The 72,089-nt window shown below is 33.4% G+C and overlaps 5 protein-coding genes and 1 pseudogene across 5 annotated transcripts; 5 read left to right on the top strand and 1 right to left on the bottom strand.

Moving 5' to 3' along the window:
• Positions 1–3,516: 3,516 nt before the first annotated feature.
• LOC102582669 (uncharacterized) lies at positions 3,517–24,260 on the top strand. Its single transcript, XM_006356701.2, has 18 exons — positions 3,517–3,668; positions 3,753–3,873; positions 4,474–4,562; positions 5,861–6,014; positions 6,103–6,244; positions 9,931–10,003; positions 10,362–10,382; positions 10,703–10,843; positions 11,559–11,659; positions 11,764–11,877; positions 13,553–13,776; positions 16,881–16,939; positions 17,029–17,214; positions 17,293–17,416; positions 17,516–17,574; positions 18,828–18,973; positions 19,299–19,463; positions 23,769–24,260. The coding sequence occupies exons 1-18, from the start codon at positions 3,602–3,604 to the stop codon at positions 24,063–24,065; spliced, it is 2,283 nt and encodes a 760-aa protein (XP_006356763.1). The 5' UTR covers positions 3,517–3,601; the 3' UTR covers positions 24,066–24,260.
• Positions 24,261–29,982: 5,722 nt separating this feature from the next.
• On the top strand, positions 29,983–31,052 carry LOC102591590 (3-hydroxy-3-methylglutaryl-coenzyme A reductase 1-like; annotated as a pseudogene).
• Positions 31,053–33,502: 2,450 nt separating this feature from the next.
• Positions 33,503–35,602, top strand: LOC102583004 (pentatricopeptide repeat-containing protein At2g13600-like). The gene has a single exon (XM_006356702.2). It carries the CDS (start codon positions 33,503–33,505, stop codon positions 35,600–35,602), a length of 2,100 nt encoding a protein of 699 aa, XP_006356764.1.
• Positions 35,603–36,602: 1,000 nt separating this feature from the next.
• LOC102591936 (serine/threonine-protein kinase At3g07070-like) lies at positions 36,603–39,464 on the top strand. The gene is made up of 5 exons (XM_006356724.2): positions 36,603–36,795; positions 37,308–37,501; positions 37,596–37,785; positions 38,245–38,636; positions 39,098–39,464. The coding sequence occupies exons 1-5, from the start codon at positions 36,603–36,605 to the stop codon at positions 39,455–39,457; spliced, it is 1,329 nt and encodes a 442-aa protein (XP_006356786.1). The 3' UTR covers positions 39,458–39,464.
• A 17,831-nt stretch (positions 39,465–57,295) lies between these two features.
• LOC102583334 (thiamine-repressible mitochondrial transport protein THI74) lies at positions 57,296–66,779 on the top strand. The gene is made up of 3 exons (XM_006356703.2): positions 57,296–58,001; positions 58,107–58,527; positions 66,217–66,779. The coding sequence occupies exons 1-3, from the start codon at positions 57,540–57,542 to the stop codon at positions 66,507–66,509; spliced, it is 1,176 nt and encodes a 391-aa protein (XP_006356765.1). The 5' UTR covers positions 57,296–57,539; the 3' UTR covers positions 66,510–66,779.
• A 2,023-nt stretch (positions 66,780–68,802) lies between these two features.
• Positions 68,803–71,799, bottom strand: LOC102583887 (desumoylating isopeptidase 1). The gene is made up of 5 exons (XM_006356705.2): positions 71,687–71,799; positions 71,034–71,107; positions 70,819–70,916; positions 69,975–70,291; positions 68,803–69,420 (listed from the first exon to the last, which is right to left on the bottom strand). Exons 2-5 carry the CDS (start codon positions 71,040–71,042, stop codon positions 69,020–69,022), a joined length of 825 nt encoding a protein of 274 aa, XP_006356767.1. The 5' UTR covers positions 71,043–71,107; positions 71,687–71,799; the 3' UTR covers positions 68,803–69,019.
• Between the last annotated feature and the right edge of the window lie 290 nt (positions 71,800–72,089).

A 72,089-nucleotide genomic window follows, 5' to 3' on the forward strand; every position in this document is an offset into this window, starting at 1 on the left:
TGATACTCTTTACAAACGTGTGGGGATTGAGTTACTAATATTATAATGCATATTAAAAGGATAAATAAATGGCATCGCCAATTTTTTGTTCATTTATTCAATTAATAAGGTTTTCAATCGGTGAAAAATAAAAGAAGAATAATCAAATAAATGTAGTTTACATCTCTCTAGAATAGAAATGAAAAAATGAGAAAAAAATATCATGAATAATCATGCCTTTCAAATTTGTTCGTTCGATTAAATTTAGTGTAACTTATCTTTAAAATATTTTTTCTCTATCTCAAATTCAAGTTTAAGAATAATTGACAGTTTTTTAAAAAGTTCCTTTGAATTACTATATAAAAAAAGAGTTACGTAAAAATAAAATGAGCAATAGAGATAAAAAGAATAAAATACAAAAAATGAAAATAATGTGCCTAATTCCCTATATTCAAACAAATGAATATTGAAAAGGAGAAATAACATTGAAAAAAATAAGCCCAAAAAATAATAATAAAGCTCCAGCCCAAAAATATTGAGCCCATCTCAGCCTAGCTATTTGATTTTCTAAATGAAGAAAAGAAAAAGAAGTGTTGCCGTGCGGAATCGAACCCAAGGCGTCCAGGCAAATTCTTGAACCCCCTTAACCACTGAGCCAGCCTCTTTACTTATATTAAGGGGGTTCATTTTAATATATATACACATGAAAACAGAATTTGACCTTATATATACGGTGTAATTTTCCGACGAAGGGGGTTCGGGCGAACCCCCTTGCCACTATGTAGATCCGCCCCTGGGGACAAGACCCCCGATCATCCTAACAACTTAAATGAACAAAGAAATAAAACAAGACATAACCAAAGGGATCCTCCGAAAAGCAATGAGGCTCATCAACTGACTATGAGTGCTCAACTGGATCAACGAGGCGTTGGATGTTGATCCTGGTTACCTGTATCTGCATCATTAAAATGATGCAAGCCAAATGGCATCAGTACATTGAATGTACGAGTATACGAGGGGAAAATTAAACATAACATAAGCTTGAAAGGAATCTGAAAAGAACACTTACCTTGGCTTTACTCAACTCATGAATAACTCAACTCAAATGCAGGGTAAAAACAACAATAATAGTGCAGTTTATACAAAGCATTTAAAACATTAGGTGACAACTCAAAGTATTAAAGAAATACAATAGCACCTTAGTTACATACAAAGTAATATATTACTGTGTGAGTTTCTCTAACCGAGAAGCACCACTATGAGCCTAAATGATGATACAACGTCTCGCCCACGCTGCCAGAACTGTCTTATACCTTGCCGTGATATAGAACGCCTCAACTAAGTGGATCCACTAGTATATGCTAAAAAAGCACTAAGGATTCATCTAAAAAGTATGATCCTTTCTACCCATGATGGCTACATGGTTTATGGAGACTTGATTTATTATAAACTTATCCCCATATCGGTGCTCAATACTACTCCCAAAATATACTCAGCTCATATGTTTTAAAAACAAAACTCTTTCTTTGGTTTGAGATAATTACTCAAAACTTAGCTTAAAAGCTCTCTTGGAAATCGGTGTTTCCTCTCTTGTTCAAATGTGAAAATATTTAACTCTTGGGAATACTTAGTTCCCGTATAACTTTTGAAGAAATTAACTTAAATCTTTACTCCTTGATCAACTCAAAACTCAAGTCTTATAACAAAGTTAAAGCGTTTGTGAAAGACTTTTAGAAAACTCTTTGAACTCATCTTGACTTAACTCTTAAATTTCCTTGAATTGAATTATGGATTCAAAGTTCATGATCTCATGTTTATGGATGATTTCATGATGTTTAGACGTACCTTAGACTATAGAAATCAACTAGAAAACTTAGGTATGTTACTAAGGAACTAGTACGGAAAGAAGTGGGAAAAAGTATAGGGTCTGGCATCCCTGGCGCTCTAAGTAGCGCGGGGCGCCATAACACAAACTTCAGAAATAGGGTTGGGGGGCTTTGGCTGGCGCGGCTCCCCAGAGCCCAAAGTTCAGAACCCCAGGTGGGGAGCTCTGGCTAGGGCGGGGCCCCAGGCCCCTGCCCAGAAAGTTCCAAAATTTCTCCTTCGTTTTTCAACTCTAAACCCTCTAATTTCACTTGATTCTTTCCCCAAACACTTAGAATCAACTAAATCATCAATATACGAAAGATTCTACTCGAAAACACCTCTAATTATCAAACTCAAGAAACTTCAACAACAAGAACCCACAAGATTTCAAACGAATTATCAAGAACTCATAATATTTGCTTTCAAAACAACATAATTTCGCTGAATTGAATCATGATTGGTGTGTGGGTGAACAAACCCAACGCTATGTGATCTCACATACCTCGTAGGATTGAATCCTTAGCGAAATCCACAACCAAAATTATACGATCTTGACGAATCTTGACTTTTCTTCTCCTTTCTCCTCTTTTCTCTTTTCTCCAAGTCCTAGCGTGAATTTCCAATTGTCTCAACTGATCTAATTCTAATTAGTACCCCAATTAATTACCAAAAAACGAAATTAAGTAATGGGGTGGTGAAAAGACGATAATTCAAAGATCTTTCCTACAGTATCTAGAATCACACCTAACTCATCCTGATCTAGGAGTTATGGTTATTTGAAGTTGACCAAAAACTCAAACTTAACATAACTTAACCAATTTTCCAGATTTTTCATTCTTTCCTAATATGACTCTTTCCAATTCTAACTCTTTCTAGTTCTTTCAAATAGCTAGATGTTACATATAGTTACATAAATAATATAATATTATTAAAATACTAACAAATATGCAACCTTGTATTAGTATAAACTAAGGGCTCGTTTGGTGTGAGGGATAATCATAAATAGTCTTGAGATAAATTTAGATGTCTTGTTTGGTTGACATATTTGGGATAACTTATTCCACCATTTATAGCATAGTGATAAGATAAGTTATCTCATATACATGGTGGGATAGGTTATCCCAGGATAACTAACCCCAGGATAGTTAATCCTAGGATAACTAGTTCCCAACCAAACGACCCCTAAATGTTTAGAAGTAGAAACTTTGACTACTCTATTTTGATTGAAATGTATCTGAAATTTAATTGATTAATGAAATGAGTTGTTTGTTCTTTATTTTGAATATAATATATTTTTACATGTGTAATGTGTTAGTATGATACAATTGAGATTTTTTTTTAATTGTCGAAGTTATAATACTCAATTATATGAGTATATATTAGTTGAAGTTGAACAGACTATGATTACCGATTTTTCATACCGTAGATAATGAAACTGAACTTTAAAATACCGAATTACACCGAATTAAATTGGTATGGTAATGATATAATGTTTTAAAAACTGAATACCGAAATTACAATATCAAAATTTTCAAATATCATACGGTACCACACCATGTCCACCCCTACATGAAAGGGTATTTACTTGGAACTTTGACTAAATTAGGAGTTAAATCTTGTTGAAATGTAAAAACTAAAAAGTTATTACTAGGTAATTGTAGTTTGCAAGAAGTTATTTAAGGTCTCTACATTTTAGCCCTAAAACTCGAAAGCTTCCCTGCTGTGAAGTTTGAAGAGCTGAGAAAGAGAGACGAGTATGGCTATGTCTCTCCGAGTTAGACGCCTGAAAGAAGCTTATAGGCTGCTCCCTCTTCTTTCTGCTGGTACTTACTTCTTCCTAATGTCAAATTATTTGGCTAATGTTTTCTAATTATTTTCTGCTAATATGAATTCCTGATTCTGGACAGGAAACATGTATAATCTACCCAGAAAAGACGGCATTTTGCTGCCGCCTCTTTTGAATTGTTCGAAAAATTTACGTGCAGACATCAATACAATGTGCCTATATAGATGTCATCAGGATCATAGGTAACAATTTCTATTTTCTGGATACAGAGTACACCAATTTGAATTTCTTTAGAACTATGTTTCCACCTGATTGAACAACAATGAATAGTAATGTGGATTATCTCTTTATCATTTTGTTAATATTTTTTTATTGAAATTCTTTCAAATTTCAGTAAGGAAGAGGAGAGCGATTAAATAATTTTTCAGTTGATGTTTGATTCAGCTCACATTAAAAAAATACTATCTTGAAAGTTTTTTCTATCATTATATGTTATGATTTATACAATATGATGATGCAAAGTTGTCCTTAGAAGTTCTTGTTTAATTCCTTAATGGGTAAAGTTAATTGAGCTCTAATTTTTTTCTAGTGCCGTATATATGTATTAACATGGGGAAAATTCGGTTACTTTGGTATATACAATTGTTATCATTGTACCAAAATAATATACAATTGTTAGGGTTTAATAATTTTCAGAGGAAAGAGATTATAGGGAAAAAAAAGATTGATAAGTAATTCTAAAATTTTGTTTTTCTAGTGCTCCATGTAGTAGTTTGAATTCATTCAGCCTACTATTTTGGAGGTTTTAGTAGTCTTCACTTGTCCTTGACAGTCTCTTTCAGGTATTCAACTATATCAGAAGCAGTGTCGGAGCCTCTTGTACAACTCGATTTCCCCTCCTTCATTAAGTCTACTATTGATAAACCTGAAGGTGAGCTACTCTCACTTGGTAAATGTGATTTTGTTTTTCTTTGTAAAATTGTGAGGATGAAACCATGTACTGAGGTCACATGTGGAATATGTCTAGATACCAATAGGTTTTAGTAGGAAAAATTCATCAAGTTCTGGGGATTTCTGATCAATTAAAGCCGAGTTGAAGAAACTTACCTATGAAGAAAAGAAAAAAAATCCTGAGCTGGAGAATTTTTTTAATACTTTTCTCTTTCCTATATGCTGCACCAAAGATTTGCACAGATGGCCAATAAATGACTGTTGTACTGGACCAACTTGTCAGCGGTTGAATTAATCATGTACCTTCTGTGGATCTTATCAGTGAAATGAGTCCTGAGAGCTCAATGTTTAGTAGATGGATGCATATGATAAATTACTTATGGCCTTAGCATACATATTCATGCTTCTTATGTCATTAAGATTCTACCTTTGCAGTAGATTTTCAGTTGGAGGCTTTATTAGCATGTGTCAATCCGTGGCATGTTTGAACTCTGAGTTCATTTTCTAGTTTTGTATATCGACCTTATTTTTCGCAAAAGCAAGTGTTGTGAGTGGCAATCTGTTTTCCACAGCTGTATGCATTTGCTTTTTTATTCCGATAATGAACAGTATGATCCTGATTTGATGTCACCAGTGACCAGTCTATCTTCCTTACCAACATATCTATCAGAAGATCACCTACGAGTGTTAGGACTTCTAGTTTGCACCACCATCAAAGCTCCTTGAGTAGCATGATGACTGCTTCAGCAACATCACAAAGACCATCATGTCTTCCGTGTTGTTTTCTCTTCCATCAGTTAAAAATTAGCAACAGTTGAATCTATTGCAAGACTTTCCCAAGCAAGCAAGGTTAGCCATCTGGCATTAAACCCCTTCTAGCTCCATTTCTGCTATCATTTTAGAAGAGAGAACATCAACATAATTTAATGAACTTGCTACAGTCATAATATATCCAATGACCATCGATTCCTATCCTCCAATCTTTTGTTATTCTTCCAATCGACACTGGTAAATTGCTGCTAGGTGACTAGGAGGTCACAGGTTCAAGCTGTGGAAACAACCTCTTGCATAAATGCAGGTAAGGCTGTGCACAATAAACCTTGTGGTTCCGCCCAGTGCACCGGACTGCCCTTCCAATCGACTCCTAACTTGTTCTATATTCTTCACATTTCTTGCTTAATTTTTGGCACTACTAACTTGTTCATTATCTGGTTTCTGTAACTGGATATATATGCATACTTGCCTCATTTTCCGTTGCTTTTTGAACAAAATGTACAGGCCCTTCTCATTGTTGGTTCAATGGAATTCCGGATAAGAAATCTCTGAAAGATGGCATTTTCTTAGTGCTCATAGCTGGATTCGTAAATAGTTCCTCAATCACGGAGGCAAACTTTGTTAGCATGCTTGAGAAAGTAAAGTTTCTCCAGGATAGGTAGCATAGATCCTTATGCAAACTTGTTCTGTGTTAATTTTCTTATATACATGTTTTCACAGATCTCTACTTTCTTCCAATGTTGCAGATATCCTTTCCTTCAAATAATTGGTTTCCAGGATACGAAGATCCCACTTTGTTCCAGTGATATTTGCACACATCTGCTTGGGAGAACCTTGAAAGAATACATTGCCTTTCCTATCCTTCTAGCTAACAAGAATGTTCTAGAGGTATGTTCACTTAATTTGTTGCTCAATTAGTGCAGTTTGAAGGATCTTATTCAATCTGCTTTTTTTCATATATTGTGTCGTACGACTTGATAGCTGTTTCAAAGATGGGACTCTATTGAAATATCTGTACTTAGTCAGAAGGGAATTGCAATTTTTGACTATTCAATGAAGATTTGAACTTTCTGTCATTAGTACCTGGATACTGTGCTTTCTTATATTTATTTGCTAACTTGGTTTCCTTTAGTATGTAAAGTTTATGTGTCCATCATATCCTTGCTGATGTTCTAAGGAAAGCAAGATAAAATCTATCATTGGTTTTAAGAAAATAATCATGGGGATCTGATCCTCAGAAGAAATCTGAATGACTGGGAAATTCCCAGAATACTTGAACTGTTTAAGGTTCTGGAGAATTTTCAAGGTATACAAACAGGCGAGGATTATTTATGGTGGCAGGGGCACAACAAAGGTAGTTACAAGGTGAAAGAAGGATACAAACAGATAAGTCCTGGTCACATTCAAGACTTCAAATGGCCTTGGAAGCAAATCTGGAGGATCAAAGTGCCACACAAAGTGGCATGCTTTACATGGCTACTAGCCAATGAAGCAGTTTTAACATTGGATAATGTGGCCAAGAGAGGAATCTCTCTATGCAACAGATGTTCCTTATGTGGTAAGGCTAATGAGACAGTGAGACATCTCTTCTTACATTGCAACTTTACTGAGCAGCTGTGGCAGATTTTCCTTAATCTCAAAGACATATCTTGGTGTATGCCTAGCAAGATTGATAAGACTCTATTCAGTTGGGAGATGGCTGGAGTTGGGGCTACAAACAGAGAAAGATGGAGGATGATCCTTGCTAGTATTTGGTGGACTATATGGAGGGAGAGAAACGAGAGATGTTTTGAGAATAGGAACAACAACTTGCAGGAAGTAAAGCTTAAGTGTATTTTGTTGTTCTACTTTTGGTGTACAAATGTCTACTCCAATGAAACTGAGTCAATCATAGATGTTTTAGGATCCATTTAGATTTGGTTCAGTTTTTGGATAGATTATACTTCCTTTCTGCTTTTGTAAATATGGTTTTTCAGTACTACCTAAGTACTAAATGAAATACAAATGTTACCAGTTTAAAAAAAAAATAGACAAATCCCTTCTATGTTTCTTTCTCTATTCTGTTAATGAATAAGTTGATGTTTTTGGTACACTATAGAAACATTATTTCATATACTGTCATAGGGGTTATGAATAGCACTATGATTTTAACAGGCAGAGAAGAAGTAGTAACTCCCTAGAACTCTTATAAGTCATAACAGAAACTATGAAAACCGATATGAATTATAAACTAGATAATAATGCTTTCAAAGATTGTTGAACATTGCTAGAGAGTCTCCTTGAGGACCAAATGGATGAACTCAAAAATAACCTCATCATTAGATTTTGACATCTTTAACAGTATTGGTTAAATAGTTTAAATTTTGTGTTGGGCCTCAACTAAATCTCCTTTTATGTGCAAAGTGGTGCTGATATGGTAGTTAGACCTTGAGTCTCGTCTAAATTAGAGAAAATTGGCATTGTGCTAGAAGATGCAATGCGTATTGTGGGGTATGTCTATGTCATCAATCTTTCTTTTCATGTTTTTAATAGGCAATCAATGTTAGCTACATTCAATCTTTTATATCCTTTGGTCATATATTCATGTTGATATATGGGTCGGTATTGGAAATGTTGTGCTTAATTGTTAAACTTGCAGCACCCTCATCAAAAACATCTTGGTTGTGTACTTGGGTTAAGATACGACTTCTGTTTCTTGCAATTTGTCCATGTTTCTTTTGGGTATTGAGTATTACTTTGTTGCTTGTTACCCTCTATATATTTTAATACAACATATGCATAATAAGTTGTTTTTGGGTGATATTTTCTCTTTGTTGACCTAGAAAAAGTGTATGATGGAGTTCTAAGGGTTTTATGGAGATGCTTGGAGGCTAAATGTGCACATGTAGCTTACATTAGGGTGGTTAAGGACATGTATGAAGAAGCCAAGACCTAGTGAGGACAATGGGAGGAGATTCAGAGCACTTTCTAGTTGTGATGGAGTTGTATCAAGGATTATGGCCATTTCTATTTGCCTTGGCGATGGGTGAATTGACGTGACATATTCAAGGGTAGGGTATGCTATTTGTAGATGACATTGTATTGATTAACGAAACATGTGGCAAAGTTAACGATAGACTGGACGTTTGGAGATATGCCTGGAGTCTAAAGGGTTCAAGTTGAGTAGGACTAAGACAGAGTACTTGGAGTGCAAGCTCATTGATGTAATACGTGGTAGATGGGGAAGTGAGGATTGATACACAAATCATCCCCAAGAGAGGAAATTTCAAGTACCTTGGGTCAATAATCCAAGGAAATAGGGGAAATTGATGATGATGTTACTCATTGTATTAGAGCAAGGTGGATGGAGTGGAGGGTCGCATCCGGTTTCTTGTGTGATAAGAATGTATCACCAAGACTTAAAAGTGAGTTTTATAAAGTGGTTGTATGACCAATTATGTTGTATAGGGTGTAGTGTTGGCTGGTCAAGAACTCGCATGTCCGGAAGATGAAAGTAGTGAAAATGAGGATGTTAAAATGGATGTGTGGGCATACTAGGAGAGAGAATTATAAACAAAGATATTCGAGTCAATGTGGGAGTGACCCTTATGATGGACAAGACGAGGTGGCGAGTTTGTGATCGTTCGGAAATGTGAAGAGGAGATGCATAGATGCCCCAATGTGGAGGTGTAAGAGGTTGACTATGGTGGATATGGGGAGAGTAAGGTAGTGGTAGACCGAAGAAGTATTGAGGAGTAGTGATTAGATAGGATATGACTCAGCTTATCAAGACATGACTAGACAAGAGGATATGGAGGTCAGGGGATTAGAGTAGGAGGTTAGTAGGTAGTAAGTGTTGTCTAGTTTTTCTTATCGGTATTGTTATTATTACTCTCCTACATTCTTATTTTTCTATTTTATTATTATCTGTTTTTTCCTTTGCCTCGGTTACTGTATTATTAGTTATTTCTACTGTTTTCTTCTCATTTACTTTTAGCATGGCTTCTTCATTATTATATTTCTTTTCCATACTTGATTTTGATATGCTTTATTTGAGCCGAGGGTTATCAGAAATAACCTCTCCCCAGGCCCCACTTGTGGTATCACACTGGGTTATGTTGTTGTTGCTCTTCATTGATATCTGGCCTTCTGCAACCTTTATTTCATGTTTCTCATGTTGTAATTGTCACTGGATCCATTCATTGCTCATGAATTGACATACTACGTCCTTTTTCAGATTGCTTGTGAGGCCTGCTATGTGTTGTTTAATGGTTCTGAAAGTTCTTCGATCTATTATGGGAAGGAAGCAGATATTATTAGTTATTTCTACTGTTTTCTTCTCATTTACTTTTAGCATGGCTTCTTCATTATTATATTTCTTTTCCATACTTGATTTTGATATGCTTTATTTGAGCCGAGGGTCTATCGGAAATAACCTCTCCCCAGACCCCACTTGTGGTATTACACTGGGTTATGTTGTTGTTACTCTTCATTGATATCTGACCTTCTGCAACCTTTATTTCATGTTTCTCATGTTGTGATTGTCACTGGATCCATTCATTGCTCATGAATTGACATACTACGTCCTTTTTCAGATTGCTTGTGAGGCCTGCTACGTGTTGTGTAATGGTTCTGAAAGTTCTTCAATCTATTATGGGAAGGAAGCAGATATTATTAGTTATTTCTACTGTTTTCTTCTCATTTACTTTTAGCATGGCTTCTTCATTATTATATTTCTTTTCCATACTTGATTTTGATATGCTTTATTTGAGCCGAGGGTCTATCGGAAATAACCTCTCCCCAGACCCCACTTGTGGTATTACACTGGGTTATGTTGTTGTTACTCTTCATTGATATCTGACCTTCTGCAACCTTTATTTCATGTTTCTCATGTTGTGATTGTCACTGGATCCATTCATTGCTCATGAATTGACATACTACGTCCTTTTTCAGATTGCTTGTGAGGCCTGCTACGTGTTGTGTAATGGTTCTGAAAGTTCTTCAATCTATTATGGGAAGGAAGCAGATATTGTGATTCTAGACAAAGGTAGGGTGTGTCTCCTTTTCTTTTTCTTTTTTAAATATCTGCCATGCTGAATAAATGTTAAGTACTAATCTTTTTTTGTTGGAGCTGCTACTACCTTTATCCAAAGATTTAGTTAATAAGGACAATTAGTTCCTTTTCCTTTTTTTGATTAGAAGTATGATTGATTACTTCTGAATTGCATATTCATCACAAAATGTGACTTTTGTTGGGGGAGTGATGGTGATGGTCAGTGTATGGCATGATTAGAACTGGAACTCTATCATCCATTTTCCTTCTATTGTCTTTAAACTAAGGTTCTCTGTTACATTCTGCAATGTCAGCAATCAAGGATTTCAGAGCACAAGAGAGTGAAACCCCCAAGATCATGCATAATCTGACAAGCACATGGGTAAAGCCAACTGATGACTTCAAGGAACCACCTCTCTGTTTTCCCTTGCGAAACCTGCTTCTTTACTTTCCAGGTAGAGGTTCCCCTGTTGAGCTGTCCCCCGTACTTTGATTTAGCACTTACTTAAAAAGATAATTATGGACATTCCCATATATTAATTACTATGAAGGTGCAAGGATTTTGAGATTTTCTGCCTCAAACGTGCAACTTGTGTGTTTCCCTTTAGTATAAAATTACGAATATGATGTTTATCCACGGATTCCTTCTGCCTATCCCCTTTCTTTTTGTTGCCTTGTAAAATGATGGAAAATCAGACAAGAAAGGAACAATTAAGCATTTAAAGAAGGGATGAATTCAAGGTGTAATTTGTATGAAATGATGTATTATAGCTCTTCCTACTGATGGGGTTGTAAACCTAGTGCAATTTAGAGGTTCTAAGGATCAAGTAGAGGAATCATCAAACAGTAGTTCGCTAAAATTTCAAAATAAATGTTGATGATGTTCAGTGCCATAAAGCAGTGCTATGATAGAAAGACGTAAAGAAGTATGTCGTTGGTTCTCTTTGAATCACTATGAGGAAGCTTGAAATTATGGTGTGGCCTTTTGAAACCCAAAACTGATAGCTATGTCAATTTACTTTTGAAAAAGCTTCCCTTGTCTAAATAATTTCATAGGATGATAAAAAGATGCGAAAGCTCCCATATACAAATGCGAGGATTGTAATTTGACTGAAGTCCCTTGTTCCTAGCATTTGTATCTTATACTTAAGTTTCTGAATTTCCTTGCAGGTGGCATTTCAGTTGATGAGAGTGGCAATCGCCTTTTCCTCTCTGACTCCAATCACCACAGAGTTATTGTACTAGATGGCAATGGAAAGATCTTAGACTCTGTATGTGTCAGGCATGCATGTGTTGCTTCATCATCTTTGATTGTCATATCCTACTGTTAAAGCATGAAAGGAATTTCTAATGCAAACATGATCATTTGACGCAGATTGGTTCTTCCCCTGGTCATGAGGATGGAGAATTTGAATCAGCAAAGTTGAGGCGTCCGGCAGCTTCTTTTTATCATGCCTCTGAGGACTGTCTATATCTTGTGGACTCGGAGGTAATTGCATTGGAGCTCTTTAATTTTCTTGGTATGATATCCTATTTCTCATTATCTAATATTGATGGTTACGAGGAACAAAAAAAGAGAAGGGTGTGGATGTGTCTGATTTGGCAAGTGAAAAATAAAACCACTTCATCACTCAAGAGTTCAATTGTTTGGGATGTCTCAAATTGTTAATTCACTTTCAGAAAAAATGTTGACGTCTCAAGAGCAGAATTCATTAATTCATTCATTTCTTAAAAATTACGTGCTGTGTTTCATGTGAAGCTATGAAAATATTTTAAAAGTCAATAGTCTTTCTTCTCACCATAAAAGTAATATATACATGAGATGAGTCTCCAAATTGTTATATAAGAGGGAGTAAATAGTTCGGTAAAAGAACACGAAACTGAAGCTATGAGCAATAGTCAAAATACCAATGTTTGTGTATTAATGAATGCAGCCTGGCCTAAGCTCATTATTAATCAGCAATTTGAGCTTGTACAAGTTCGAGATTGGCTGTTTAAGTTCCTGGGGTCTTTTTTTCTAACTTCTACATATTTGTATATTGAAAATAAAAGCAAAGATATAAATTAGTTGAGCTAATTGTTTTCCAATATATATTGGAAACTCAATACTAGTTATGCGGAATGTTCTGATCCTATCTAGTATTAGTGTTCTAGTGTGTCCCTTCTTAATTTCTAACATATGCATACATCATGTAAAAAATTAATAAATTCCTTTAATTATAATTTGTGCTCCAGTAAAGCGAAATCAAGCTCAGGCTTGTTTACTTTATCAAGAGAAGCTCAATTTTCTAAATTCAGTGGGTTGAGCTTTTAACATTTGAGCACACATGAATTTCAAGAACTTGAGCTAACTGACCATGATTACGTGTTTATACTTCTAACTCAAGTGAACCTAGTGAAAGATAGTGGTAAAAGGCAAATGTGGTTATTCAACTTTTGAGTGATGTTAGCCTTTTTAATAGAAAATAAGTCTGCACTCAGTTCCAGACATTTTGATGCAGTACATGGTCGCCCGAGTTAAAAAAGGAACTTCCACTCCACCCAAAGTGAATTTCCTTATATCCCTTTTGGTTCTTTTGAAGATTATGTCCAAGTTCTTTCACAAGAGAGGTCTACCATATAGTCACAACAGAATGAAAGATTGCATGCTCACTTTTATTCTTTTCAACGTAATCTTTTTTGTTCCTCTCATAAGAACCACAATGTAGCATGGCCTCCTGCACATTTCCTATTTTGATCCTTCGGAACACCCAACTTATAATTTTTCTCTAAATGATCAAGTGAAGTAGGAATGGAGCATTCAAATTGGGTTTCACAGGGTAATATCTGTGTATTTCCTTGCTTCTCCCCGAGTCATATTGTTGTTGAATTAGCCCTCAATCTACAGTTCTCTCTACAAGTATCAATAACTTTCTGTTTATTTGGCTGAATGATATAAAAATTTCTGTCAAATGGGATATAGAATGATCTTAAGATATGTTATTCAAAAGACAGTATTGCTTCCATGTATCTCCTTTATGTTATACCTGAATTTTATAATGTTCCACTATTTTACAACCTTAAGATTTTGTCCTAGTGGTTGAGGACACCCTTACTGTTCCTTTTTTTTTTTTGGTAGTCCCTAATACTTCATAAAGCTAACAAATGTGTCCCTGTTGTGAAAGAATCATGCTATTAGGAGAGCTGATATGGGGAGGAGGGTTGTGGACACGTTGTACCCAAGAAGCAAAACAAATAAAGATAGCAGTATATGGAGCTGGATATTGGGAAAGCTTTGGCCTAGAAATGATCTAGCTGCACAGTCTGAGGAATTGAATCCGGATGCATTGCTGTTTCCATGGCACATTCTGAAATCTCCAAATGGTGATCTCCTCATTTTTAACCGCAGGTAGATGCGACATCTGGTCCATTTATCTTCCAAGTTTATACATCTGCAAATGTTTCATATATTTCATCCGCACTTTGTTTTAACTTCTATTTCAAATGCAAGGACACTCTACTTATTTTGCACGACGACTTTATATTAATGAACATAGAACACTAGCTGTGAAATTTTAATTGTTTTCGTTTGAGTTGTTTGGTGAGGTGAAAAGGCATAATCTGCTTGTCGGTTTTCTGATACAGAAGCAGGATAGGAAAGTTCCTTTCATTGGTTCTCTATCAACCTAATGGAAATGGATCAATTATCTGTTCTAACATTTAAGTTTCCTGAAGGCTTAGTTTAGAGTTACCTTATTACAATAGGCAGAAAGCACCGTTGTCAAACAATAAGGAAAATTAAAGGAGGGAATAATCAGCTGATGGATGCTGGGAATATTATCTGTTTCTGGATTTCCTTGTACTTTCTTCAATTGCAAATGGGAACAAGATGATGAAAAAAATAATTCTTCAATACCAAGCTAATTATTAAGGTTGGGTATATCCATATATGTATCCTCATTATTCATTTCACTCCATTTGAATTTGTTTTATTTCAACATTTAATAATTTAGACACTAGTAACAGTAATAGAAGTTTTCTACATTTTCAATTGACATATAAAAGCCAACTAGCTTATATCTCCTAAATGGATCTTCTTCTTCTGGTCTATTCTATATTTTTTTTGAGGATTAGTACTGTTGTATTCTTCAGCATTGGGAATGCTGGCCACCATCAGAAACATGTTACAAAGCAAGTAGACTCTAGCTTTACAAAGCTCCTAGAAATTCTACTAAACTCCTCTATTTCCTCTATACAGTTTTGTTTACACCAAAAAAATAAAGTCACCAGACAATTCCATTTCACATCATGGACTGATCTGATTTTGTCTTCAAAACACCTTCCATTTCTCTCCCTCCATACTGTCCACCATATGCAAGAGGGTATTATTTTTCCACCATTTTTTCTGACTTTTTACTTCCCCCTCCTTTCATCCAACAACTCATTAGATCAATTGTATGTTCAGGCATTGTCCACACTGTCTTTGTGAGTGAAAAACAGGTTCCACAATTGAGCAGTGAATTTATAGTGTTGGAACAAGTGATTGTTTGTCTCCCCAGTCTCATTGTACAAAAAACATCTAGTCACCAGAACTCTCCCCTTCTTTTGTAACACTTCATGAGTAAGGCATGCCTTTTTTACCACTAGCATGTGAAGCATTTCACTTTTGTAGGGGCTATGTTCTTCCAGACATTCCTCCATATCTTTAGCTCTTCCTCCTGCATAATGCTATTCTCCCTCTTGTATAACTTATTTACTGTGAAACTTCCTTCTGAACTGTGTCTCCATCTAAGTCTATCAGGCTCCATTATTGTCCCACCAAAAGTATCCACTTCTTTTAGCAGGTCAACTACTCTTTTTACCTCCCAGTCATTTAAGTGCCTTCTGAAGTTGAGATCCCAACCCTGGGGGGACCAACTACCAGACACAACAATTTCAGGGTTGCTAGATAGTAACATGAGATCTGGAAATTTATCCTGCAGTGGTACTTCCCCTATCCAATTATCCTTCCAAAACCTAACATTGTTACCATTGCCCACTCTGATTTTAGAGTTCTCCTGGAGCTTTGACCATAGACCTCTGATAGTCCTCCATACACCCGTCCCATAAGTGCAATTCACTTCATTTGAGCACCAAGGACTGTTCTGTCCAAACTTGTGAACAATTACTTCCTTCCAGAGGGAAGTTTCTTCATCACAGAATCTCCAAAGCCATTTCATCAAAAGGCAGCTGTTGTGAATTTCCAGATTCTTTATTCCTAGTCCTCCTTGCCCTTTTCTTAATTGAGTGACCTCCCATTCAACCAGATTATATCTCCCCTTCTCTTTCCAGAATCTCCAAACTGGTCTATTCTATTTTTCGCTAAATCTGCATCTAGTCTAAGAGATTATAGGTATTCTGAGATAACTTCCTTCATGTGGTTTTAAGATTACCTAGTCTCCTTTTAACATCTTATCATGGTTTCACACCTACACTTTAGTTGGCATTATTATATTTTCATTAGGTTAGATTTTAGGGGTACCTTGTCTCCTTTGACACTGTCATGAGTGTGATAACATCTAAATCATATGCATACTTTGATCAAGCTGTGATACACGTACGATCTATAGCCTCCTTCTCACAACCTTCAAAGGCAGATCCATTAGTGTTTCTCAACTCCAAAACATTGGAGTTCACTCTGTTACATTGGCTGCTAACCTTCCAAACTTTCCTCCTTTGTTCGAGATTGAAATGGGCGATATGAAGCTCAAATAAGATATGATTCCTTCATAAGGGAAGTTGAAAAATCAGTAGTGTTTTCCAATTCAATCTATTGTCCTAAGCGTTAAATGCTATAGAACATTCATGTTACACAGTTAGTTTGGTCATTAGATGTCCCATGTTGATGTGCAAACACAAAACACCGTCAGTGACTAGTTATGCCCATTTAACTTTTCATTTTTGTCGTCAACTGGTTCTGACATAAAATTTCTTCAGAGATCCGGCTTTGTAGTTTCTATTTTCTTGTTTTCCCTTTGACTTTACAGGTTCATTTTTTCCTTGTTCTCTCTTTAAGCAGAATGTCATGAAATATAATGCAACTGTTTGTCTGTTAATAGTTGTTAATACTATGTAATCTATATATTCTTAGGCCTTAAGCTTTATAATCTATCTTTGGGCAGCATAACTAGGTATGTTGGTATAACATAACACGTTTACAAGGTTGGAGATACTTGGAACATATGCCCCCAAATTGGCTGTTAATTTTGTTTTAGAACCCAATTGGGCAACATTTCATGAACTTGCAATTTAAATATAATAAACAAGCTTGTAATCTTGTCTCTATGACCCCTTTATGGAATCATAGAAATTGGAATACTAAAAGCCCCAGGATTGCTCTTTCTAAACTCATATATTGCAGAAATTGTTTTCCTTAGTTTGAAATTAAATATCTTGACAATATCTGCACTCGTATTTGTAAATTTTATGGTTTGAGCTGTGGGGCTGCCCTCACTTTAATTTTCTTGCATGAAGCTGTGAGACGTTGTGGATCATGGATTTAGCCTTAGGCTTGATCAGAGAGGTTATTAAAGGTACATAAATTATTGCCAAAAATGTTCTTAAGTTGTCTCTATTCTATCAGTTAGCCTTGTCAGTTGTTGACTCATCCATACTCTAAAAGGATTTTCAAATATTTTGGAGATCTGTGAGCCATTGATCCTGGAGAAGTCGATGCTTTTGAATCAAATACCTAATGATTGGTTGCAGCAGCAAGTGGATGCACATTGCTTGTCAAAGAGAATTCCATATGTTGAGCTTATATCTTCTGTGGTAACTTTTCAGGATCAGATACTCATTTGTGATACAGGTAGTCATGTCTTCAATGATTGGATCCGTTGTAACATCTGCTTTGCCTGATTCAATTTTTGATTGTACTTATCTGTAGTTGGTCAAACGGTATTAAAACTCAATAGAAACTCGGGTTCTCTATCAAGCTTCCAGTTTTCTAATTTGGGGATCCTTGGGTTTCCTTACTGGTCCTCATCTCCTCTGGAACGAGTATGTGCTGCGTAAGTGTGACAGATTAAAGAAGCTCTATAAGCCATTGTTCTTTCCTGCTTTCTCTGGGTAATTATATTAATTTACTGTATTTGATGTTGGTGTTACAGTGATGCAGCATTGGCAGCAAATTCTATTGATCACATAGAATCTTTCAACTTGTTGCCAGGTAGTAATAGCCTATTGGTCACATGTAGTTTAAATAATTTGTGAAAAAACTCTTACCTGGATTTTTTTTTACTGATCTTTCAGTTGTTTATCAATACCTATAATTTTTATCTTCAATATTGTATCTTACTTATCTTCTTTTTCTGGATCATATATTCTTGCAAGAATTTGGTTGTAATTAATTTATATTAATTTTGTGATACATTTACTCTTCCTTCAAAAATAAAAGAGCTTTTTTGGTCAACTCCAGAGGGGGACTAGTAAGTGTGTTATAGATTAGTATGTTAGGAGTTAGATAAGTATTGAAAATATACTTGAAATGTAAATATATCAGTAGAGGCGGATCCAAAACCTAAATTTGTTGGGTTCAAATTTTAGGTTATTACTACTGAACCAATTACATATTTGAAATTATGGTTTCAAATTTACAACCTGTTTGACCAAGCTGTCGAAATCAGCTTTAACAGTTGCTTATAAAAAGTGTTTTTTGAAGTGCTGTGGAAGTGTAGCAATTTGTGTTTGGTTATATCATGTGAGAAGTACTTCCCTTAGTGGTTTGTGTTTGACCAATATTTTCAAGAAGGTACTTTTAGGTGTCAAATTACGCAAAAGTAAGTTACTTAATTTGGTAAATGTAAATTTTTGATGAGTAATCTTGTCCTAAAAATCAAAAGCACTTTTTTCAGCTTCTGCTTAAAAGTGGAAAAAAGGCTTTTTTTACTATTCAAAAACATTTATTTCTTCACCAAAAGCTTGGCCAAACACCTTTGGTCTTTAAAATAAGCGATTTTCTCTGGTCATAAAAAAAAAAAGCATTTTTGTATAAGCACTTTTAACCTTTCAAAAGCTTGGCTAAACAGGCAATTGCTGTTTGTGAAATTTTAGTGATTTTTACACACACATCAGGGAGTAATTAATTTAGTATATGTTAACTCAAATTTGAAATCATATAAGTACTTTTAATGACCAATTTTATGTCATCAACAGATAGAAGGAGGGAGTCTAAAATGTTAATCTGCCTAGTGTGTTGTTTCAAGGTTTAAAATTTAATGGTTTAATTAACGGTTATGGCAATCAGCAGTTTGAGATGTCCCAAAATAGAGAATGCATTACAATGGAGAGTAGTTATTGGGTTGTCACTGCTACCTGTTAAAAAAGTTGTTTTTTATAGATCAATGTAAAAAGAGAGAGTAGGCTAAGTTTTACTATATAGAGGGAGTACTACATGATAACCTCGCTTCATTTTCTTAACAGGTAAAATTGACATACGACTGGATGTGGATATTCCAGAATATGTTGATCTAATTGAACCATTGGGTGAGAGTTGTATATGGCGGCTAACTAGAGGGGCAGCAACTGAAATATCCGAGGCAGATAGCACGATTACATCTTCAGAAAAGGTTTCTGATTACCTTTAGGCTTCATGTATTTGTATTCACCCATAAATTCTACTTCCTTCATCCCAAGCTGATTTTTCACTCTTCATTTTTGGGTATATACCATATACCACAAATAGTTATCTGGGACCACTTTTAAAAAAAAAGGAATATTGTCCAACATTTTTTCTCAACAAATGCTGAATAATTCATTTTTAAACTCCTCCAGTAGCAGTGCAGAGTCAAACCAAGAGATCTATGTGAAATGAACGGAGTATTAAATAGCACATACCTTAAGTAGTGCCTTCTCTCCAGTAGTTTAAAGAGTTAAATTGATGAGGATATGCAGGTTGGTATTGCCCAGCAATGGTATGATGAAATCGACCACCTTGCCTTTTCAACATCAGAAATTGCAGCAACCATAGAAGAGGCAACAATAAGCCGTGGTGAGGAAATTCCAGAAGGGAAAGTTGAGATAAGTTGCTCCGTTAACTCAAGTCCTGGAACAAGTGAGGTACATTATTCTTCCCAGCAATTTCCTTTTGATTCTGAATTGCTGAGATTCACCAGGATATATGTGAAATTTCTTGCTCAAGTTGTTTAAAATGATAAATTAATTTGTATAATTGTCTAGTCTGGAAATACTTGCACTGAATTTCAGATCCAAAAATGCTGCTTTAGTCATTATGTGATTGTCTTCATTTCTCTAGTTCTCCACCAGGTTATTGTGCTGCACTATATCTGAGACTGAAAAAGCGGGATAATTTAAGAAATACCTTACGAGATTTCCATGTATCATTCCATACAACTCACGTTATAAAATATTACTAAACTTATGAGTACCAAAGTTAACTGGTTCATGCTTCATACAAACATCCCAAGCAAACAGTAAATTTAGTACATTACAAGGCATGGGTTTACACATCCCAAACACCAAAACATGTCACCAAATTTAAGTTACAAACCATGGTGTCATGATTGAACCAACCTTCAAAATTTCATATAAATGTATAACACATGGATCCCATACAAGTCCCAAGACTATTACAAAGTATGGATGCCTTTATGCAAATGTGATCTTCCTTGAAGCTTTGAAAAACTCTTATCTCTAATGGCCAGCTTCAAGTATCCTCTCGAACATTCCCTACAATAGAAATAACTATCACTAAGCATAAAGCTTAGTGGTGTAAAAACTATAGGTTTGGAGCTATTAGATTCTCCAATTACCTTTGAAGTCGTGGGAAACTCAATTATATCATATATAAACAAATCAAGTAACCATATATATCAAGAGTATCAAATTCGATCGTTTATGATTTAGGTGTCACGAGAGCTCATAGAACAATTTCACAAAAGATTAATAACAAGTTTCGCCCAATATGTAGATCATGACATCACACCAAGCATAGTCATGTATCGAGAAAGATCGAAGCCCTGTATCAAGAAGGGTCAAAACCCAACAATCAAGAGAATCAAGAACCATATTAAAAATGGCTTTCTAGTTCGTACTTAAAATGAACAACTTCCATACTTAACACCTACCAAAAATCCGGTGTCAAGATGTCAAAAGATCCGAATCAAGAGGCATGTCAATAGTGACAAAGTCACAGCCACAAGAAGGACAAAGTTCCAACAGAATGCCAAGTGATACCAACACGACAATACAAGTGACAAGAAGTAACCAAGGTAGCAAGATAACCTTTCAGATATACCAGTAGGTAACAAGAGTACAAGTTCAAGCTTACACAAACCTCATCCTTTTAGCATACAAACAGTCGAACACTAAATCAAGAGTCCAAACGGTAGACCAACCAATGTCTCAAGTTCCTCAACATGTACATGAGTATATACAACCTTGAAAATACAATTAAATACCCTCTATAATTTTTAGTAGCTCCATCATGTTGACATAAAACAAGATTATCATCAAAAGTAAGCCTAGTCTGTGTAAATAATACCGTCTTCAAAACAGTAAATCTGGCCAGTCCGAGTACCTTATGTTGTAACTTAGTTTAGAAAAGGTAAACGACAAAATTGGACTTTATGTCCTTCATAAAAGATGTAGGTATATGTCTTAAGGTTGCAAAGAATCAAGAATCACCACAAATTACCTTTCATACAAGAAGTTATAATCAAAACACTAGCGGTTGGAGATAAGGGATTTCTAAATTGGAAAAGTTGAACAGAACCTGTCCTATTTGCGTCCTCTTTTTCTAATTCATAACAGAAAAACTAGATGTCCACATAAACATATGTGTTGTTGGTATATGTGTTAGCTTTTCAAAACGTATTTATTGATCAACAACAGAGCTCTACATAACGAGATATGCTAACAATACTAAATACTGACACCTCAAAAACAAATTTGATCACTTACCCAAAAGGTAAGGTGAGTCTTCAGTTTTCAGCCAAAAGGAACAATTTTTTCTTGTGATTTTATGGTATGGTTATGAGAGAGTTCTCAAGGTTTCTTAGTCTTAAGGAAACCGAATTCTAGAGAGAGGGTGAAAAAATATGTTATAAACGTGATGTTTATCACTTAATATAGCTAGAAAAGGGTGGCTGCCCAAAATTCTTAAATATCACACTTTAGTTACTATTATTAAAGCATATATATATATATAATACAATCTTTATAATACAATCACAATTCAAGGAAATTAAGTTTTCTCACGTCACAAAATTCGAGTCAAGGAGGAGTTGTTCCTATCATCAAGAAATAACCTCTTGGAGTGAGAATAGTAGCTTAAATAATTTGGGGGCGTTACAATTCTCTCCCCCTTCCCTTTTGGGGGCGTTAAATAACCGCTTGTCCCGTGACTCAAGTGTGATATTATAAGAATTTTGGGCAGCCACCATTTTCCAGCTATATTAAGTGATAAACATCACTTTTATAGCATATGTTTTCCTGCCCCTCAACAAAATTCGGTTTTCTTAAGACTAAGAAATCTTGAGAACTCTCTCATCACCGTATTTTCCCACAAAATCACAAGAAAAACTTGTTCCTTTTGGCTGAAGACTCACCCTACCTTTTGGGAAGTGATCAAATTTGTTTTCGAATTGTGCAGTGTTTAGTATTGTTAGCATGTTGTGTAGAGCTCTGTTGTTAGTGAATAAATATGTTTTGAAAAGTTAACACATATGTCAACACCTCTTATGTTTCTGTGGAAATCTAGTTTTTTGTTATGGATTTGAAAAAGGAGACGCATTTAGGACAAGTTCTGTCCAGTTTTCCGATTTAGGAATCCCCTTTGTCCAATAGCTAGTGTTTTAATTACAACGTTTTGTGCAAAAGGTATTTTGTGGTGATTCTTGACTCTTTGCAACCTTAAGACATATACCTATATTTTTCATGAAGTCCAATTTTGCCTTTTCAAAACTAAGTTACAACATAAGGTGCTGGATTGACCAAATTTACTGTTTTGGAAACAGTGTTATTTACACAGACTAGACTTACTTTTGATGATAATCTTGTTTTATGTTAACATAATGGAGCTATTAAAAATTAAAGAGGATATTTAGTTGTATATACTCGTGTACAACTTGAGACGTTGGTTGTCTACAGTTTGGACTCTTGAAGTTGTGTGGACTATTTGTATGCTAAAAGACTGAGGTTTGCGTACTCTTGTTACCGGTTGATATATCTGAAAGGTTGTCTTGGTTACTTGTTGTGTTGGTATCACTTGACATTCTTGTTGGGACTCTGTCCTTCTTGTGGCTGTGACTGTCACTATTGACATGCCTCTTGATTCAAATCTTTTGACTCTGGATTTTTTATTGGTGTTAAGTATGGAAGTTGTGCATTTTAAGTACGAACTAGAAAGCCATTTTAATATGGTTTTCTTGATCAATGGGTTTTGACCCTTCTTGGTACAGTGCTTCAGTCCTTCTCGATACGATACATGATTATGCTTGGTGTGATGACATGATTTACATATTGGGCGAAACTTGTTATTTAATCTCTTGTGAAATTGTTCTATAAGTTGAATCTTTAAATATTGAATTTGATATATTTGGTTACTTGGTTTATTTATATACGTTATAATTGAGCCGCCCATGACTTCAAAGGTAATTGGAAAATCTAATAGCTCCAAACCTATAGTTTTTAGACCAGTAAACTTTATGCTTAGCGATAGTTATTTCTATCGTAAGGAATGTTTGAGAGGATACTTGAAGCTGACCATTGGAGATAAGAGTTTTTGGGAGCTTTAAGGAAGATCACATTTGCATAAAGATATCTATATTTTGTAGTAGTCTTGGAACTTGTTTGGGATCCATGTGTTATACATTTATATGAAATTTTGAAGGCGATCTCATTACAACGTTCTTTTTTTTTATAGAGATTTCTGGTGAAACTTCAATCTTGAAGCTTAAATTTGGTGGCATGTTTAGGTGTTTTGGGGTGTGTAAACCCATGCCTTGTAATGTACTAAATTTACTGTATGTTTTGGATGTTTGCATGGACCAGTTAACTTTGGTACTCATAAGTTTGGTAATATTTTATAACATGAGTTGTAGTTGTATGGAATGATAAATAAAAATCTTGTAAGGAATTTGCTTAAATTATTTCGAAAAGTTCTTCCGCTATAAATTGGAAATTTTTACTTGTTTAAATTGATATCAACTGAATTTCTAAAAGGCAAATTTTTTTACCTTTAACTATTTCAAATAGGCCTAATTTCACTACTAGATTATGAATAATATATATGCCTTTTGTCAAGATCCTTATAAATTTGGGAAGTAATATACTGAATTTCAGATCCAAAAATGCTGCTTTAGTCATTATGTGATTGTCTTCATTTCTCTGGTTCTCCACCAGGTTATCATTTGTGCTGCACTATATCTGAGACTGAAAAAGGATTCAGATGGCCGTAGTGACAGTAGACAACGGAAAGCAGCCAGGATAGCAGATCTGCTAAACCCCGGGACAATGGTAAGCAGAGATGTAATTCTTCAGTTCTTGCTGGCATCAAAAAGAGATCTAGAAGAAATCATCATAACAAGACCTGTACATGTGAGACTCAAGTTTGATTGTCCAAACCATCCAAAAGCAGATAATTCCAAAGATTTAATTTTGACGGACACCTCTTTAAATGTGAATGTTGCTCTAAAGTAAACCTTTAATAGTGTAGTGTACGACTCTTGAAGAAATTCGTGGCTCATTATTTTTGTATGAATTAGTGGCTTACCCCGTTCTATTTGCTAGTGGTTTTTCTATTTATTTTATAGTAAATTGTTGTGTTCTTAAGAGGATTAATAGTTCTACGTTGGAGAAAACCTTCCAGTTTCTAAATGTTCATGATTTTCTGAACTTTTCGCCTGTGACACTGACTGGGTTGCTCATTTGAAATTTCACTTCTTTTTCTTATGTAATTCATTTTGAATTTATCTACATTACATATCTTCTAATTAGGAAATTCTTTGTTTACATAAATAATGAAGCAAGTCGAACAACAAATGTGTGAGGTAAAACTATTTTCTTTGATTTTGATGTCATAAATAATGATACTAAGAAACAGTGATGATGGGAACACGAAGAAATGTGTTGATGATCAAAATGTAAATTTTGTGAAACGTGTGTTGGATGATTGTGCCCCGATGACATTAAAATATACTCGACACGACCTTTAGGCATTAAAGGGGTATATATGCTTGGGGTAGATTTCTTAGTTCTTGCCTAATTTCATACTTGAATATCTCTATCTATGAGATGGAAAGAATTTTTCGATTTATTATTATGCTCGAATTACTCTTGAATGTTGGGAGATTCATTACTAAGGCTACCGTTTACTATCGTTCCAAGGGTGATTGTAGATGCTTGTATTTTTATTTTTTTTGGGACTATCACTCATTTGATTTCTTTGTTTGATGTGTATTTGGAGGGTTTACCGAATATTGCGAATACTTACTTCTTGGGTAGAAACTTTATCAATAGCTTGAGTCCTTCCCCGGTTCAACATAAGATGTACAAGAACAAATGAGTATAAATAGTCTTTACTGTTCAAACATATGATGTACACGAACAAATGATTATAAATAGTCTTTGAGCAAATAAAGAATGAAACAACATGGTTCGGCATAAGATGTACAAGAACAAATGATTATAGATAGTCTTTGAGCAAATAAAGAATGAGACAACACAATCTAAACATTCAGAAGTTGATATTACACCTATTATCTTCTTCCAACATTCTATTTAGTTTGAACCAATTATCACAAAACAAATGATATACTTGAAAATTTAAAAAGTTTCAGAAGTGAACATGTCAGATTGATATTTCCAACATTCGGGTTAGTTTGAATCAATTATCACAAAAACAAAATAAATGATATAGCTGAAAATTTAAAAAAATTCAGAAGTGAACATGTCGGAAGAGATTTATATCAACCAATATTGAAGAGATTGATATCAACAAATATTGCTCATATAATGTTGTAGGACCAATTTTTTTTGTCCAAATCGGGGACAATTTGTGTTTTTTTCACCGCTCACTATAAATGATATTTGTTTTAAATAGGGACAACAAACAACACAGTCCAACGTCTTTTAATAACTATCCGTTTAACTTTTTTTTTTGTGATCTATCAACCGATGACGGCTACTCTCTTGGTTTATGTTCACTAAGCTAAAGAGTTTGATGCATGCCTTGACTTCTTACAAGATAAAGATTTAGAGAGTCAAGTTTCGAGGTTTATAGAATTTTTTATTCGGAAAAATAAATGATTTTGTTGTATGGGAGGGTGTGAATGCTCTTCAAACTTTAAAACAATATGTGACATTTTTTTTATGGTAAATAATCATAAAAGATAGTTTGTAAATAGTTTAACTTGATAATTGATACATTAGTAATAGTTGAAAGAAAGAAACTTTGATTGGCAGCCTATAATATACTTTGGGTTCTAAATAGCAATAAAAGACAGGTTTATACGGTTGTACCTTATGCTTTTAGTATGACAATACTAAATGTCAAAATAATGAAAATATCTATACACAGTGGTTTGATACTTTACCTTAGATATTCTCTTTTACAACTTTATTTAAAAATAATAATAATTAAATAAGAGATTTTAAGAAAATAATTTACATGTATAGAAGTTTATTTTATTTTCTAATAAACATAATTGGATGAATTCAAAACATTAGAAGATTCTGATTTTATAACTGTATTTTTACTAATATAAGTGTTCTACTGCAATAACATTTTAATACTCTTAATTGCCTGAAGCTAAAAAATATCTAACAGTAATACTTATAAAATAAAAGTGGAGATATTAATAAGTGACACAAGGTTCAAAAGAATTTGAAATTCAAGTAAAGTAGTAACTTGCAAAAGAGTTATGAGTGTTGCAAATTAGCAAAAAGAAAAAAATTTATATATTCTTTCTTTGGGGAAGAGTAAAAGTCTAAATGTAAATTTTTTTGATAAGTATATTTTTATTTGATTTTTAATATATAATTCTTTATGTAAAAGCACAAAAATTATCATATTTCTTTCCTGTTTTTAACCAAATAATGCAGGATAGCTCATAGAAAAAATTGATCTTGAGGACGAGAAAAATTCTCAAAGAAAAACATTAAAAAAGAAGAAGATGAATAAGTTACGAAACAATAAATAAAATAAAATGCTAAAAAGAAAAAATACACAAATTTATTTGTCATAACAAAACTAGCTTGATCGTAACATAACACATAAAAAAACTTATAACAAGTCATGAATTAGTTATAAAAAGTGGCATATTTGACATAAAAGAAAAACATAGTGAAGAAGCAAGTGGCTCAAGAAGCATATTTTTAATTTACAAAGAATTTTTATTTCTCTTCTTTTTTTAGTAATTAACTTTTTCAGCTTTTGGACATTATATTAGCTTTGTTTCTAGTTCTTAATAAATGTTAGTGTTGGAAATTATATAGTTCTATTTTAATTAAAAAGCTTTTTTTTTTGAATATTTCTTCTATTTTCTTATTTAATGAAGAAGAATATTTTCTTCAATAGTAAGTATATGGAGTAACTTTCTGTTATATTGGATAAATGACAAATGTTGATATTTCTATATAATACTAGAAAGCAATGGCCCGTGCCAGCACGGCCCCAATATTATTAAGTATTACTTTTTTTTGTTAAGTTTATTTTTATGTGAAATTGGAAAAAAGAAATTTGATGGATCTAAGGAGGTGTTCTTTATGTAAAATGTTAATTTTCTATATTTGATCAGTTAAAATCTTACAATATATTTTCTAGTTTTTTCCTTTTAAAATGAGGAAATGATTTCTATAATAGATGTATGAAAAAAAAGTTACACACGATATTCTGCATTGATAATGTCTTCCTCAATTTTCAACCACACCTCATTTTTACCCCATAATATGGAGCTCCCCCATCTTCATCCCCTCCACCACACACATCCCTACCCTCTACCTTCACCTCTTATAATATTTGTCTAAATTATATAAAAATACTTTTAGGATAATAATTTTTGTTAACCTATAAAAACAAGAATATAAGTAAGAAACATATTTATTTTCGTAGAAATTATTTCTAAAATAATATTTTTAATCTTAACAAACACATCATAAGTAATTATTAATCATATACTCATAGTATTGCATACTAAAAAGTTGAGTACGCTCTCGATCCATGAATAGATGATAATTGTCAAATAATAAATTATTATACTCATGGAAACATTATAAGAGTAGATACTTAAAGCGACATTTTATACACATATAGAGTATTACTATTTATATATTAGCGAAAGATGATTCATTTTTTCAATAGTCATCAATGTTCTTATTTTATTTTTTTACCAAAAACATATTACGAAATAATTTATTAATTATATTTTAAAATTTTAAATTTCAAATAAAAATATTTTTGTTTACTATTTTTTTTTCTAAATTTTTAGCACGTTATATAATTATTTAATAATAAAATAATATTAAAAACAAATGACAAATCTTTATTAATTTGTTATTAAACAAGTAAAAAGGAAAAATGACCAATCAGTAAAGTGAAAAAGGAAGAAAGAGTATATGACATGTGTTTATAAATAAAATTTATTATTTAATTATGATTAACTAATATACATATTACTTCAATAATTTATTTAATTATAATTTATCTCCACTCACACTTTTAATAAATCCTTCATCAAATTCAACTGAAAAATATATGAAGTTAATTAAAGTAGGGTAATTTACACACTTTAAAATATTAATTTGGGTAATAAAACAAATAATTATCTTTCACCAAATTAAAATGAAATGGAAAATATATGGGAAATTAGAGCACAATTGACAAGTGTTATGTCAATGTGTCAGTTTGGAAAGTTTAATGGCCCCACAATACTCAATGACATTTCACCTTAGGGCATCATTTGTAATTTAAGAGAAAAATGTGACTTCTTTTTAGAGTTATTGATAAGGTCTAAATAAATAAGCATGAGGGATAACCCTTTTAGCAAGCAAATCTTGCAAAGTGTTTTAAAGATCATAATACCCTCTAATTTTTTTTTAAATGACTTAAAACTAACATGTTGAAACTCTCTCAAACTCTCTTCTAATATATAGAATATATAATAATAATAATAATAATAAGTGTTATTCCTAAATTTTATATGCTTGAGATGTAGCTTTATATTTGATATTTATCCGCTCTAAAGTTAGATATTGTATAATTTGTTAACGTCTATCTATTGTGTACTATTATTAACATATTACTAAATTTATAATTAAGATAGGCAAAAGAAATAGTACTGTTAATGGAGATACTGATAGAATTGTTAGTAATTATTTAGCAAAATATATTTATTTATGTTATTATTGGTTCTACATTTATTTGTAATCGAGAAAGATGAATAGTGTAATAGTCTGTTATAATGAGTAAGAGTTAATATCTCAAAATGTTACTCAACTTTGAAAATTTATCTAGCAAAGTCATTAAACTTTATTTCGTATCAATAAAATCACTCAACTTAGGCCTATATATCAATAAAATCACTTAACTTAGACATTTATATCAATAAAACCACTCAACCAAATTTATCATTAAAAAATCAAAATAAATTGTTTTTTATATCTGATCACAATTAAAATAATAAATAAATAACATAAAATTACTACTTTATTATAAAATAAAATAAAATAAAATAATAAAAGATAATTTTATCAATATCATTTGATTAATTACTACTGCTTCATTGCAGTGACGACTAATAATTTTCAACTTTATTTGATAAAAATAGTATTGCTTCATTTGCCGGTAACCACACTTACTGTGATGGTTTAATCAATTTTTTGTTTGTGAAAATCTCTTTTTTCATTTAAAAAATAAATAAAAGTGAGGTTCATGTATCATGACGCCAGTTTGGAGAATTTTAGGTTCAAGTTCGATAAATTTATCTTTTATTTTGAATTTTATAATAAAATATTAATTTTGAGTCATATAGTTAGTAGTTTAATCATGAACATAATATAAAAAACGATTTAATTGTAGTGTGAATATTTTTAATGATCAATTTAATTGAGTGATTTTATTGATAAAAAAAAACTAAGTTAAGTGATTTTATTGATACAAAATAAAGTAATGATTTTGCTAGATAAATTCGTAAAGTTGAGTGATTTTGAGATATTAACTCTAATGAGTAAGCTAATCGAAAAGGACTTACTAAAAAAGTGTGTATTTATTTAAGCACATATTTATGAATTTTTAATATTACAATTTTGACAATTAATTTGCATAATAGAAAGGAGGATATCTAATTGTTCTAAGGGAAAAGGGACGGATTTACCCCCGAACTTTAATAAATGGTACGTATATGCCCTCCGTTATACTTTGCGTCCACATAAGCCCCTTCCGTCCAATTATAGGTACACATATACCCCTCTCACTAACGGACCCCTAATTGCTTACACGTGTCTTATTCGTATTGAACTACCCGTTTGACCCTTTTTTTTAACCCATAACCCAATATCCACCCAATTTCTTAGAACAAAGTTCAACAATCACCAGAAAACAGAGCACAAGTACTCAAAAAGTACAAATTTGGCAAAACACCGGTGTTCCTACCGGAAAATCAACTAAATTTACAATGGACGTTCGCCGGCGACCTGTTAAGCCTCTATACACATCTAAAGATGCTTCCGCCGGCGAACCTCTGAAACAAGAAGTTTCTTCTCCTAAAGCATCTGATGCGCTTCCACTCCCATTGTACCTAACCACTGGGTTGTTTTTCACCATGTTTTTCTCTGTTATGTATTTTCTTCTCGTAAGGTGGCGTGAGAAGATCCGTAATTCTATTCCTCTTCATGTGGTTACCCTTTCTGAATTGTTAGCTATGGTGTCATTGATTGCTTCCGTTATATATCTTTTGGGTTTCTTTGGGATTGGGTTTGTTCAGTCGTTTGTGTCCAGGTCGAATAGTGATTCATGGGATATTGAGGATGAGAATGCTGAGCAGCTTATTATTGAGGAAGATAGCCGCCGTGGACCATGTGCTGCTGCCACTACTCTTGGCTGCGTTGTGCCTCCACCACCTGTTCGAAAAATTGCCCCAAACGGAGAAGCCTGCGCCAATAATTATGCCCGCATTATCGGAAGATGACGAGGAGATTATACAATCTGTTGTTCAGGGTAAAACACCATCATATTCGTTGGAATCAAAGCTTGGTGATTGTATGAGAGCTGCTTCGATTCGAAAAGAGGCGTTACAGAGGATTACAGGGAAGTCATTGGAAGGGCTCCCATTGGAGGGATTTGACTATGAGTCTATTCTTGGACAGTGCTGTGAGATGCCTGTAGGATATGTGCAAATACCGGTGGGTATTGCTGGGCCTTTGTTGCTTGATGGGAGAGAGTACTCAGTGCCAATGGCAACTACAGAAGGATGTTTAGTGGCTAGCACCAACAGGGGTTGCAAGGCTATCTTTGTCTCTGGTGGCGCCGACAGCGTTTTGCTCAGAGATGGGATGACAAGAGCTCCGGTTGTCCGGTTCTCCACCGCCAAAAGAGTCGCTGAGTTGAAATTCTTGGTTGAGGATCCCAACTTTGTTCTAAGAAATTGGGTGGGTATTGGGTTATGGGGTGGATAGTTGGGTTATGGGTTAAAAAAAAGGGTCAAACGGGTAGTTCAATAGGAATAAGACACGTGTAAGCAATTAGGGGTCCGTTAGTGAGAGGGGTATATGTGTACCTATAATTGGACGGAAGGGGCTTATATGGACGCAAAGTATAACGGAGGGCATATACGTACCATTTATTAAAGTTCGGGGGTAAATCCGTCCCTTCTCCCTTGTTCTAATTCAGTAATAATATATAAACATAATCGTGAGAGATACTTACACATTTGTGAAAAATATAAATTAAGGAATAAAGAATTACCTTATAATAGAAATATCAAATGAAGTCAAGATCCCAATACTTTTTATCATATTTGTGAAAAACAAAATATTTTCTCTACATATCTGCTTGCGGATTGTTAATTAGTTAATTCACCACTCAATTATTTCTGATTTTCTCAAATAGTAATTAAAACAAAAAAAAGTTATAAAATAAATAAATCAATCTTTATGAATTTGACATATTTTTATACTATAATTTGAAAAAGTATGAATTTAATTTTCTATGTATACTAGTGACTCGTCAATTATAGAAAGAATTTAGGAGATTTCATGATACATTTAGGATTATTTTAGAAGACATTCTCAATCCAATGCAACATTTCATGTTTTATTAACTTTTTTGTTTTGGTCAAATGCTTCATTAACTTATAAAGTGCTTTTTATCTAAAACACTTTCATATTTAAAGTTTAAATCTGAGACTTTTGAGTAAAAAAGGAGTAACATTATCCATTACATCACATCCTTTGATGGTCAAAGAATGAGTTTATAAGAGAAATACATTTGCACAAGACTAAATAGTACTTTTCTAAGTATAAAAAATTAATTGCTTTTTCATCTCATATTTTAAGGGTGATGTAGCCAATTTTTACTTTTCGGCTTATTAATAAATTAAAAAAAAAACTATATTCAATTTATTTTTAAACATATATATTTTTAAACGCTTTTCAAACAAATATTTCTAGTAAGAAGCATATTTTGTTTGATCATTAAATTAAAAAACACTTTGAATAATAATTAGTGTTTGACTAAATTTTTAAAAAATATTCTAAGAGTTGTTTGGATGGCTTTTGTCCTTTTTGACTTAAAAATATGACAACAACAACAATATATTCGGTGGAATTTCATTAAATAGGGGTCTGGAGAGGATAGAATGTGTGTAAATTTTATCACTACCTCGTGGAGATAGAGAGGTTGTTTTCCAATGATCCTCGGCTCAAATGCATCAAATCCTAGTAAATCAAACAATATAAAAGTGCTTAAAACTATTTTGGCTTTAATATAAACTAATTCAAATAGGGTCTAAGTGTATTTTTCTCAATTTTTATTTTTTTAAAAACATGTTTTTTTTTAGTTTCTGAAAACAACTTCTACTACTCGACAAAAAAATCTTTTAAAAATGAAAAAATATTCTAAAAGTAGGTTTTACTAATTCACCTTTAAATTTGGTGCAGATGACAAGTAGAGTATTTTTTTTTAGATGACAAGTAGAGTATACTCCAACGATGGAGTATTAAATTTATCGATATGGTGAAGAGCTTTTTATGAAAATCTCAGCCACATTATTGTAAGAAATTTCCAAAAAAATAATTCAAAGCAATTAAAGTTTTTTGAACTCATCATATAGAAAAATCTAAATGAAAGATAAAAATGAAAGAATATTCTAAAAGTAGTCTTGAAATTTGAACAATTAAGTTAGGGGAAAAGGACATGATATACCCCTCAACATTCCTATTTAGAGCTGATATACCCTCGTCCTCGTTATAAAAGTGACTCATATATACTCCTATTGTTATACAAATGACTCACATATACCATTTTCCTCTAACGGAAGTGAAATTTTATTTTATTTTTGAAAAAAAGTATAATTCATATGGGATATATTTGATCCTCCTCACACATATTTTTTTTTGTTTGAACGATCAATTTAAATTTATTATTTTGATGGTCAAATTTAATTTTGTATCAGTCATTTTCTTGCAAAAATTATTGTAGATGCCCAATTTTTTTTACAAATACAAAAACTAAATTGCAATATAGTCACAAAAAATAGTTATAATTTTTTTCATTACACTAAAGAATGAAAGAAAAAAAGAATAAAAAACTCAAATAATGATAATTAAAGAAATCAAAATATAATTTATGCATGAAAAATATTAAAATATATCTTGAACTTTACAGATCATATATACATGACTTTTTTTAAAATTTAAAATCAAAAGACTAAATTTTAAACTAATTTTTTTTAACTTTCAATAGACAAAGGGTATATGTAAACTCATTTTATGACAGTAAGGATATATATATGCCATTTGTATTTGTATAATTGTAAGAGCATATATGAATCACTTTAATAAGAGCGAAACAAAGTTGAGGGCCCTTTCCCTTAATGGAGGTGACCATACTTGTGAATTGTGATAACCAAATGCTTGCATGAATGAGTAAACATGCTTGGCTTATCAAGCTCGGCCTTGACACTAGTCCTCTTTACGCTACAAATCTCATTGCTCACTATGTTTCCTCTCCAATCCCCAACTCCCTTACCATTGCCCAGAAGGTGTTCGACCAAGTGCCTCACAAAGACACAACCTTATGGACCTCTCTCATCTCATCCTACGCTCGTTCCAATCAACCCCACAAAGCCCTTCACCTCTTCTCCGTCATGCTCAACCAATATCAATCCAATCCAGATACTGCTGCTCAGCCCAATCACTTCGTCTTCACAGCTGTTGCTCGCGCCATTGCTTCTTCTCCACAGAACTTCAAATTGGGGCAAAACTTGCATGCCCATGTTATGAAGTCTGGATTTTTGCCTGGAGATATTGTTGTTGAGACTGCTTTCTTGGATTTGTATTCGAAATGTGGGGTAGTGGAATGTGCCCGGATGATGTTTGATGAAATGTGTAGGAGAAATTTGGTGACGTGGAACGCTGTGATTTCTGGGTATGTTCAGAATGGACGGGAGTGTGAAGGGTTGGAGTTGTTTTATCAAATGAAGTGTAGAGAATTTTACGTGCCTGATGAGTATACCGTTGCTACTGTTTTATCTGGTTGTGGCTATGTACAGGAGCTTTTTCTGGGCATGCAAGTTCATGGTTATGCGTTTGTTAGTGGGTTTGAGTCGAGTTGTAGAAATTCAATTGCTAATATGTATTTTTATTGTAGTAGAGTTGGATTGGCGGAGAAAGTTTTTGTCGGAACAGAGAGGGATGTTGTTTCTAAGCTTGTAAAGATAAGGGGTTATGTATTTAATCATATGTATGCTGATGCTGTGAGGTACATTTTGTCAATGGAGAATGCTGTTGAAATTTTAGTTATGGATCAGACTATTTTCGTGCCTCTGCTATCTGCTTGCGCCAAGATGCGTTTGCTCAATGCTGGGAAGCAAGTCCATGGTCTCTTTATCACTTTGGTGAATTCATATAAAACTGCTTGTTTATTAAAAGAGAGCAGAGCGATTATTGGCAGTGCACTCATAGACATGTACGGCAAGTGCAGTGATATTGGTAAAGCGCGAAAAGTTTTTGAAAGTTGGCTACCTGAACGACATGCTCCACTGTGGAATTCTTTGTTGTCTGGTTATATTAATAATGGACTAATCGAAGATGCCAAGGCACTCTTTGAGCATATGCCCGAGAAAACTATTGTTTCTTGGACAAGCATGATGACAGGATATGTGCAAAAGGGCTTGCCCCGAGAAGGCTTAAATTTATTGGCTAAGATGTATTCTGGAGAAGAAAGAGATAGGCTAGAAGGAAACTGCTTGACCTTTGTGGTAGCTCTTGAAGCATGTTCCCATCTAACAGATTTGGACAAAGGAAAGCAAATACATGCAAAAATTATTAGAGAGTTGCCGGATGCGGATGACAATGTAGCTGTTGGAACAGCTTTAGTTGACATGTATTCAAAATCAGGTCACTTGTGTTACACATTACGACTTTTTGATGCGATGGAAGAGAAAAATGTTGTTTCATGGACTTCTGCAATCATGGGATTTGCTGTTCATGGATTTGCTTTCCAAGCCCTTGAACTTTTTCAGCGTATGGTAAACATGGGAATTAATCCCAATGAAGTGACATTTACTGCAGTACTAACTGCTTGCCGTCATTGTGGTTTAGTAGATGAGGGAATGCAATATTTTACGCTAATGTGGAAGCAGTATGGTTTGACCCCTGATGAAGAACATTATACATGTCTAATTGACTTATTGGGACGTAATGGAAGGCTTGAGGAAGCATGGCATTTGGTGGAGGGAATGGAAGAGAACCATCTAAATGATGGGTGCTCTACAGGTACCATTTGGGCTGCACTTCTAGGGGCCTGTCAGTTGTATGAAAACGTTGAAATTGGAAAGAAGGTAGCTGAAAAGCTGTCGGAAAAGGAGATACTGATATCTACTGCTTCTATTGCGCTATCTAATGTTTATGCAGCAGCTGGAATGTGGAATGAAGTGTACAGAGTGAGAGAGAGTTGGAGAAAAAAAGGTCATGCTGATGGAGAGCCTGGTCTTAGCCGCATATGTACACAACCCTATTAATACGAAATTCTTAGACACAGTGTTGTTGCCCTTTTATGTAAATGGTGAGTCATTAGTGTTTTTTGCAATGAGAAAAGTTATTTCAAGGTACAACATTTCCTTTGGTTATGCAAAATGGGAGAACCTTTGGCTGCTTCCTTTTTTTTGTTGACTTGTTCAAGGTCTGCTTCCATGTTTGGTTGGCTTGTCTCAAGATGTATAATATCAGTTGTACATGTTGACTTGCAACTATTTGACATATTACTTCTTCGTTCCATTGTGTATCGATAGAAAAATACATTTTGAGTAATTTCTGCAGTAATTCTGCGCAAAATTCTCAGAATTTTTATAAATTGATGGACAATCCTGATGCAGTTTTTGTACATTCAATAATACTACTGGAATATATCAGGATAACTTCACAAAGTAATGATATGAGTTGATTTAATTTATGTATTACTAATACTTGTACTACATTATATCTGGCATAACATAGTATGTATATTAAATAATACCCCCAACGGAACGAATAAACAAGTCATACTTATACGAGGTATTATACTGAGATTATTTTCTTAATTCGTCCTACCAAATGACCCCTATATATGTGTTATAAAGAGAAGACATTGAAAGTATTGCAACCAAATGAACATAATAAATCAAAGTTTAAATTGTTTATCTCCAAGTTTTCACCAAATATCCCTACAAATTCTTTCTACCAAAAGAATGTGTCGACCATATTCTGCGGGAACTTCAATGGAAAAAAACTTCCAACATTTCTCCCTCCTCCTAAAAATAGCCTAAACATATTTCTAGGTTTTCCCTTTTTAGACAGCCTAATTAGCTAGCTATCTATCTATCTATCTATTCCCTTTTTAGTTATATATATCAACAAAATTTGTAAAGGCAAATACGATTGCCTAAACCAGAATTTATAGATTATAGAATTGTATGTGTTTTAGAAATTCGTAGCTATTCTAGCAAATTAGAGTTGGATATTTAGAAATTAAAAAAAGAAAACATGGGTTGTTTTTCATGTTTTTCATCACAAGAAAAGAAGGCATTCAAAAGAATACATAGCAAAAGCAAAGAAACATCTGATGTTGTTCGTCAAAGAGAAACTCTCTTGCATCAACAACAACAACAACGTCCACATTCATTATCGAGGCCAAAGCCACAGCAGGATCAGCGTTCTCATTCGCAACCTCTATCTGGTATATTTTTCTTCATAACTTCAAATGTAACATAAAAATGTTTGCTTTATAATCCTCTCATTGTGACTCCCTTAAAAGTTAAGGGTGGAGGGTGTAATTACCACCTGAGCAACCCCGTCTCATCGGAGGCTGGAGCTATTATGGGAATATGGGGAATACTGTGACCATAAAACAAGATGAATTTTTTGAAGACAAGTTAGAATAGAAAAGTAAAGCAGAGGGAGACGGTTGTAGACATAATACATAAACGTCACCTTTAACTTGAACTCATTTTACATTTATGCCCTTCAACTTTGGATGTGTACAAGTAGATACTTAAACTTGTATAAAATTGAACAAATAGACACATGAGTCCTGTGTGGCATAATACACGGACGACACCATGTAGGATGCACATTGCCAAGTTAAAGGGCATATTTATGTATTATGCCTGAAATAAAATAAGTGATTCTCTATGATACTATAAAGTTTCAGATTAGTTTTTGCTTTCTTAATACATAAATCTTCTGCAGAAAATACTAGAAAGGTGCCAGCAGAAACCACACACCAAAAGTCTTCTAACAAAGGCGAAAGCCAGAACATTGCAGCTCAAACATTCACCTTCAGGGAACTGGCAACAGCTACGAAGAACTTCCGATCAGAATGTCTGATAGGAGAAGGTGGATTTGGACGTGTTTACAAGGGACACCTTAACAAAACTGGCCAGGTGCTTCAACACTTCAATATTTCTGCTATTTGTTTCAATACATAACTAGCATTTTGCCGTGAAACTGTACTAATCATCACTTCATTTTGTCCAGACTGTAGCAGTGAAACAGCTTGACCGCAATGGATTGCAAGGAAACCGAGAATTTCTTGTGGAGGTGTTGATGTTGAGCCTTCTGCACCATTCAAATCTTGTAAATCTAATTGGCTATTGTGCTGACGGAGATCAAAGACTTCTTGTTTATGAGTACATGTCATTGGGATCATTGGAGGATCATCTGCTTGGTATTTATGTTTTCCTAAGTATTATTATTCTACGTGTCCCACTTGTGGAACTATACTGAGTATGTCGTTGTTGCTGTTGTTCTTATTACTCTACCGGCATTTGAAATTTGCTATTGTGATAGTAAAACAATATCTGTATAATCTTTTAATTTTTCTAATTCCCTTGCTGCGATAAGGCTGAATACCATATTAGAAGAATCTTAAAAACATTTTCTACTGCCAACAAGCACCTTCTTAGTGCAGAAGATGAAACAATACTCTTTAAAATGTGTAACAAAATCAAGAAACTATTATTTATCCTCCACAACTGTAAAGGGGAGTTTTGAGTAATGAACTGGCGTCATAGCATTCCGTTTCATGTATACTAGCTACCTTTGTTTACGAAAGCAACATATTGCCTATTACTATCAAACTAATGAAGAATCGTATATATATGTATGTGTGTGTGTGTTTCTTCAGATCTTGAACGAGATAAACTTCCACTAGATTGGTTCACAAGGATGAAAATAGCATTACATGCTGCAAATGGACTCGAATATTTACATCATAGAGCCAATCCACCAGTCATTTACCGTGACTTGAAGTCCTCAAACATCTTGCTGGATAAGGAACATAATGCAAAACTGTCAGACTTCGGGTTAGCCAAGGTTGGACCTACAGGGGAAAACACCCATGTATCATCAAGAGTCATGGGAACGTACGGTTATTGTGCTCCTGAGTACCAACAAACTGGCAAGCTGACTATCAAGTCTGACGTCTATAGCTTTGGTGTAGTTTTATTGGAGCTAATTACAGGTAGGAGAGCAGTTGATATCACAAGATTTGGGCATCAGCAGAACTTAGTTACTTGGGTAAGCGAAACATTTCTCCTTCCTTTCTTCTTTGACCTTAATGACTATTTTATGATGAAACATACGCCATTGAATATTACATGATCCAACACCAGTAGTGTTTACCGAGCCAGATTGCAGAAATCTATGTTTCTTTCATATCTAAAATGCTGTCATAAAATTAATAAGGATTGGAGAAATGCTCCTTAACTTTTGGGCTACTTTTATTGTTTATTGTTGCAAATATAACTTTCCGACAAAGAGGATTCATTTCATTGCAAGTGGCTCCGCCACTGGTATTGATCATGACTGATAACTGAATGACATAGATAACCTAGTTTCTAATATTTCTTTTTCCCTCTTGAGGCTGATGTTCGATTTACTTCTAAATTCAACGGGTTGTTGATTTATTAAAAGACCATGTTGTGTTGTCCTACTCCGCGTTTTAAGCAAAAAGATGTTCTTTCTTATGCTTCTTCCAGGCTGAACCCATATTCAAAGACACAAAGAGACACATTGAACTAGCTGATCCACTTCTTGGAGCAAATTTCCCAAGGAAAAATTTCAGTCAGGCTGTTGCTATTGCTTCTATGTGTCTGCAAGATGATCCAGTAGTACGTCCTCTTATTAGTGATGTGGTCACTGCACTCAGTACCCTTTCAGTACCTGATTCACCATTCGCTTCTCCAACTCGAGCACCACCCCCAATGCATATGTCAACTGAAGACAACATAATATCTACAAGAGAGTGCCAAGAAGAACTCGCAGAAGCCATAGAATGGGGTTCAAATTCAAGAAAACAGAATGCAAGATCACTAGCATCTTGCGGTTCTTCAGTGTGACATCCAAATTTCGGCTAGTCACTCCATAACAGAATTAAGTAAACAAAGATGATCATGTTGCTTCAGCCCTCCAGAGATGTTGTTAAGTGATCATCTAGTACTACCACTGTTTGAATAGTACTTCAAATATTGTGTATCTTACAAAAATGGACAATTTGTTACAGCCACTGTAGCAGGGAATCCAAAGAAATGATGTATACTAGCTCGCAGAATGAAGAATCTACATGTCCTTACTTAATACGATTCAACTTATATACATTGACTCTGTAGATTCTTTTACGGCTATCAGTGTAATATTAATTTGTGTAGTGCTTTAACTCAACAATATAATCACGACTCACACGAGTAGTAGTTTCAATTTTCTTTCTGGAATCATTTGTCTGTTGGGATTACTATTCCAAGAGTTCTGTAGTTCTCATCTTTATCATATGATCTGAAAATCACTGCTTCCAACATAAAAAAAATTCTTAACTACGTGTTTTAGGCTTAGTTCCTACTTAGCAAGGTGATCACTTTTATAAAATCTGATTAGTACAACTTGTATCTTGACTAATAAGGATAAATCCGTTAGATAAACAAAAGATATAGAAATATGGCAAGATCATGTAACATCATAGAGTTGAGTTGGTTTGGATATTTTAAATATCAAACCAAATCATTTGTGTCGCATGCAGGACCGGCTCTATGTTTTGGGAAATAAGGCTTTTGCCTTAGGCCCCTAAATTTCAGGGGCCTCAAATTTTTATCAAGAATAAACTATGTGTTAAAATTTCTATAGGAAAAAAATGATTATTTATGATAAAAAGTATAAATTTTTTTAAAATATATTATTTTACCCACTTTAACATCTTTTGTACTTTGTTAAAAATAAGAATTAATAATGAAAAGTGTTGAACAAAGTGAATTACAAATTCTTTTTATTTCTTTTTAAATTTTAGTTTCAAGCATTACTACAAGCATATTAAAATGGGGTATACCAAGTCATCAACTTCTTGCGTCAAATTCTATGGTTCTAACTCTTATCTTTATTTAATATTTTTCAACTTATTACTTATATAATTATGTTAATAATTCATATGATAATTGCCTCACTGAAATGATGTTTTTCAATGTTGAGTTGATAAAATCTTACCTAAAACTAATAACTGAAAAAACAATATAAAAATACTAACAAGTTTCATCTAAATAGTGTAAGAAAAATAAATTTTGAATAAATATGTATATGAAGTTTGTTTATATTTTAGGCCCCGAATTGAAATTTCGCTTTAGGCCCCCAATCACGTTGAGTCTCCCCTAGTCGCATTTTTTGAATCTATAAACCAAATCAAATTAATAAAAAGGAAAGTGGAATTACCGGTATATCAAAATTCTTCTACTAAATAAATTCCATTTAGTCAATGCATCGTCAGTTCGTCACCAAATTTAAGGGTAGGTCGTTTCGTTTTTTTAAGAAAAAATTAAGATTTCTGAATCTAAATACTCATCTGAGCAATATAACGGTATATTTAGATTTGAATATTGAATTATTTAAACCGTTTGTTTTCTCAACATCTGAATATTTATAATTTATGTTTATTAAACTTAATAAATAAAAAATTCAAAAATAAACATATGGTGCCCTAAATCGCATACGCAAGTATGCACAATCAATCAAGTAGTAAAGAGTTAGTAAAAAAAATCAAGTAAAGAGTTGTAAAAAATCAAGTACTAATAAAGAATTAGTAAAGTATCATTCTCACGAGGACGTATGACTAACTATCACTATATTAAGCTAATTCTAATTTATCTAGCCAATTTTTTTTTAGGTTAGGGATGATTTTTCAGATTAATTTAACAAGTTAAATTTTGTTATAAAATATTAGCAATATTGAACACTCAATACAAACAAGAGATATAAAGAGTAGAATGTAGAGATCATCTTATTCACATGTCTTCAAGTATTTCTTACAATAGTGTGTTTAGGGATGGCAATGGGGCGGTGCGGGGTGGGGATGGGGCGGGTTGAGCTTAATCCACAAATTTTTTAACCCCTCCTGCCCTGCCCCGCATAACAACTTTTTCCATTCTCAACCCGCCCCACCCCGCCCCGCATAACTTTTTTAATATTTTCTTTTCTAATTAAGTTTGATACTAAATATAAAATTCATAACAATAAATTCTTTTTTTTCATTAAGTTATATTAATTTAATAGGATAGTGACTTTAAAAAAAAATTAGATTGGAAATCATGTAAGAAATAATATTTTTTTTTATTGAACCATTTTCATATACTATCTCAAATATTTTAGTAGATTTATAGAAATTATCTTAATAAATAATGCTCTATCACTCTTATAACATGTAAAAAGTTAAAATTAAATTTGAACCCACATAAAATCATATATACCCGCAACCCACCCCACCCCACATTAATTTTTAAAAAACCCACTTTAACCCGCCCCGCATCCCACCCGCTCCGCACAATCTTAAACCCGCCCCGCCCCATATAGCCTTAAACCCACCCCACCACGCCCCATTGCCATCCCTAAGTGTTTTAGTTTTAACTAGTGAATATGGCTCTCACTCTCTTCGAGAAAGTGAATACACTTCCTTTGTCATATCAGCATTTAGGGTGAAATTAATTCTTTAAAATAGTCCAAGAGGGTAATAAGACCCCGATAAAGTATAAGTCTGTAGTTGAGAATTTGATTATAGGTTGGAGTGACATTTGACTATTTCTCTAATATATATATTTACATACACACATACTCTTATGCAGGAAGGACATCCTATAGCTTTCATTAGTAAAGCTTTATCCCCACACATGCTGCCATGTCCGTGTATGATAGAGAATTATTAGCCATTGTCCGTGTTGTAACTATGTAGTCTCAGTACCTACTAGGACAAAAATTCATCATAAGGACTAATCAGAAAGCTCTGAAGTTTCTTATGGAGCAGAAACTATACACAAATTCTCAATTGTTATGGTTAACCAAGTTGATGCCCTTTGACTATGCCATTGGATACAAAAAGAGGAGTTGATAATAAGGTAGCAGATGCCCTCTCTAGAGTTTCTGGTGCTGAACTATTGGCTTTGGTGGTGTCCCCTACTGGTATTGATTTATTCCAAGCTATAGTAGATAGTTGGTCTTCAGATGCTGAACTTCAACAACTCATTACAGACTTACAAACAGATCCTTCTACTCATAAGCAATTTACTTGGTCCCAAGGTCACCTTAGAAGAAAAGGGAAGCTAGTTATTGGCAAGGATCAAAATCTTAGGACTGAGATTATGACATTGTGGCATTCAGGTTCTCAAGAAGGTCATTCAGGTGTGGAGGCTACACTAAAAAGGCTTCTCACTTTGTTCTATTGGAAACATATGAGGATTGACATAAATAGTTTATTAAGAGGTGTGATGTTTGCCAAAAGGTTAAGTCTGATCTTGCGGCATATTCGGGATTACTACAACCTCTTCCTATTCCTGATATAATTTGGTCACAAATTAGCATGGATTCTATTGATAGATTACCTAAATCCAATGGCTATGAAGTGATATTAGTGGTGGTGGATAGGCCCAGTAAGTATGGGCATTTCATTCCTCTTAAACATCCTTATACTGCTCAGTCAATTACTCAAGTGTTGTTTGATACAGTTGTTAAGCTGCATGGCTTATCTGAGACCATTACTAGTGATATGGATGTTGTTTTCTTGAGTTCATTTTGGCAAGGACTATTCATCATCCAAGGGGTATAACTTAATACTTCTACTGCCTATCATCCTCAATCTGATGGACATGTTAACCATGTGTTTGGAGACATATTTGTGATGCTACTGTCATAAGGATGCCTTGACTTGTGTTGCTTGTTTGTCTAAGTATTGGTACAATACTTCATACCACTCAGCCATTCAGATTACTCCTTATGAGGCCTTATATGGTCGACCACCCCCTCTCCATTTACCTTACCTGCCAGGGGACTCGTCTTCAGCAGAGGTTGATAGTACATTAGTTAGTAGGGAACTAAAGTTATAACTTCTTAAACATCATCTGAGTAGAGCTCAACTGAGGATGAAACAATAAGTTGATTCTCATAGGAGTGACATAAATTTTAATATAGGAGATTGAGTTTACTTCAAAATCCAACCTTACAAACAAGCCACTATTGCCAACCATACTTCTCATAAGTTGGCTGCAAAGTTCTATGGTCCATTTCAATTTTACAGAGAGTTGGTCCAGTTGCTTACACTCTCCTATTACATAGTTCTATCAAAATACACAATATTGTGCATGTTTCTCTCTTAAAGAAGTGTTATGAAGTGCCTACCCAAATCTCTTATCCTCCTACTATTGATTTGGCTAGACCTCTTTGCCCTGAACCTGAACTAGTGTTGTAGCGAAGGATGGTCAAGCGGGGTAACAAGGTTGTTGCTCAATCTGGTCAAGTGGTTGGTTTTCCTGCTGACAATGCCACTTGGGAATTTGCTACTGTTTTGAAGAATAGGTTTCCCTTGTTTGATCCTTGAGGGCAAGGATCTTTTATTGGGGGGAGTACTTTTATAGGAAAAAGAGATTTTCACATATTAATTGGTGATAGAAGTTAGTTATGGTTAGGCGCAGAAATCGAAATAACAGAGTTAGTTAGAATGCAATCCATTTTAGCTGTATTTCAATCTTATATAAAGTTTAATACAGTTCATCATAGCAGATATGAAATACACAGTTCATTTTTCTCTCTTCTTTTCTCTTCTTCAATTCATCTCTATTGATTGCATCCTCGAGTTCTCTTCTGAACAATCTTTCGATCCTCAAATCTTTAAGATTCCTGAAATCAGCCATTATCCAATAACCTTTATATATATATATATATATATATATATATGTATAGTAATATATATATATATATATATATATATATATATATATATATATATATATATATATATATATATATATATATATATATATATATATATATATATATATATATATATATATATATATATATATATATATATATATATATATATATATATATATATATATATATATATATATATATATATATATATATATATATATATATATATATATATATATATATATATATATATATATATATATATATATATATATATATATATATATATATATATATATATATATATATATATATATATATATATATATATATATATATATATATATATATATATATATATATATATATATATATATATATATATATATATATATATATATATATATATATATATATATATATATATATATATATATATATATATATATATATATATATATATATATATATATATATATATATATATATATATATATATATATATATATATATATATATATATATATATATATATATATATATATATATATATATATATATATATATATATATATATATATATATATATATATATATATATATATATATATGTATAGTAATTAATGCTATAAAAGGTTGTAAAATATGACATTGCAATTAATATTATGTCATAGAGAAAAAATTAAAAATTAATCCTGCCAGAATGTATCTCGAGAATATATTTTTTGGAGCAAAATGATATTTTCTGGGATGAGACATTTTCAATTTTCAATTTGTGTCTTTTTTTTTTTTTTGAGAGGGGGGGGGGTGGGACCACACAAAATAGACCCAATTATGAAATTATTTATCCAAATTTAAACTATTTACTCTTAATGGACCCATGACCCAAACTATTTACCCACTTACCCCAATTTCTCCTCTCTCATGTCACGCATGACTTCAACATCACTACTATGAAATAATCTTTTGTGATACGCCGTTAGTATATTGATACCATATCAATATCAAATATGACCAAGCTTAATCCTCTATGATACTCCGTCGGTATATTGCTACCTTCGTGAACTCTTTTTTATGAAATAAAGTCACAATCTTATTTATTAATCTCTAAATTAGTAGAAAATATTTTTTATATATATTTTTTTCTTTTTTCTTTTTTGAAAAAATTGTATCGAAACTATGACTCTTTTTAAAACTGTTTTCAATTAAAATATTCAAGAATTGAAACATACCTTAATGATACCACGACAGTATGTAGATATACCATAATTGTATCATAGATGATTGAGTAATCTCATCGAAGGAATGAGCAAACCTCAATGAAAACATTGCTCAACCACTCATTAATACCACCATTGTATATTATACTTTAGTGATATCAAGGAGGAAGAAGGAAGACCACTGCTCAGTTACTCTTGATACCATAAGATTATATTTATATATGGTAATATATCAGCATGACGTCATCACACGAATTATATATCATTTTAACATTAAAAAATGGGGTATGAAAGTAATGAGTCATTTAAGAATATATATTTAGAAAAATTACTAAAGTACACAACATTAATTTACATATTCTCATTTTTTCCCTACTCTTTCACAAAAATACAAAATTCCCTACTTTCCCCCCAAATCAACTGTTCCTGATACATTATTGTGAAAGAACCCAAACTCACTTTTCTCACCCCTAAACTATTGCCTCCAATCTCTCCCCACTATCAAATCAGTTATCAAATTCAAATCAATTTGAATTTCAAACGATTCTATCTCTATTCAACCGTCTTCAAAGTTCTAAATAGGTATTCTCATCTTCTTCATTTTGCTTTCAATTCAATTTTTTTGTTTCCATCGATTTTGGCCCTTGCATTATGGATCATCCGTCTTTTAATATTGGGATTTTCCAAATAATAACACCTAACAATGATCGAATTTTTGATTATGAAGATCTCAACTGGGCAGAACTGACATCTAAAAGGTTGCATGATCCGGCAATAATGGCAAATCAAAGTTCTAAGAAGAGAAAATCGAAAAAGGAAGTGATTGCATCATCTAGAGCAAAGGATGCAAAAACTCAAAAGAAAAGGGGTAGAAAGGTTGCCCCTCCCATTTCTCGACCAACACTACCCATGGTATGCATTTCTTTTCATATATCATTTTTAAAACATTCTTTATTCCCCTGTTTTCATTTGCTTTTAATTTGATACATTATTGAAAAAGAATTTTTTATTGTGTATCTTGAATGAAACCTGCAGTTGTTTTCCAGAAACACTAATTGTTGCATATATTGTTGTTATGTTATGTTAATGTATCCAAAGTCATGTGTATCTTGAAATCGTTCTTTTAATTAAAATCTACTTTTAATTTGATACATTGTTGAATATTTTTTTTATTGTGTATCTTGAATGAAATCTACAGTTGTTTCTCAGAAACACTAATTGTTGCATACAAGGTTGAATGACATTATGATTATTTTTATCAAATGTTGGTATTGAGTATAACTTAATCATTTGTACTCATAAACCCTATTTTTTTGTCAATTTTTTTTTATGAGAATTGTATCTTAGATAGGTGTTCAATTCACAGTATGACATGTAGGTTGTTTTTTGTACAGTGTATCATCTTCATAGATATTCGCATAAATGAGACTTAAACAGAATATAATAGATCTGAGAGTTTACATTTTTGTATCATATTCAAATATAAAGTCAGTGTATATACAAAATAAATTGATTTTGTGTATCAGTTATGGATTATTAGTATTTAGTACCAAATAAAGTGAAGCATACTATTTTGAGAAATATATGGCCTTTCCTGTTTAGTTCTTTATGTATCATTTATCTGTTTTATGATTGATCAACATTATTTATGGGATTGCAGAATATGAAATATGAAATTGAACATATTCCAAAGCACTCCCTAAAGTTTGGTCTTACTTACAACTCAAATTTTAATGAAGATTTAGTGTTGTCAATAAAGGATGAAGGTATGAAATTATTCAAGGATACTATATTTGGTCCATACCTAAATATTTCCAAATGCAACTACCAAGGACAAATTATCAAGTGTTTATATCTTTTAGAGGTTGAGCAGGACAATTTAGACAAAGAAATTCATATTCGTCATGCAAAAGGAAATGTCCTGCGATTTAGTATTAGAGAATTTGCTATTATTACTGATCTGAAGTGTAAAGAAAATATTAAGGATTTTACAAATCCAGATTCAATAACTAGTAGGCTGGTTCAAAGATATTTTTCTGGTCAAACTTATCATGTAAATAAAGAACGTCTGGTAGATCGTTTTGTTATGGGTGGTTGGGACAACACTGATGATGCCCTTTAGATGGCTATCTTGTATTTCATTCATACATTTGTATTCTCGCAACTTGGTGATTGAAGATATCTTAATGGTAGAAGGTGGAAGCTATCAACAGTTTTCGTGGGGACAACTTGCCTTCACAAAGTTAATGAAATCACTTAGAAAAGAGTACAAACCCGACAAACAAATGTATCGCTTGAATGAATTTCCATACGCACTTAATATTTGGGTATATGAATGTGCGTCTGTAATACATAACAAGATAGCTGTTAAAGAAGGAAATGGTATACCAAGGATATGCAATTGGAAAGTTGTGGCTCCAAAGCCCAAATTTGAGATGTTTATGGAAATCATCTTTACTGAGGTAATTAGTACATAACAACCTTTTCACTTCCTTTTTTTAGTTTGCGATACATTATTTTTTTGGTTCTCATGATGTTTTACTATTTGTTTGTATAGAATGATTGTTCTTACATTCAGCCAATTCCAGAGGAAATTAGATCACTTGATTTACCAAATAACAGTCATATATATACCTCCAACTCAACCAGCCACATCAGATGTTAATCATGAGGAGGTGCAACCATATGAGGTTCCTGGATTTGAAGACTTTTCATCAAAACCTCCGGAGCAACTGTTAAGGAGATCAACACGAGTTTCTAGCACATGATCTACCCCACCCCTAAGAGAAGAAATATTGCACATCCAACAAAAACTAATGTGCCCAAAGCCACACAACCAGATGAGCAATCAAATCAACCATTTCAAACTCTGAGGCCACAACCGCCATATGTCGATAATGTATCTAGTGTTCCTCATAATACAGTTTTCCAAAGAACAATTTCAGACAATGCAGGACTTGAGGATTTGAAGGATTAGATGAAGTGTTATGTAAGTAAACACAATTATATGATTTAAACATTTTTTTTGTTTATTGTCAATTCCACTTAATATGTTTAATTTGAATCTAGGTTGATGAAAAAATTGGAGCTCTTGAGGCGTTAATTAAAAAAAATCATTCTGAGTTGGTGAAAGCAGTTGGCGCGAAAGATAACAAAAGTGATAAGGTAGTATTTTTATTTTTTCTTCCCTTTTCAGCTGTGTGTTATACTGATTTTTTGGATCATGAAGGACAATGATGGTAATTATATGCCATATATAGTGGATGATTCAGTAGAGAAAGATAATGTTGAGCCGCAACCCACTTCTGATCAATTCTTCCAACAAACCATTTCACCCATACAAATGGATTTTGCAACTGTTGATCATGATATTGATTCATATACTGTGGAAGTTGAAATTAACATGTTACTGAAGAAAATGTTGCAAAGATATGTATCTGATACTTAAATTTAATTATATAATTTAATGTCTTTTAATCATTAGTCAATTCATTTAAAAGTATTAATAATGTATCACTTACAATGGTTGATACTTTAGTAATTTTAATTCATGTAATGAAACAAACGTTGTTTTTTTGTGTATCAGTGGTTGTACATGATACATTAAAATCTCATTTGATACTATATATAATTTTTGAATCACCACTAACAGATACTTTAATTTATTTTTCCTTATACACTAAATTATAAACACAGAGTGATGATACAACCTTTAAGGAACATGTTATGGAAGATTCCACAGATGTTCTACAACACACTAGAGTCATGTTCCGATAGAAGAGATCGTTCATAATAAGAAAGTGGTAAGTAAAGAGTTTTTGAATTATTATACATTAATTATTTTTGAAAAAAATCAAAATGATATCTAATATTCTATTTATTAGGAGGATGCAGGACATGAAGCCCCCCAATCAGACACAAAAGTTTTGAGCGGTAATGAAGATGTTGCTAATACAATTCAACAAGACTTCGAAAAATACGCTTCAAATTCAGTAATTGTTGATACATCGGTCTAGTTCTAAATTGTTAACTAAAAAATGTCAACAGCTGTGAATGTAAATTGTAATATTTTGTTATAATTTCCTGATATCATGTAGGATTCTACCATATCGGCTTCCATTTCATCCGGCACTGAAGCAGTCATAGATGCACTTGTCTACAAACTTCAAAATGAGCCAATTCATGTCGAATCACTGAGTGTAATCATTCCTCTCCAGCTAACCGGCAGTGATGATTTTTTATCTGACAGTCAGCTACCAACCCAACTTCCAGTCAAGGAGTCTGCACACAATCTTGATACAAAGACTCCAGCTCCACGTAACAGAATGCCTTCAAAAATTATGCAGTCTCCTTATTTGATTGCCTTTGGATCCAGCGATAAGGCAAGGGGAAAATAGACGATGCACTCCATTTGAAAGATGTGGCAACACCTATCAAGTTTCGTCAGTTTTAATGTAAGAGTACTCCCAATGAATACAAAAGGGACTCCTCAAATCACATGCGAACAAGTAATTTTTTTTTATTAATGTATCTTTATAGCAAATCACATGCGAATAAGAAAGTTTTCGTATTATTATATCTTTATACTTTGATTTTGTATTAAATTATTCTTATGTTGACTATTTGGGTTTGATTATATGGATTTTGTTATCACATTTCCCTTGGACAAGAAACTGATTTTATACTATGTCACTGCCAAATAAATATTGGACTGATCAGGTACAATATACATTACAATTATGTATATAATACACAATTAACATGTGTCACTCAAAATTTCAGATTAGTAATTGTGTTTGCCAATTTTTACGTGTATCATTTACTTTTTATCATATATTGTTGTTTTATGTATTATGTTCTTTTTTTTTTATTTTGCAGCACATAGATGTAATTTTTTACTATCTACACAAGAAGTCAAACTAAAAAGCGTGGATCAATATAGATACACTACGTGCAACTGTTTGTTCAATTCATATATAAACAATGCGTACAAAAGGTATTATTGCAGTCCTGCCGATGATACTCTTAGTACACAGGAACACATTGCTCGAGCTGATGTTGTAGTTGTATATGAAAGGTCAATCAAAGACGTCATTAATGAATTTTTTGTCCCTGCTGCTTTACCATGGCATCTATATTTTCCGGTAAACAATGACAGAGACTTTCATTAGGTGTTGATTGTAGTTGTTTTAAGGAAAATGTTAATACGAGTTTGACTCGTCTTTGGGATCAAGGAAAAAAATTCAATCCGGTGAGATAAGACAGTTGTCTGTGATTCTTCCTAACTACCTTCATGATAGTGAAATTTTTGATAAAACTGACATAATTGATTGGGCAACATTGGATGCATACAAAGACAACAAAACTGGTGAATTATTAGGTCCACAACATCCGTTTGAGGTGAAATTTGCTCAAGACATTATGCAACAAACAAGCGATAGCCTGTCAGTATTGTATCCACTTTTATTTACTTACACATTTCGTTCAATTTATATTGTATCTTCTTTCTGTTTGCAGTGACTGTGGAACGTATGTAGCTGCATTTGCTGAATTTTCGTGCGACAAAATGAAAATTCCATCGATCCCATTTCGAAGTGACTATCTTCGCACAAGATATGCGTCACTGTTATGAAAATATGGTACCGACAAAGCCAAGGCGGAATACGTTAGCGAGAATGATGATCCTACAAGGCCAAAGGGTGACTTCCTTCCATCAGTAGATGATGAACTGATTAATGTAGAATAGTAGTTTATTTACTGACTGATAGTCAAAAGCTGAAGTTTTATTATTTTGAAGATACACTAAGTGTTTTGGAGTATTCCTCCCAAGGTTAACATGATACTTCTAAGTAATTCATACTTCTAAATTTGAAGAGTATTTATGTTCATAATTTTTTATGTCACTTTTAAATTCGTTTTCAATACATTTTAATACCTTATTAAATTTTGTATATTATAAGCATTATACACATCACTACAACTTCTACTATTTTTTAAGCTGATACAAAATTTCCACAAAATTATATGTACATGATACACTATTGTTTCCACAAATAACAAAAAAATATTCTTCACACCACATGGTACAAATTGTCTCTTATGAGATTGGTACAAATCACAACAGCTGATACTAAATCATTAGCAATACAAAATATACAAAAAAATAAATACGTGTATGATACATATTTCCTTCAAACAACTTAAATGTGTATTTTGAACAACATCTGATACTATATTTTCTGCACTTGATACGGTTAAAATTTTGTATATTACAACTTTAGTACACATCACAACAATTGATACTATTTTACTATCTCATGTCAAAGTTACAAAAATATTAAGTATCAAATACACAAAATTGATACCAAACTTACTAACTTTTTTTAAGCTGATATAAAATTTCCAGAAAATTATTATGTACATGATACACAACTGCGTCCACAAATTACAAAATTGTATGTATAACAACACATGATACAAATTGTCTTTTATAATATTGGTAAAAATCACAACGGCTGATACTATATTATTAGTAGATACAAAATATACAAGAAGATATTATGTATTTGATATATAATTGCTTCAAACATCTCAAATGTGTATTTTGAACAACATCTGATACTATATTCTTTGCACTTGATACAAATAGTTAAACTTGATACAAAAAATATTTAGAATATTTTTACATGTTGTCCCTTATAACTTTGGCACACATCACAACAATTGATACTATTATTCTATCCTATACCATAGTTACAAAAATTTAAGTATCAGATACACAACATGTATACCAAACTTACTCTATCAGAAATTAACAATAAAAAAATGTAGCCAGAATTGAAAACATAACATTTTTCATATAATGCATCAGTAATTAGTAACTTAAAAGTAATTTATAAAGTATCAAATTTGAGAATTATTAGACATGAAGCATAAAAGTACTCCTAAAAAGTAATCATCAAGAATCTTTCGGGAAGAAAGTACATGTTCTTCTATTGTGATCTTTTTGTCCACAACGTGCACAACAGTTTGTGTTTGTGATTAGCTTTTCATCTGAATTTTTCTTCCTCTTTTTTCTGTCTATCAGGCATTTTTTTGTTTCTTGGTGGCAAGACGACTTCTTCCAAAACACATCCGGAGCTGTCCAATCACTTTTATCTGGTATTGGTTTCTTTGGAACTGCAAACACAAATGCATCATGTTTATAGTAATCAGAGTAGTAGTGGTGTACATCTATAATATTCCTCTTCTTGAAAACACTCAATGCGTGCGCACAAGGTATCTCGTCGTGTTAAAATCTACCACATAAACAAGTTTTTCTCTCAAGAGTCAAGACAAACAATGTATCTTATCCCACCTTCATACATTGAAAAATTAAATTCCGAAGATGGAACAACCTGCAATTGTTTACAAATTAGAGATACATTACACAACAATATAATGAGAAGTAAAGCTAGATACATAATACTTGTAATACAAGTATGTACCTTCATTTTCGCACATTTGGATGCATTTATAATCAATATTTCTTCAAATCTCCTCCCTAATGTTTCCTTTGTATAAGATGATATTTCTCGATTTTTGCAATTTCAAGAATCAAATAGAATTCTAACTTCTTCCAGAAAGTCTATAATAGGTAATTGTCAAGCATCAACAAGGCAACCATTGATACATTCCGCTATGTTCGAAGTCATCATTCTCCCCTGTTCACTGTAGCATGAGATCTAGACCACCTTTCATACCCAACATCTTGAAGATACTTCTTAACTTTGCCATCCACTTTTGTCAATTTCGCCATCAATTTTTCAAAATCATCTTTTCGATAAGCCTTTGCCATTGAATAAAACAGATCACTTAGTGTGGATCTGCTTCTCTTGAAGTTTGTACAAACATTTTCCAGAGGTTCCATATGCATGCAAAATGAGGAACATTTGGATAAACAATACTTACACTCTTCATTATGCTTGCATTTCTATCAGATACAACACACATTTTTTCTCTCTCACCAAATACGTTTTTAAATTGTTGAAAGAACCATGTCCATGAACAATCATTTTCCGTGTCTACAATTCCATAAGCTAACAGCAATATGCAACCTTAACATAGAAAGACACAACATTGTGATTCTTTATACATAATTATTGCAGAATGTTAAATTACTATTTTAAAAAATTAAATTCATAAACAACATGACATACCTGCCCCATCAAGTGTACTTGCCGATACAAATGTCCCTCGATAAGCTCCGCTAAGATGTGAATCATCAACAACAACAACAGGCCTACAGAACTCAAACCCTCTCATCATTGGCCTTAATGATATGAATAGATGCATAAACTCATTTTTTTCTGACTGGTGCTTTGGATACATAGTTTCCAACATATATATGTATCTTGACATCTGTTTATATCCATCTGCAGGTTTACCCCTTATAATCTCTAATGCACGTTCTTTACCCCGCCATGCTTGTTGGTAAAAAATTTCAACACCATATAGTGCCCTAACATCATCAATTATGTCGTTTGGAGTATGTTTTCTTTTATGATTCACCAATTTTGGAGTTGTCACACCACTAACAAACCCAACAATAGCTTATACCTTACTTAATACCATTTCCCTCAATGGACAAATATGTTCACTATTGAAGTATCTCACTTTGAATATGTCTGTATTTTTCCTAACAGACACCTTAAAATTTCAACAACAATCATCTGAATAACACACTAATACGTTGCTGCAATTATACCATATATATTTGTTATTTGATCAGGTTTAATATAATCCATAAAATAAAAACAAAAAAAACTGTACAAGATACATTATTACAAATACTTTTAGTTAAATAGTAATGTGCACATATATTAATATATCACACAGTTTATATTGTTCATATACAAATAAGATAACTAATTTAAAATCCACTTATTAACCTTATTTCACCTATCCTTCTTAATTAATACTTTAATAGACAGAAGTAACTCTAAATGAACATGGTACTTTATTGTACCCACTGAACATAATACACATATTAAACAGTTTTCACGTATCCTTCTTAATTGATACATTAAAAACCAGAAGTAACTCAAAATGAACATGATACCTAACACCTACAATTGCACGTAACATATGTTATATGTGTATCATGATCAACATATTAACAAATAAATTATAAAAATGAAGAATGTTATAAGATATGTGTATCACATACCTTTTGTTATCAGATCTTTTAACTCTAAAATTGAAGCTATTCTTTATTTTGTATTTTGTCATTAGAGCTATTAGAGTTGCATTATCCTTGTACAATTGCTTCACTTTCACATCAAAAATATTTGTATCTGATATAAAATTGTCCACCTCTATTTCTGGTATGTAATAGGAATCATAAAATTTTCGATTCGACAATGCTTAGAGCCTTTGCGTCCCTTTTACCACCTTCAACACACACAATTGCACATGTTATTGCATCAAAGTTTTGTATCTCTTCATCACTTTTATCCGATGTAACAATGCATAGTGAATACATACCGAATTCTATCTCATATTTTTTCATTTGTATGTACAATTTCACCCCCGTATCATTCCGAATACACAATGGAGATGAATTACCTTCTACAACGTATTTGATCTCGATGTTTTTTTTCAATTCAGCTGCAATTGTTGAAATCAGATTCACGAACGAAATATTGTCCCCAACCACTATCCCATCACTTCTGTATCGCTCGTATCTAACATCACTTTTCCATATTCCTGAATGCCTTAACAAGATCAAAATATTCATTACGAATCTTCACAAAATTGCGCTGCAATTTTTTTTGAATCAACCTTCTACAATTTTTTTCGAAGAACAGGGTTTCACAATTTCACAATTTGAAATTTGAATTTTCTAGTTCGGTTAGCGTTTTATGAGTGACTGATTGGTAGAAGAAAGAAGGGAAAATTACGTGGGATGGCAAAAATCCCTAAGTAATTAGTTAATACGGGTATAGTTTAATTTATTTACTGTGAGTAAATACAGTTTCAGTTTTTTTTCCATAATTAATGGGACCCACTACCTATTGTATACGGAATAAAAATAGCCATCCAAAGATTTTGTATATAATTTTATACAAAATCAAATTTATCTCTCCTATCCTCATTCCATATCTTTCTTTTAAAATCACTCTTCCCTTCTAATTTGAATTTCGAATTGGGAAAATTTTGACCTTCTCCCTCCGATCGTACTTTCACTTTTCGCAGGTAACCATCCAAATTTGTGGCTTTCAATATTTTTTTTCTTGATTCCTTCTTCAACAATTGTATATGTAGTATGCTTGTTGACTCAATGGCAATTCAAAAAGTCATCACCAACGCGAAATCTAGCGGCATTAAGATTGTTGAAGGTGGAAGTAAGAGAAAAGCCATAAACATTGATTCAAAGGAGATTGGATCTGCCTCATCAGAAGTGGACAAATCTAAAGAACATCAGGTAGTGTAATTTATATACAAATTACTAAAGTTATGTATATAGTGGGTTGTATGTTAAGGTAATATATACAAAGTATTATGAGACAGTTGTTATTTGTATATTCTATTAGTTGTATACCAATTATTAAAGTTATGTATATAGTGGGTTGTATATTAGGGTAACATAAACAAAGTTTTATGAGACAGTAGTTATTTGAATACAAATATTTAGTTTTGTATAAAAGAAATTTGTTAAAATCCCTGTATAATACATATACAAAATTATAGTACATTATACAAATTTGTCGATATATACAAAAAATTATGAACATAGTAAAATATTGTATATATAAACATTACACACTCAAATAGACAAACATATTTCAAGCTTACCACATATACAATTGACAAATGAATATTATACAATCAGTTTAATCATTAATTTTTTTAAAAAAACGAAATTACATATAATACATATATCAAAATTATTGTACATTATACAAATTCCTAGATATATACAAAAAAATATGAACATAATAAAATATTATATACAAACAGACTACACAAAAAAATTTAAAAACAAATACAACACACACTTTTTTTTAAAACAAGCACGACCGTCATATATACAATTTCCATATTATGATGGTCACATATACTGTTAATAACACGTAATCAATTACACACAAATATTGTATAAAAAATTATATACAATTTCTCAAATATATACAATATAATCAATTTATATATATATATATATATATTTACACAAATAGGGTCATTAACGCCCGAGTGTTTCATACGATTTATCTAAAAAAAAAATTGAGAAAATATTTGATTTTGTACGTTTAGCTTAAATCACGGGATTGTGTAAATGTTTGTTACCGTATTTAGCGCTACTATTACCATTCAATGAAAAAGTAAAATATTGTATAAATTAAAAACAAAAAAAATGTTTCATACAAATTAAAGGCATAACAAACTAAACTATACCCATAGAATGTAATTATATAAATTATAGCCATATAATGTTATTTCATAAATTACGTTTGCCATATATGAAATTTCCCCTAACTAAGAAACGTAGGCGTGATTTGTGGGAGTCAATTATAATTTCTATTTTTAATCCCTTAATTAACGCAGTAAACTGATAATTGCAGCTTCTAAATTAATGTATCCGACTCCCACAATAATGTATCCGCAAGGCACTAAAATAAAGAATTTTTTGTAATTTATGAAAGAGTAGGGATAAGAAGTAATTAGTTTATTATAGTATGTGGTTTATATAATTTTTACTTTTTTTAGTATAAATATTCTTTCCCTAAAATGTATTCTGGATCCAATAGTTCAGGGGAGGAGATTAGGGCCCAACCTATAATAAGCCAAACTGTTCAGGCCTGTCAATGGAGGAAGCTTAGCATATGAAGTAGATGAGCACGTACTCCAAATTTTCCCGGAAGGAGACTTTAGACTTACAATATCTGCAATCTGCAGATTCCACAGCCTTACCCAAAGTATTGGATGGATTTTCTTTGACCAAACACAACAAACAATCTTGCATCAATTTATTTGTTTAAAAGGAATGAAAGATCAATCTTGGAGATGGGTTTTGGGTTTGGTTTATATAATTACTGTTGCATCTATATGGATTGCTGCTAGTTTTGTTGTTCAATCCGTTGTCGATGCCGGTGTTTCACCTTTTCTTGTTACATACCTTTGCAATTCTTTATTTGTAGTATATATTCCCCTTATTGAAATTGTTCGTTTTCTAGAGGATAAATATGGCACCTTGTTGTTTTGGCGAAATAACAAAGATACCAGTGAATCAGAGGAGACTATTCTTCTTGATGACAATGCTGAAACAAGCAAATTGGTTGTTGCTGATGGGTGTGAACAAATTATTGATCAAAATGTTGATATGGGCCTGGATGCAAAAAGGCGTTGGACACGCTCTAGAGTAGCAAAAGTTAGCTTGTTGATATGCCCTTTTTGGTTTCTAGCTCAGCTTACATTTAATCTATCACTCAAATATACAACTGTTACGGTAAGCATAACTATCCAATTTTTATCACATTTAGTGGGTGGAATGTTTGTGATGTGTTGTATGTGTAATGTGGTTATGGTTTTGGTTTTTTTTTTTTCTTTACAGTCGAATACCATCTTAAGCAGTTCCTCCAGCTTGTTTACTTTTTTGGTGTCTCTTGTATTCTTGGGAGAAGTTTTTACTTGGGTGAAGCTGTTCAGTGTTCTACTTTGTATGGGAGGAACAATTATTGTGAGCTTGGGTGACTCAAAATCAGGGTCTAGCAAAGTTGCTTCGAACCCCGTTCTTGGTGACATTCTTTCTCTTGTCTCAGCTGCTATGTATGCTGTTTATATAACCCTCATTCGTAAAAAGTTACCTGATGATGATGGGAAAAGTGGTCATGCCAGTATGGCACAGTTTCTTGGATATTTGGGTTTGTTCAACATGCTCATATTCTTACCCATACCTCTTGTACTCAACTTTGCTAACCTTGAGCCATTTAACACGCTCACTTGGAAGCAACTTGGCCTAATAGTTGGTAAAGGTATACCTATCTATATCCCGTTTCTTCCCTTGCAAATTTAAGTATTTATCGATTTGTTGCATCTTTGTGTGCATAAATGAGTGAAAATGAGAACCATGCCATATGATGGTTCACACCTTTTTTCTTCTATGTGCTCTTCTAATTGTTGTTTCTTCAGTGCTTTATTGAACCAAATTGCCTGCTATGTGGTATAATTTTTTCAATTTGAAGCTCGTGGATATGCCCTTTGAAGCATATGCTTGCATTTGGTTCTTGTCCTATGAAACACAATATGATTGCTAGCTCTTCGCAGAGGATGTATTTTAATTGTGTCTACAACATATAATTTCAAGGAAACAATTAGAAAAATGGTGGGAAAACTCCACGGTCATCGGATAACTTGATTTAACCTATCTAATTTTTCTAAAGATGTTGAAGAACGACATGAAGAAATGGAACTAGAAGGTGCTTGGATGTGTGGAAACAAATATTACAAACCTATTTAACAAACTTAAAAGTATTAAGAGAGGAGGAGGAAGAAGATGGCATAAATGATGATGAGGAAATCCAAAAGGAAACAATCAAAGGAGATTGGGGTAAGCATTAGTGGACCCCGAATTTATTTGGAGATAAAAGTCACACTTAAATTGGTTTGAAGAAAGGTTATAATAACTCTAAATTCTTCTATTGTGTCACTAGTTCATACCAAAGAAATAATTTCATTTAGTACTTAATTAAATGTTGTACGTGAAAAAGGGGAATGAGAGCTGCTTATGTACTGAATCAAATTCTAGACAATTGGTTGAGGAGGAGAAAGAGGAATGGAATAACCACAGAAGAAGAGATCATTAGGCTTTATGAATTTTTGTTGGGAGACAGTGGTACACCTGCATGATTTTCCTTTTGCATTCTTTCACCATTTAGGAGGTGCTAAAGGATGAAGTTGTGGAACATATGAATCACTTCTACCAAAGTTGTCGTTTGAGAAGCTGCTGATTTCTCTTTCATAGTCCTGATTCCTAAGAAAAGTGATGCTTTGTACATTTAGGATTTTTGGCTGATCAACTTGGTGGCAGTGTATAAGAACATTGTGAACACATTATCCTCGAGATTGAGATTAGTCTTAGACAAGCTCATCTCTAACTCATGGAATGCTTTTGAGGGGAATAGACAAATCCAAGGTGCTGAGATGCGTCTTAGACAAGCTCATCTATGTCCCATGGAATGCTTTTGATGGGAGTAGACAAATCCAAGGTGTAACTCTTTTTGCTAATGGAATAATAGATTGGAGATTGAAGGAGTGGAGAATGCTGTTTCAATTGGATACCAAAAAAGGGGTTAATATGTGAATTGGAACTTCTGGCTATATCTTGAGATCGTTGGAGGCAATGAATCCAACATTTATATCAATGGTTAAATTCTCTGTCATGATTAGCAAACTTTCCTTTGTTAATTTGGCAATAGTACGGATTAACATGGTAGCAACCCTTGCTAATTTTTTATTGTTATGGAAGCATTAAGTAAACTTCTTCTTAGTACATCAAGTAAACTTCTAGAACGTGCGAAGATTGAAGTTTCTTTAATGGCTTTAAGGTTAATGGCTACAGGGTAGATTGTCTATCTGTTTCACTTTCTTGTTTGCGAATGACACTTTTTTTCTGGTCCACGTAATAGAGGTTTGATATCTATTTAGAATTTTAGTGTGGTTTGGCGTAGTATTGGAAAATCCAAGTTGGTTCAACCAGGTAGACTCAAAATCTGAAAACTTTGGCAAGGATACATGGATGCAAGGTGACTTCGTTATCTACTAAATATTTGACTTTTGGGAGGCAAGTTGAGAAACCTCTTTATGATGACTAGCAAATGTTGTATGATCACTGGTCTGGATGTCCACACAGGTACAGATCTAGAGGTAGAATTTGTCATTTCATAAACTTTAGGATTCAACGAATGACAGTGATACATCTAGGAGTACAAGTATTTGTATTCAGATAATAAATGTGTAAGTTAGAATATTTAATGACTAGTTATACAGAAGAGCATAAAAGTTATTGAAGTCCAGTTCTTTTTAGTTAAGTTATACTGAATAAATAAACTCCATCTTTACTGTTGTGTTAAATGATCTAAAACTTGCCCAACTTATTTTGTTCTTCTAAATCTTGTTCATAAAAGTGAACTTTATTTGTCATCCGAACTTGTTTTGGCCCATCAAGGTACAACACATTTCTCTTAATATGTTTGTTCACACACATTTTGAAAGCCCAGCCTACCAGAAACTAGCGAAGAAACCTTAGGTTAGTTACTCCTGCCTGCAACTAGCTAAGAAACCTTAGCTTAGTTACTCCTACCACATCTTGCTAAGAAACCCTTGCACAATTGCTCCTCTCTATTCAAATTATGGTGACTTCAAACTTCTCTATCAATCTTTAGACCCTTCATCTTAGTTTGAAAAGAGTGGTTTCAGATGTCTATTTCTATTTGTAGAAGTAGAAGGGAACATTTAGACATCTATTTTGAATGACAAAAGAAGAAGTATTTGCTCTCCATTTTAGGTGATACTCTTTTCTTCAAGTTTGTTCAAAAAGGAATTGACACATGTATATATGTGGAAATAATTTAACTTTAAACTTCTCATTTTACTCTAAATGGCATACTTTCATAGCCGCATAAATATCATGACATGTTTAGGATAGAAATGTCATGGCACCTCTAAAATCACTAGTTACAAAAGTCTTTTTTATTAAAAAATAATAAAAATAAATACCTCGTGCCTAATCAAACTCGTTCACATAAATTGAGACAGAGAGTAGTAGTTTTTGTTTCTGGAAACTGTCAGAAGGTTGATAATACCTTGTGTTTAGTGAACGACATATGAGAAAGTTTACTTATTCAGGACACCGGTGTGATGTGGTGCAATCCGAGTTTCAAGAAGGAATAACAAAGTTAGCTCATGAAAATATGAACTCCGAAACTGACCCAAGGTTGGGTGGGTTGGATTGACATATTTTTATGGTGGGTCAATTTAGGGGCAACCCAAGTGAGCCCATCTAAAGATTGGGCTAATCTGGGATAAACAAATAGCACAAATTGACCCATAAAGCAACTTGTTAAAATATTTAATAGATTCTCTCTTTGTTTGATATGTAAACATAACCTGTCCAAATTCAGCAGAATCTGCCCATTTGAAACCCTTAATTTCAAGTAAATCTGCAGAAACCCAAGATAATCCTAGTTGGAGAGGTACATAATACTCATGAGTTGGTTATATCTATGCAGTGTTATCAAAGGCGCGCTTTGACCGCGCTTAAGCCCTGAAGCGAGGCTCAAAACGTGTTGAGCGCTTCGCCTTGCTTTATGTGCGCTTCAGTGTCGTCATCAAGGTTCTAAGGCAAGCTTTTCCTTGCCAATGAGTCCTTTTATGAAGAAGTGAAACTAAATAATTGATAATTCACTTAACCATAATTTTTTTTCAATTTCTTTGGTCACATATTTGTCATTCATGTTTATAATTATTAGTCTTGGACTAAACATATATATTTGTATTCTTTTCTCCCTTTGCGCCTTTTTTCATTAAAGCCTACGCTTTATTTGCACTTAAAGCCCCCATGGACCTTAAAGCTTTTTTGCGCTTTTCGCCTTTGATAACACTGTATCTATGTTTGTAAAATGGAAATGCTATACCCAAGTACTTGGTCTGTGACTTGAGGGAAGTTCTTGAGGAACTACAAAGATGGTGAACTGAGGAAAAGGAGACACATCGTAGTATCTTGTTTTTGGTTTGTGCAGAAGGCATGAAAAAGATATGGACCATCTCTTGCAACATTGCATCTTTACTTTAGCTATATGGGTCTAAGTTTAGTATAGCTTAGACATAACTTAGAACGGTGATGGATGTTGTAGCAATGCTAGGAGGTGGGAAGTGTGAAGAGAAATAGAAAAGATGCTTAAGAGGTAAGGATTGTTCAAGACCATATAAAGAGACTACACCTATCCTTAACTAATGTAGGACTTAAACACCTTATGTACGCCCATATTCGGATATCTGGAATGCTGATAACATACAATAGGGGCTCAAGCACTCCGCATTGGGTAATAAAACATTAGGGATATGTCTGATTTGATACGACGTAGAGAAAAATAGACTTTGGACCTAGCTTAACCCCAACAGCTAACTTGAGAGGTGAAGATAGTTTAAGATCATACAAAAAGACTACAAACCATACCCTCAGGCCTCAACTGATGTTGATGTTAAGATAAAGCATGAAAGCAAAGAAGAGAGAAAGATGGCGTCTGTCAGTCTGTTATGCCTGTCTTGGACGATTTGGTGAGAGAACTATATTAGATATTTCGAGACACTAGAGAAGCCAATCTGTGAAGTCAACCAATATCTTTTTACAATTTTTTTGTGTAAATAAAATATTCCTTCTTGTATAGATAGGTGGATAGAGTTTTTTTGAGAGTCCAATGTAAAATCTGCGTGATTAGATGTCACGACCCGAATTAGGTCCGTGACCGGCACTAAGGGGAAAGAATCCCAAAGCAAGCCTTAACATAAATCTACAGAAAATCGGGCAGAGTTTCCATTGTTTTTAGGCCTATCCTGAATTTTTCCTATCTCAAAAATTCACAACACAGCCAATAGCAACTAAAAGCCACAACATAATATCCTTCAATGATCTAATTGTCACACAATAAACCCAATTCATCTCCAAATTACAAAAACAAGTTCCAACTAGTCACTTGACTACAATACGAAGGGCAAATCATGACTCAAATAAAAGGAATGACAAATAGAGCGACTCTAAGAGTTTTTAAAGAAACTAAATAAACCATAGCAAATCAATAGTTCTCTTGCCACGCGAAGCAATGCGAGGCTCACCAGTGCTACCAAATCACACTTTCTAGTTAATGACATCCTTTGTAAAAAAATAATTAGCGAGGAGTGAGACGCTAGCTCAGTGAGTAATAACACTTAACCACAACCATTTTTAATGAGGGACAAGTCAGAAAACATGCTAGTATAATAATCAAATCATATAATAATGTCTTTTCAGAAACAGTAACAATATTCAATCTTATTTGCCTCATATAATATCAATGTAAATTCTTAATAGTAAACTCAGAAAAACATTTCATATCAAATCTTATAGCTGGGAGGTTTCCAAGGATGAATCATGTAATTAGTGTGGCCTTCTCTTTAAGAAGTAACCAATAACAGTGAACTCCTCATAAAGGAGTTATATATTCATATCAGTAGATCCCTACTCGAGGGATATCAGTAACAGTATACTAGTTCTACCTTCCCACTAGCAAGGGCTTTATTAGTAATCAGTAACTACAAGGTGCACCAGGTCTAACGATCCCGCCGTTAGCTACGGGATTCATCAAGGTCTACTCCCATTTATATTTTTCTTGTAATCAGTAGAAGCATTTCAAAATCGAACAGAGCATTTAAATCTTATCAAATCATATCATTTCAAAGTTTAACAATCACCTGTCAAAATACTATTTCTCAAATAAGTATAAAACCTTTTCAATAACAATAATCATATCTTGTAAGAATGAGATCATCTCAAATAATCTTTTCAGTATCATATCTAGTAAAAGACTTGTCCCACATGCAAGTTCAAAACAGTCGGTAACACATTTACTTTATAAACCATGTAAAAATCATGAAATTTGTGAAATACAAATTGTGGTAAGATTACTACTCACAGTACTGGTGCTGAAATACCAAGCTCGTAACTTGAGTAATCCGTATGAATCCCTTTGGTCAATCTATAATCATATTCATATCAATTTCCAGTTAGATTCTATGTTTAAGCTAATTCTATAACTATTTAAAATACCCAACCCTCAAGTTTCAGGTTTGATTCTCAATGTGTCAAAGTATCTTATTCCGTAACCATATATTCCTTCAATTTCAGCAGCAATAAGTTAAAAGCTCTAAGTATTCATATCTTGCGGTTGCTCAAACAATTTTCTTGGCTATTACTACAGTTAACAGCAACTCAAGCCCAGCATTACAATGTAATTTCCACTAATGCTACTGGGAGCATATCTGGCAGCAGGAGTAGTATAAAATATACTTCTATCTATTGGTATTCTCATGCCCAAATCCATTGATCAATCATGTATCTTGATACTCATAAAATAGATAGAAATATATATGATTTATCCATCTGTACAACCCTTGCTGCCCAATTATTAGCCTTTAGTAATTAGATTTCAACACCTACTTTGAATGACCTAACTAATAATCTTGGAGAGGCTGTAGGAGAAGAAAAGCAACAATGATTTTACCTCGAACCTGGAAGCGAAACCTTCGAATAAGTCTCTTTCTCCTTCTTCTCCCTCACCCTTCCGTTCTTTCTTCTCTTTCGTGGTCCTTAGCTGGAAACAGAAACGCAGCAACTAGCGTTTGTTTCTTCTTCTTTTTTTTCTTTGCTGAAAATTGCAGCAGCTGTTGCTGCCTAGGGCTTTTAGCACAATCTCTCTCTTCTTTTTCTTTTAAAAAAAATAACTAATGACTTAATTGCCCTTAATTTAAATTATAGGGTATTACATTAGATGATACTGTCTTGGTGTGAGATTGAAAGAAAATGATTTTAACTTATGAAAGAAGATTTTGTTTCTATTTAATAAAAAGGAGAAAAGTATAGGCCAGGTACACATCGAGGACCCCTTGAACTTGACTTTATTTATTCATTTGTACACCTAGTTTTTCATCGACATCTTAAACTTGGCCATTCCTGCGAGTTCTTCTTCGTCTTCTTTCTTGCAAAACCTATAATGCTGTGTCTGATTCTTCTTTCTTATTCAAACACCATAAATAGCCATTGTTTTCAAAACTATACCAGATTCAAATGCCATTTGTTTAAACTGTTACCAGATTTTCTTCTTCTTTCTTATTTGCTCGAACCCATACCATATATCTATTTAAAACTTATTCCAGATTCAAACACCATGGATAGCCATTTTTGTAAAGAAGTGTTTAGGCTTTTGCAGTTGGAAAGAATCTTGATGTTATCTGTCCCTAACTAAGCTGCTGGATGGTATAACAAAAACAAAAGCAAAAATGGATCCCTCTTTTTTACTGTACATTGCCGAGTTGAGAAAATGTTTGAGGTTCTAGGTTGAAGTAGGTTATTCTATACAAGTCAGTTAGAAAGAACCTCTGACGCTTTACACCCCAGTCTAAGCTGCTGGAAGGAAAAAACAGTGGCAAAAATATAAATGGATGCCTTTTTTTCTTTTTAAACTGTACTACAACAACTTTTAAGTATACTCTACTGAATGATCTAATGTGATTTCTTTTTTGTATTTTATCTGCATCTGATAATTGAGATTAGGAGAAGTGACAACTTGGAAGCATAGATTTTAAGCCTCAAGTGATGTAATGATGAGTCCTTCCTGTAGGAGCAAATTAAGTGACATGCCCTTAGATCACTGCACGTCAACTGTAAAAGAGATCCTTATCAGCTAGTATTATGAGATATCATATTTAGATGTTCATCAATCATCCGGTGCACAGGAATCCTGTACCTTAAATACTTTAATTGTGAAAGTTAATCTTTACATTTCTTCGCTCCTCTCTATTTTTCCTTTTCTTCGGATGGGCTTTGGCATGGCCAACTTTTGTTTTTTGCCTACTTTATCTAGTATGGGGCCGTATACTACATGTAGCTAACTTTAAATAACCATATTTAGGTATGTTTGATAATGTGCTGAGCGATTTACTGTGGGCCAAGGCTATTCTCTTGACCTCCACAACAGTAGCAACAGCAGGACTGACCATTCAGGTTCCGCTAGCTGCAATCGTGGATTCACTGACAGGAAATGCACCCCCCATCATGGATTACATTGGAGCTGCAGCTGTCATGGTTGGTTTTGCAGGCATTAACATCCCTTCAGATTCATGTTCAGTACCAGAAGAAGCAAGCATTGAACTAGAAAATGGGAAAATTCAGTCCACAGAACAGGATCATCCATCACCCAGGTAGATTAGAGAGCTCTTTTGCTCCACAGCGCCACTAGTTCAGGTGTATCTTTTGTTGAACTTGATGTATTCTTCCCTGAGCATGTTGTGACACCCAAATTTTAGGTCGGTATAGGCGTGTGCAGAGAACAATTTGTGTACTTAAAATGTGTATAACACTTGACATCGATTGACTTTTATTACATCATATATTATTTTTGTAGCTGAAAGCTTTAAAATATTCCTGTTTGTTCAAAACTGGAATATATACCTAAACGAATCCTTTTGCTTTCCATTTTTTGAGTGACTAATAACCTGCCTCTCCATCCAACTCACAAACTTGAGTGCAAGGGGCATTCAGAATTTGGTAAAAAATCGAAATGAATTTTGGGTTGTGATTTTTAAAAATTTATAATTCAGTTTGGATTTCGGTTTTTGTAGAAAAAGATTACCAAAAATACTGTTTTTATAGTAACATAACTACTAAAATTTATATCATTTTAAAGTTCTCCATAAGAAATTATAAAAAAAAATGGAAAGTAAAAGGGAGAAATGTACCATGATTGAATAACAATTCAACATATTATGAAAGGTCATAAAAGTAGTATTCAGTTTATTAGCCTTGCAAGATGAAAGATGTTTACACTGGAGAGTACATACAAAATCTGGATTGGTGTATGTTGTTCAAATGGCTAGAAAGTTTGAATTGTTCACCTCAAGTAATGTGACCGTTGTCACAACATAGTTATCGGTCTACAAACCTGTGATGTTGATGATTTATCCAAGGTCACACAGAGTGAAGCAAATGAGGCTATAGCACAATGTACTTAAATCAATACATTATGGTCCACAAATCTGGAGATTAACAAGCTGTAATTGTCGTCTCTTTAAAATGTTTCTGAGGCATTAGCCCAAGTCTTTCCTGTAATTCATTATTAGAATATATAGAGAAAGAAAAACACAAATATACGTCTCTTCTTACAAGTCAGGATAGTATGCATCGATTTATGCAAGGATAGTGATTTAACTGGTATTTGTGATAGTTTTGTAATCGATTTGATTTAGACCCTGTTTAATAATTCATGTGTAGACAGTTTGATACTAACCATACCCTTTAATAGGCTTCATATCATTCAAAAGTTGGATGTAGTTGCTAGCTATATATAGTGATAGAAATGTGACTCCGAAGTAGCAAAGTCATACAAAATATCTGGCCTATATATATATATAATAGAAACGTGACTCCTGTAGACTAAAGTAGTGAAGTCATATAGATGGTTAAAAATATCTGTCCTAGTAAACAATTTCTACCAGAAATAAAACAAAAAAACGCAAGTTAGTTTAGAGATTAAGGAAAAGGTTTAGAAAATACTAGTGAACTCAGCAACTAAAGGTTGTAAAAATTAGCTCAACAAACAGGTTGCAAGATGACTGGAATAGTGTTTTTTTGAGTACAGAGATTGCAGAACCAGCACCATAGGTATAGGTAGAAAAAATAAAACCTCTTTCCAAACTCCTAATTCACGCAACATTAACTATGATTTTGTCTTGCAACGTCCCATAACTAGATCTATAACAAGGGATAGTAACAAAAATGCTTTAGTTTCAAAGTGGCCGTGCTTCAGGAAATGGGACCTAGATATACTCAATAGTATCGTACAAACTAATTAATACCAAAGAACTGAACATGTCCAACTTCTACTACTTAAGAGCAATCTATGGCACAGCTCAACTTCTACTGCGTTTACCTATTTCTCCACATAGGGATATGATTTTAAATCTTGGTTGGGCAATATTATTTGCAAGTGTAACTCCTTTTTCAACATAGTTTGTAAATGAGATCAAGAAACCAATATCTACAAACGACAACCTCTGAAATTAGTTTCTTTGTAAAGAAGAATGAAAAAACAATTATATGACATATTTTGTTTCATGGACAAACTTTTCAATCTGTCTAGTAAGTACTTAAGTTCTAAACTATTTGAGTGACGAGGGAATTCCTCACTGACAAACTACACACTCTCATTTCATTTCCTCAAGTCAAATCATCTTTGTTTCCATCAACTGTCTAATTTGTTTTCGATTTCTTGTCATGTCATCATCATATACTTTGGCAACATGGTTCAGATATCTTTTTGTAAACATTACAACAATATCATTGAAAACTGGAAAGGCAAGTTAAGACACGAAAGGAGGTTTACATTTTGAGGTAGAAACGCCAACTTAACCCCCAAACCGAAGCAAAACTACACCAAACAAGTGTTTATCCAGGATAAGCTTCAATTTTCAATTTCGAGAAAGAGTAGAGTATGCGTATCTCTTTCAAGGAAAAGGATTCATAAACTCAAGTCGTAGTTGTAAAAAGTAGTTCTTATTCAATGTATGAAGTCCAGAAAGAGAACAATATGCGTATCTCTTTCAAGGAAGAATGTTTGCTCATCTCCTATTAAGCATCCAATAAGTCTACCTTACATCAAATCAGTTGGATATTAAATTTCCAACACAGATGAATTTATAAAGACAACTTCGTTGTCATTAGTTCATAGCAGCAAATGTATCTCCATATCTTTGCATAACTTTTTTAGTTGCTAAAGCAGCAGCCTCACTTGCACGCAATGTCCCAGTAGCCATGATTGCAGCAAATTCACGGGTGATTTCCTCTTGTACCTTGCTCCGAGCATCCCCAAGAGGATCTTTCACAACACCATTAGCAGGCGTCTTCTCCTGCTCTCCCACAGGTTTGACTGCAGGGGGCACATTCTTCTTCTCTCCATCTTGGCTCTCGGGCTTATTAGATTGATAAACACCACTACTAGAGGACTTCCCAACAGAAAGTGTCGGCTGGGAAGCAGGAGCAATAGTAGCTGGTCTGAACTGGGGTGCTTGTGGTACCGCATTAGCCCTCAACGTTGATTCCAGTTGTTGTATCATGGGCACTGCATCAAGATAATAACAGGAGTAAGTTCAAGTACTGGACATCTTTCACTAAATTTTCTCCAAAGATTACTTTCAATCCAAATGAGGAGCACTGTACATTTCTTTTTTAATAAGTAATGAGTAACTTCACATATATAAAATAAATATAAAGCTAACGCTGGGAGAAGTTACAATCAGAAAAGTGAGGCCGAAGCACCATAGATATAGCTCAAATGTGCTTTCAAGTAGAGCACTATTTTGAATATCTAAGTGCCCTATCTCAAATTATGTAAGCAGCCAAAACATATTAACTTGTTTGAGAAAGCATCATGTGATTAGTCCGCATGTCCTACACTTCACCACATAACTGATAAAGCAAAACAATTTACTCAGAAGAAGCAGCATCATAATCCTGAAAATTCTAGATGTAACAAAGACAAAAAGGACAAGAAGGAACCAGCACAGAACACCAATTATCATATGATGTTAAAAAGACAAACAGAATCAGGTATTTATGTCAATCATACATGTTTTATGGAGGGGTTCAACACAGGAAGTGCAAAGAAAGACTTACTTATAAGGGCACCCATCGGGCTGTTCGTAACCTCATTAGGAAGATTCAAAATATAATCTGGAATGGTTGCACCAACCAAAAATTGAGCAATCTCATTGCTGAAATTGTTGCAGTTGTGGGTAAGCAAACTGTATGTCTCTGCAGTATATCGAGGGCTTATCTCTTGTAAATACATTTCAAAGACATCCTTTGGTATGTGGGTGACACCCAGGTCTACAACTTGAACAGGAGTTCCATATGGTGTCGTCCCAGCTGGAGCATGTTGTATACCACCTCCAAAATAATATTCATGACCATAAACCACTACTCCTGTGTGCCTACAGAAAGGATACACAACAATCTGACTTGAATAGGGAGAGCAGGAAAGCAACTCATTTTACTGTTATGATGGACAGGAACGAGCTACACCAGGTACAAATTACAGGAGAGATAAGAGCTCCATGAAATAGGAGAGAAACATTTTTCAAAACCAATATTTAAGACACCATCTACTTAAATATAAGATCTGATTATGGAAGATGATTAGAACATCAACCAAATCAATACTCCTACTACATTCAACTATGCAATCTACACAAGAGAGTTCCGCTTGCTCTGATGCACCAACGCAGGAAACTTCAACTCATACAGAAATGTCACTTTTAAAGATTAGTGGATATTGAAATCCATAAGAAAACACGGAAATGTAACCTAGCTAACATGTTTAAGATATGCTCTTAAAGAGTCTAACAGGGCCCGAGTTAAGTGGCAGGCAGAGACCCAATTGAGCCAATCGTACTTAATATTACTAATCAGACCACCACTCAAAAGAAAAGAATGCCCTTCAAATAACAATGCAACTTACCATATTCCTTCAATAGCTTTTCCCAAAAAAGTAGTAGACAATTGTCGAGCTAAACCTTGGCTCAGGTCATAGACATTCAAGATAACCTTGTGACCGTCCTGCCACAATCAAAGATTATAATCATAAATACATGAGCCTCCAAGAAAAGTAAGGTAGATCCAATGGGATATTGATAAAGATGGACATAACCAGCATAAGAGAGAAGGTTACAATACCTCAGCCATCTCCAATAAAAAAGCTTTCTTGGAAACAAATGCACTACACAACCAAGTGGAGCTGGAAAGATGACCTAAAACATTAACACCAAGTTAAACATTAGACACAATACAACGACTACAACAACAACATACCCAGTAAAATCCCACAAGTGGGGTCTGGGAAGTTAGACACCATGGAGATGTAAAAAGGGAAAGAGCAACTAATTGGGGTTTTAACTTGAAAAGCAAGAAAAATCAAGGTAGATAAACAGACATGTGAAACCAACAAATTAAACACACACATCAGTACCGCATTACTATCCTTATCAACCAAACAGTAACTTAACTTGCCAACCAAGAAATCATTGAAACATCACAGCAATGCTAAATACTGAGATGCATATTTCTTCCCCAATCATTAGAAACACAAAAGTCAACCTCAATAGTTTACCTTCTTCAACAATCCTAACCTAAATTAACAAATCAGTGTTGCAATAAACAATTGTGACAGAGCAGCTGCTTACAATTGGAAAAAGAGTGCCCTAATCTGGTACCAATCAGACAATTCCTTCAAGTTTCGTTAAGCGGACATTATTTTACAGATAAAAATCAAGCACATCCATCTAAATATATGACAACATAGATCAAACCAAGAGAATTTGATTAATTACCTGAGAATTAGGCAAATCGAAAGAATCGTGCAGAGATAAAAGGAAAATTATGTTATTTGTTTGGCGTGGATAAAGAGAATACAAATTCCAGAAAATTTGGGAATTCTTATATTACTTAGTCAAAGGCCTGAGATTTTCTACGATTAACCGAACACACGATATTCCATACCCTTCTAGAAACTACTAACCAATAGGGTTTTGACACGTTCCTCTCTGTCGGACTCTATGGCCAACCATTCAACCGTCCTATTCATTAGTAACAAAGAGTTGGTATTAACCATTATTTACCTTTATTAGTATGCATTAATGCATAGCTTTTATTAAATTATATATATATATATATATATATATATAAGAGAACCTAAGCTATGCATTAATGCATACTAATAAAGGTAAATAATGG

Source organism: Solanum tuberosum, unplaced genomic scaffold, assembly GCF_000226075.1.
Source record: "Solanum tuberosum cultivar DM 1-3 516 R44 unplaced genomic scaffold, SolTub_3.0 scf00229, whole genome shotgun sequence".
In the NCBI taxonomy this organism is placed as follows: domain Eukaryota; kingdom Viridiplantae; phylum Streptophyta; class Magnoliopsida; order Solanales; family Solanaceae; genus Solanum; species Solanum tuberosum.

Excerpts from the sequence above, each read along its gene's own strand:
- LOC102582669 (XM_006356701.2), top strand. The coding sequence starts at position 3,602 with ATGGCTATGTCTCTCCGAGTTAGACGCCTGAAAGAAGCTTATAGGCTG. Across the intron at positions 11,878-13,552 it reads TATATCTTGTGGACTCGGAG|AATCATGCTATTAGGAGAGC; the intron begins GTAATTGCATTG and ends CTGTTGTGAAAG. Across the intron at positions 19,464-23,768 it reads CAAGTCCTGGAACAAGTGAG|GTTATCATTTGTGCTGCACT; the intron begins GTACATTATTCT and ends GTTCTCCACCAG.
- LOC102583004 (XM_006356702.2), top strand. The coding sequence starts at position 33,503 with ATGAGTAAACATGCTTGGCTTATCAAGCTCGGCCTTGACACTAGTCCT.
- LOC102591936 (XM_006356724.2), top strand. The coding sequence starts at position 36,603 with ATGGGTTGTTTTTCATGTTTTTCATCACAAGAAAAGAAGGCATTCAAA. Across the intron at positions 37,786-38,244 it reads ATTGGAGGATCATCTGCTTG|ATCTTGAACGAGATAAACTT; the intron begins GTATTTATGTTT and ends GTGTTTCTTCAG. Across the intron at positions 38,637-39,097 it reads AGCAGAACTTAGTTACTTGG|GCTGAACCCATATTCAAAGA; the intron begins GTAAGCGAAACA and ends TGCTTCTTCCAG.
- LOC102583334 (XM_006356703.2), top strand. The coding sequence starts at position 57,540 with ATGAAAGATCAATCTTGGAGATGGGTTTTGGGTTTGGTTTATATAATT. Across the intron at positions 58,002-58,106 it reads TCAAATATACAACTGTTACG|TCGAATACCATCTTAAGCAG; the intron begins GTAAGCATAACT and ends TTTTCTTTACAG. Across the intron at positions 58,528-66,216 it reads TGGCCTAATAGTTGGTAAAG|GTATGTTTGATAATGTGCTG; the intron begins GTATACCTATCT and ends AACCATATTTAG.
- LOC102583887 (XM_006356705.2), bottom strand. Across the intron at positions 70,292-70,818 it reads AAAGCTATTGAAGGAATATG|GCACACAGGAGTAGTGGTTT; the intron begins GTAAGTTGCATT and ends TCCTTTCTGTAG. Across the intron at positions 69,421-69,974 it reads CCCGATGGGTGCCCTTATAA|TGCCCATGATACAACAACTG; the intron begins GTAAGTCTTTCT and ends ATCTTGATGCAG.